Source organism: Larimichthys crocea, chromosome III (assembly GCF_000972845.2).
Source record: "Larimichthys crocea isolate SSNF chromosome III, L_crocea_2.0, whole genome shotgun sequence".
In the NCBI taxonomy this organism is placed as follows: Eukaryota; Metazoa; Chordata; class Actinopteri; family Sciaenidae; genus Larimichthys; species Larimichthys crocea.
The window spans coordinates 4,524,253-4,577,418 of NC_040013.1; the positions used below are offsets into that span (position 1 = coordinate 4,524,253).

General features: G+C 39.8%; 4 protein-coding genes across 4 annotated transcripts; 2 read left to right on the forward strand and 2 right to left on the reverse strand.

Annotated features, from left to right (window-relative positions):
• Window positions 1-9,832: 9,832 nt before the first annotated feature.
• On the forward strand, window positions 9,833-16,170 carry entpd4 (ectonucleoside triphosphate diphosphohydrolase 4). Its single transcript, XM_027278452.1, has 11 exons — window positions 9,833-9,877; window positions 10,545-10,866; window positions 10,954-11,104; window positions 11,184-11,287; window positions 11,698-11,757; window positions 11,884-12,014; window positions 12,628-12,794; window positions 12,883-13,207; window positions 14,185-14,270; window positions 14,356-14,517; window positions 14,930-16,170. Exons 1-11 carry the CDS (start codon window positions 9,833-9,835, stop codon window positions 15,162-15,164), a joined length of 1,788 nt encoding a protein of 595 aa, XP_027134253.1. The 3' UTR covers window positions 15,165-16,170.
• Window positions 16,171-20,087: 3,917 nt separating this feature from the next.
• slc25a37 (solute carrier family 25 member 37) lies at window positions 20,088-28,661 on the forward strand. The gene is made up of 4 exons (XM_010750329.3): window positions 20,088-20,418; window positions 24,741-24,969; window positions 25,258-25,314; window positions 25,765-28,661. Exons 1-4 carry the CDS (start codon window positions 20,239-20,241, stop codon window positions 26,292-26,294), a joined length of 996 nt encoding a protein of 331 aa, XP_010748631.2. The 5' UTR covers window positions 20,088-20,238; the 3' UTR covers window positions 26,295-28,661.
• Window positions 28,662-34,386: 5,725 nt separating this feature from the next.
• nkx3-1 (NK3 homeobox 1) lies at window positions 34,387-35,497 on the reverse strand. The gene is made up of 2 exons (XM_010750328.3): window positions 35,254-35,497; window positions 34,387-34,967 (listed from the first exon to the last, which is right to left on the reverse strand). Exons 1-2 carry the CDS (start codon window positions 35,444-35,446, stop codon window positions 34,567-34,569), a joined length of 594 nt encoding a protein of 197 aa, XP_010748630.2. The 5' UTR covers window positions 35,447-35,497; the 3' UTR covers window positions 34,387-34,566.
• Window positions 35,498-39,210: 3,713 nt separating this feature from the next.
• Window positions 39,211-42,457, reverse strand: nkx2.7 (NK2 transcription factor related 7). Its single transcript, XM_010746094.3, has 2 exons — window positions 42,035-42,457; window positions 39,211-41,013 (listed from the first exon to the last, which is right to left on the reverse strand). The coding sequence occupies exons 1-2, from the start codon at window positions 42,288-42,290 to the stop codon at window positions 40,472-40,474; spliced, it is 798 nt and encodes a 265-aa protein (XP_010744396.2). The 5' UTR covers window positions 42,291-42,457; the 3' UTR covers window positions 39,211-40,471.
• Between the last annotated feature and the right edge of the window lie 10,709 nt (window positions 42,458-53,166).

Sequence of the window (53,166 nt, forward strand, 5' to 3'; positions counted from 1 at the left end):
ACAAGTCTGTAATCCTGTTGGCTTCAGCTACCTTCAAACGCTTCCCCTAGCACACCACGGCAAAGAAGATAGCACTGGCCACCACCGACTGTAGATCATCCTCAGCCTCGTTCCGCAGATGTTGAAAGATCTCAGCCTCTCAGAGGAGAAGCGGCTCTCGACCCTTTCTGTAGACGCTTCAGTGTTCTTATTCCAGTCCAGTTTGTTGCCACAAGTATACTCCTCAAATCCTTTTCTTATCCAACAGACACTTGGCAAGGGTGACGGATATCGATGCGACAGATACGAGCAACCCCAACCTGAACTACGGCCTGGTGGTGGACTGTGGCAGCAGGGCTCCAGGGTGTTTGTGTACTTGGCCCCGGCCACAATGGAAATCCCCACGAACTGCTGGACATTCAGCAAATGAGAGATCAACCACCGCAAGCCGTGGTCATGAAGATCAAACCAGGTAATAAAAAATTTAGAGTTTCTTTTTAAAGAAGCAGCTTGTCTATTTACCCAGTTTAAAACAATATTCTTGCTTATTCCTTGCAGGTATCTCTGATTTGGCTAAAACACCAGAGAAAGCCAGGACATATCTATCGCTGCTGAGCTTGCAGCTCAACACATTCCAAAAACAAGCACCAAGAAAACCGTTGTACATCCTGTGCACAGCTGGAATGAGAATCCTCCTGAAAGGAAATATACATCGACACGTTCAGTGTAACTTTTTAAACATGCCGTCTATTTAAACACCATATTTTTAATTCTCAGTCAGAGAAGCACTTCTTGGGATCTGCGGACGGACATCCCCGTCCACTTCAACTTCCTCTTCTCTGATTCTCACGTGGAGTGATTTCTGGAAAACAGGAGGTAAATAACAGGAATATTAGACTAGAGGGGATGAAAATCACTCTGCTCAGCTAAAAATTCTGGATTGCAGCTTTATTCAGATTGAGGGTAGTCTTTTGAGCGCTCTAGCACTTGTACACTTCGTATCTCCTACACTGATGGCATTGGCTGCCGTGTAAGGGCCAGCTGCTTATTGACACATGACTGCACGGCCTTCAGGAGCAATTGGGGTTCACATCTTGCCTATAAACACTTAGACATGCAGACTGGAGAGCCGGAATCAGATCCAACTCACTCTACTCCTGAGCCGCAGCCGCTCCTCCATTGTTACATTAGTTTTGATGATGAAGAATGTTGTTTAAAGATTCTCCTGATGATGCTGGTAAAAGATGATGTTTATTTGTCATTGGCTTCAGGTGTCTATGCATGGATTGGAAATAAACTTTGTCCTTGGGAGGTTTAACCATGTGCACAATGGTAAGTACTTCAACAGTATGCCAAAAATAATTATGTACATGCCTCAGATGTGCATTAACGCAGTATCGATGACGTATGCTGCCCATCGCACTCCGTCACCTCTCTCCTTTCACTTATTTTAGATGGGGAAGCTGTAGTGGAGGTAAATGTCCCAGGTGGCGATCAACAGGAGGCGCTGGTGAGGAAACGGACTGCCGGTGTCCTGGACATGGGCGGCGTTTCTCACCCAGTCGCATACGAAGTGCCCAAAACTGTAAGCTTTGCTTCTCCACAGCAGGTTATTATATCCACAACCAATTCTGTTTTTGTGCTGTCTTTGTTTTTTTGTCACTCACCCTTCTGTTCTTCTCCCTCCTTTTTCAACCTCTGTCATTTCCCCCCCGGTTAAACCTGTATGCACCATTTTTGTCCCGCGGACGATCTGTCTCCATTCATCACTATTGAAGGCGCACTGTAAGCCTGCTTGCATGACTCCATAGCAGGATTATTGGACTCGAGAACATTTTAATCGTTCATGCAGGAAAACCTCCAACAGGCATGAAAACATGTTACGAAATGCAGTGATTCATGCACAGTACGGTTGCAGGCATGGCTTCTTTTTTTCCTTCACACCACATGATCTTCACTTCAGTTTTCACTGTCATCACTTTAGCTTCTGTTCTTTGATCTTGAGATAAACTAGACCTGACAATATTTAGTTTATATGGCCTCAAAACATAGGTATCCTGCTCTATATTAATCGATGTGTCACCACTGCTATCTATAAGTGTTCAAGGATATTTGTGGGTATGTCATGAGGGGTTTCTTCTTCCCAGGCTGATTTTTCTTTTTGTTTGTTCCCTAGGAGGAGTTGCCAAGAACTTACTGGCCGAGTTCAACCTTGGATGTGACGCACATCGCACAGAGCATGTTTATCGTGTTATGTGTCGACCTTCCTGGGTTTTGGAGGAAATGCAGCACGCCAAAGATATCAGGAGACCTCGTCAGAATACTGCCACTCGAATAAGTAAAGAGACCACAGCCGCATCGAATCGCTCATCGGATCCATTTATATATTTTTTTTACTCACAAGTATACTCGTTTTTCCAGGCTATTAGGTCAACATGTTGGCGAGACAGCAGAGTCCCCCCTCCTGGATCCTTGTCTGCCCACAGACCTGCAGGATGAGATTGGTACGTCCACGCAGAAGCTCCATCTGCGAGGCACGGGGGACTTCGACCAGTGTAGACAGATTCTCCAGCTTCCTCAACCGCACCAACGGACCCAAACGTCCCTCAACGGTATCTACCAGCCGCCATCGACTACAACAACAGTCAGTTCTACGGCTTCTCTGAGTTCTACTACTGCACGGAGGATGTGCTGCGCATGGGCGGGATTACAACTCCTCCAAGTATTCCCGGGCTGCCAAGGTGAATGCCACATAGAAAACACTTTTCCATATCTATTCATACAAGTTCTATAGCGAGCGGGACCGGTTCATTCAGACAGGATGAGGCGTCGGTGGAATCATCACAGGGTGGCAGTGTATGGGTAAGGAGGTCTATTTGTGCTGAATGTAACAACTTAATTTCACTAATTGACCGATCTTTACCTTTATCAAGGCCAGCGCTCTCTCAATGTCAGTTCTCAAAAGCTCTCTGTCTCAAACCATCAGACTTAAGCAAATTAAACATCTCTCAGACCTTTTTTTAGAAGCTGGTTACATGAAATGAACAAAGCCAGAACACAGCAGGTAGAGTATCAGAGTTTGTCAATGAGTCCACCGGATAGCCTCAGCTTCAGTGACATTTCAGGCTGCTGTGGAGGGTTTTGCCAGATCTGAGCGCCTGATGGCGACTGCAGCGTGACGTCGGGCTTTGTTTTTTTTTCCAAAAGTTGGATCTGGCTCAGCTTATCGCTGCATTTTTTGGCGGGCGCCCCTCTGGCCCGCACCGTCGCAGCCAAAACGGACTTCCCCTCTCAAATAACTGGAAAAATCTACGTTTTCACCACAGTTCCAGATCCTATCCGAATGTGGCCTAAAAAAATGCCTCCTCTCAGACGAGTAGAAATAAAGTTCCAAGAATACATATTTAGGTATTATTTACACACTCTTGCATCTGTAGTATTGAAGTTAGCGTTAGATAATTATTTAACTTATTTAAACATAAATGTGAGCAATCACCTGGGGAGGTTTCATGGTGATATCTGTTTGTTAAAATATGAGTTTTTTCTCATACTCTGGGCCTGAAATCTCAGACTTCAGTAGCACTTACGCTGCTTTAGTTTTTATAGTATGTGAGACCAACAGAGGTATTTGAGTGGAAACAATCCTGACGTTGCAGTTAACATTTACAGAGTTACTGTTCCACCCAGTGGAAGACGTTGAGGGAACGCTTTGACTCCGGCTTGTATGCCTCGCATGCTGATCTTCACCGGCTGAAGTAAGTCGCTCGTAAAAAACGTCATCTAAACCTCCCAGATTCACATTCATGAGAATGTTTATTAATTACTTGATTCTGTCTTCAGGTACCAGTGTTTTAAGTCAGCATGGGTGATGAAGGATTGCACTCAGGCTTCTCTTTCCCAGCCAACTATAAAAACCTGAAGACTGCCCTGTTGGTCTATGATAAGGAGGTCCAGTGGACTCTTGGAGCTATTCTTTACAGAACACGGTTTCTGCCTTTGAGGTAAGATTTTCTCTGCCGTGCCCCGTTTTTAGCCACTTTCCCACTGGACGCGTTAAGTAATGTTACCGTCTTTTATTTTTAATGTAAGCGGAGGAACGATTGGTTTAATCCTCACAGCTGTCTTTGATACCAACGCACTCTTGTTTTCATGAGTTGAAACAATGATCAGTGCTTTGGATCCCGTTGTTAATGGGCGTAGCGCTTAGGCTTACAGAGACGGTGGCTTTTTACTGCATTTAGCAGCCTGAGGGAAAAGCCGAGGAATGTCACCAGTCTCAAACCGATCCTGAAAGTGAGACAGGATTCAGTCAAAGCCTCTGATGATTGACGATTTAGATGTATGAAAAATAAGTTCACGCCAGCCTTGATCAGTGTACTTGGATGTGAAATTCTGCCTTTTCTGCCTCTACAGGGACATCCAGCAGGAAGGCCTGAAAGGAGCTCACTCTCACTGGCGGCACAGCTTCTCCTTCGTCAAACAACCACTACTTATTCCTGGCTTGTTTCTTTATCGTGTTACTGTCTATCATGCTATACTTGCTGCGACTCCGCCGCATCCATCGACGCACAGCCCAGCGCTGCAGCCCCCTCCTCCGTACCGTGGTTGGAAGAGGGCCTGGCTCACCCACAATCCCCATAACCTCTAAATTTCGTAGAGCGTAAAGTCTGGACAGCATGTGTGACTTTGGAAAGCCAATCTTCACTCCTTTTTTTTTTCCTCTCTGATGTTTGTTCAGTGAGCTTTTTGAAGGCTGCTCTCTACCATGAGTTGAGATGGTCGCAAGAATTGTATAAATGAGAACGATTATGAAGTGAGTCCTCAGGCTTACCTGAGCCCATGAAAATGTTTTATTTAATATCGAAATGAGTGCAGATTTCATGTTCTTGCCTGCCACTCCATTTTCCAAATCAAATGGCAACCGCTCCAGGTGTCTTTTTTTAATTTATCTTCTTTCAAAAAAATTAAACACAACGGACTCTGCTTGCTCGCTAATCTTCCTCACCCAAGGAAATATGTTTTCACAGGTTCTACGACAATACTGCCGTGAAAATGTATTGGGCGTCTGCCTTTCTTATGCCTTTTTCATATGCGTATCTTTTTTTGTTTTTATAGTTATGGTACAAGCACTATCCATTTCTACGGAACCTCAAATGCATACGATTTCTAATTAGTGGAAGGAGCCTTTGGAATGCATTGAAATGCTTTTCCCAGCTGGTATGTATTTTATTTTATTTTTTTGTGTGTGTGTGTGTGTGTGTCTTTCCCCAAATTGTTCTGCCTCACATGACAAGTAGCTGTTTAATGGCTATACTAGTGCAATATAGTCTTGTCACTGTTGGGTGTGGAGGAAAACACTCCACGAACATTTGCTCTTTTTCGAGGAGTATCAATCTCTCTTGAAGCCCTGCTGAAGACCTTGTGTTGGATCATCGACTTTTAACGTCGGCTACCGTTGCATATATATTTACGTTGGGCTTCATTTCAGAAGCCGTCATATCACTGCTGTGAGGGGGTTGTACATGAGAGCACTGCCCCGTTATTTATATGAAAATGGTCTAGGAAATGTTTGCACAGATTAATTCGAAAATAAATGTTGTCACATTGCATTCAGTAATAAGGTTTTATGGTATACTTGTCTGGCTGTTTATTTCTGAGGACGAATCAGGACTAAACAAACGGTGTCAGCTGAATTCTGTTTAAATAAATGTTTAATGTAAACACCGACCTCGCCGTCGCTGAAAAAGGAAAGATTTAACCCAATTGACTAAAGATTTGGGTGGATTTGAGTTTAAGCCGTAGATTTTAGTGCTGCAGCGAGGGATCACACCAGTGTACATCTGCGTGCAGCAGCTAATTATGATCATACAGCTCAGCACAGGTGCTGTTAAACAGTTTAGTGTTCGCTGGCAGAGACATCCTGAGTGAAAAACCACGGCCGTCTTTGTTTTCACTTGCAAATTTGATCCTAGGCAAGTCTGCTGGTAATGGAAATAAGACCAATGAGATGGTATTTTAAACTTCAAAACATGTGAGGGTCATGAATTAGATGAGGGGAATTTCTTCCTCAAGGCTCCTCGCACTATTCAGCTTTCCAAAACAGTGGAAACAAATTGTCTGCTTGCGTATGAAAGATGGAGAGCTATGTGAAAAATAGTGATCAAGGGGTCAATTGTCAGCTCTTGTGAGAGAACTGTTAATACTTGATGTCCTCTGCTGTGGGACTCCTCCTGTGTGGTCTGCACTAGCTACTATTATGACAACTTCCACAATAAAAGAGCTTTCTATCGATCATAATTCAGCATGTTATTGCACTTAGATATGAAGATATTTTATTGCAAACATGTTCTGCCTCTCCACCTTTAAACGCTGGAATAGTTGCAGACTTACAGCTCTGACGTGGTTTCCCTTCTGAACAAGTGAAGACCAGCTGCAACAGTTTGAACTGAAGTGGCTCATAATTGTTAGACTGCTATAACGCTGAGTCACGCATATGTTGCATTGCTTCAGTGACACTGCAGTGTTCTCTGCATGTAGAGCTTATGTTTCAGCCCACGTTGCGTGACACAGAATAGCTAATTGATCAAGTATAACTCGTTTAATACTGTTTCTCTTTCTTATACATAAGACTCAGAATTATATATTAAGCATCAGATCCATTCTCTAAACGAATGTAATATCAGTGATGACATAGAACCATTTAATCTTAAGTATCTCAGTCGACATCAGATGAGACCCGACACACAAACTGGCATCGCGTTGGTTATAAGGTGAAATTTAAACTTCAGCCTGCAACAAGAGAAGGGATGACACAGCCAAAAACAAACACAACCAAATGATTAATTATTAAGAATATGAGATGCAGTGAGAAAGGAATGTGTAGGCATCATTAGCCTCTTAAGATAATTGGTCTCTAACAAGCTCGGAACTAATTTCATTGGCATAAGTGGTTCATTGAACCTTAAGATAGCATCGTCTCATGTACATGTTCTGAGCTGTGACACAGTGCATACCTGTGTGAGTAGGTCTGTTCAAATTTAAGAGGATTCAGGTCAGAGGTGTGACGTGAGGTTTTAGCGTAAGCTCATTTTTTTTAAAAAACTTCTTTAAATCTCCTCTGATGTAATTAGTCTCTAGTCTACGTAGCAGTTTAATGTTTTTCATTGATTTTCAAACTTTAATTGGTGTTCATGCTCAAAAACTAAGATTAAAGCAAATACTATACCTGTAGAGAAACGATATAACACTATGTCTTGTGAATATGTCCAGAGTCTACACCAAGAAATAAACAACAAACAATTATTTAAAAGTATGAAATTTTGTCCTGTCTGTTTCTATGATCCCACTGGTGGAAAGCAATCATAACACTGACTAATTAACACATCTTGCTATTGCACTTCAGTATTAGCTTTTGCACACTTATATTACAGATCTTCATTTCAAGAGGGAATGTTGTCTTTGCCTTCACACATGTGTTGCACAGCTTATATTAGGTACTTACTTGAGATTTGCATATAATCAGTTAATAGAATATGATGCATTGCTCTTGACCAGCTAATCGACATATCTAAACTACCAACTGAACATTAAAGGTCAGTGTGTAACATTAACACTATTTTTCATGATTTGTATAATCCCATGAAATAATAATCTTTTTTTTTGTTACTTTAAATTGTTATATGTTAGGAGCGGCCTTCCCGGAGTCAGTGCGAGCGGGCCCTTTCCTGTCATGTCAGTACCACGACAATAAACACTACATCACATCTGGACCCTTTAATAAATGATTTTTACATTATGTATACTTGTGTACTTTAGTAACTATTTTGACATTCTTTCCTTGAGTAAACTTTCGTCGCATTGGTATATGACAACTCTAACAGACCAGATTGGACCTTTTAAATAAAATTCTCTTTTAATCATCAATATATCCGATTCTTGGGAAGCATAAAGTACTTCTAAGACACTACTTGTCACTTCTTTTTCTTTCTTTTTTTTAAAACAATATCTTTATTGAACATTTTTACTTTAACAAACAAAACAATGCTCAGACAAGACAGGTCTATCTCAGGTCAATTACACAAACTTATGTGCAGTCTGTGACATGCTACGGTAAAATGCAATACCATTAGAGGCAGCTCTACAGCCCTAATTTCTGACTAGTGCCAGCATCACTAACACTAGACAGTTACAGTCTGTATAAGCCCCGATAAGCTTATTAGTATCATACAATGTGAATGGATACCTAATCTGCATCCTAAGAACCTATAATCTATTTATAGTAGGTTAGATACTGTACCCTGAGAGAAGCACTGTCACCGCGAAGATAAAAAACACTAAGTACCTTGTTCTTAAAGTTAAAAGTTCCTCTCACTATCATGCCCTGCCAGAATAGGAGAAATAAGACATCACTGCGGACCTAAATAAATCAATAGATTTTATGACTTCTTGTACTTTAATACAATAGTTTTCACTATTTCTTATAGAAAACTTTTATATAGTATTAGTTTGTAAGCATTCATACTGTATTATTATACTGCTACCCTGCAGAAGCATGTTCACCGCGCCAAAGAAAAACACAAGTTGGGAATCTTCTTTTAAAAGTCGTCTCTACAGTATCAAGCCTCCAGATAAGGAGAAAATTAAAAACACCCACTGGACCTTTTAACTAAATCAAAAATGATTTTTGGACTTTAATACAATAGTTGGCACTGATTTATTTAGAAAAACTTTATCTAGTTATCGTTTTTCGTATAGTTTGTATTTTATACTGCACCTGACAGAGTTGGGAGATATCTCCTTGGTTAAAGGTTTCTCCCCCAGTATCAATTAACAGATGCTCCCTGATAAGTTTTGAGGCACCTAAACCTGTTCTAATCTATTGAAGCAGACTTTTTGCTTTTTTCTTGCTTCTGCGTCAGACCCACTCACAAAAAAACTTAATTCCCATCAACAGGGCTGGGTTGACCCATTGTCAGAGTTACCCAAAACACAAACTCTCATTGGTCACCTCCAAACCCTAACGGACCCGCCCACCCTATTTGTGCGTATCTTCCCTCCCCATTAAAACGATGGCCTAGAGCCGCCGACGTCCGCGTCTGTCGCGCTAACTTTCCAGTGGAAGTTGAGCGTTTGTTGGTTCGTCCACGCACTGCCGCCGAACCTCACTGAGCGGCTGGTTCCCCCTCACACAGCGCGCTGTATGACCATGCCGTCTGGAGAGCGCTGGCTGGATGGTGGCGGAGCTCCATCGCATGGAGGCTTTCGTCCTTTCCTTTAAAGTCAGTTTATTCGCATACTCAAAAAATGGTCCCCATGTTCTCCTGAAAGAAGCCGACGATCCTCTCAGTGTGCAGCAAATTTTCTCCATATTGATAAAGTAAAAAATGTCCTTCATCCACATTTGACAGGTTGGTGGAGTCGGGGATTTCCACTGTAAAGGAATGAGACGTCTAGCTAAGAGGGTCACAAAGGCCACCAAGTTTCTTCTCATAATTAGGTATAGCAGGGATGAGGGCAACTCCAGATAGGGCAGTAACCGCCGATGGTGTGAAAGAAACAGAGGTGACCTGTGAAATAGTATTAAAAATCTCCAACCAAAAGGTATTCAGGGACGGGCACGCACAAAACATATGGAAATGAGTAGCCAGGTACTGGCGGCATCTGTCACAAATGGGATCAACATCACTAAATATTTTCGACAGTCTGACCTTAGTTAAATGACAACAGTGAAGAATCTGCAGACACTCATCCCAAACATCATCTGTGAGTTCACACTGTAAATCGTTCTCCCATAGCGTCCTAATAGTACGAAGTGAGGTTTATAGAGTGAATGAGATCATATAACACAGAGATCATGCCCTTCGTAGCAGGCAGCGGGGTCAAGAATGGGTCCAGGCCAGTAGGTTCTGGTAAATTAGGAAAGCTAGGGTAAACATTCCTAACAAAGCTACGGATCTGTAAATAATACAATATCCTATTTTAACACTATATACACAGGTATAAATAACAGTAAAATAAAAACTTAGTAACTGAACTATGCAATATTTAAATCTTTATAAAGAATTTAGTCTTTGAGAGACTGTACAGAGAATACACTGATTGTTAAAGTGCAGTATGCATGTGTGGAAGATTTCACTTATTTATTGCACAAGTCAGTTCGACAGCTAGTCTGATATTTTGAGGAAGGAGTTGTACAGACTGATGCTCACAGGTAAGAAAGACTTCTTGTGTCTCTCTGTGGAGCATCTTGGTGCCAGCAGTCTCTGGCTGAAGCTCCTGAGTCTGTCCAGCACCTCATGTAGTGGGTGGGAGTCATTGTCCAAAATAGCCCGCACCTTTAGACAGCATCCTCCTTTCCTCCACCACAGTCAGCGAGTCCATCTGCACCCCCACAACATCACCGGCCTTACGAACAAGTCTGTTAATCCTGTTGGCTTCAGCTACCTTCAAACCGCTTCCCCTAGCACACCACGGCAAAGAAGATAGCACTGGCCACCACCGACTCGTAGATCATCCTCAGCATCGTCCCGCAGATGTTAAAAGATCTCAGCCTTCTCAGAGGATAGATAGCGGTTCTGACTCTTTCTGTAGACGGCTTCAGTGTTCTTATTCCAGTCCAGTTTGTTGGTCAAGTACACTCCAAAGTACTTATACTCCTCAAATTCCTTTTCTTATCCGACAGACACTTGGCAAGGGTGACGGATATCGATGCGACAGATACGAGCAACCCCAACCTGAACTACGGCCTGGTGGTGGACTGTGGCAGCAGTGGCTCCAGGGTGTTTGTGTACTGCTGGCCCCGGCACAATGGAAATCCCCACGAACTGCTGGACATTCAGCAAATGAGAGATCAACACCGCAAGCCGGTGGTCATGAAGATCAAACCAGGTAATAAAAAAATTTAGAGTTTCTTTTTAAAGAAGCCAGCTTGTTATTTACCCAGTTTAAAACAATATTCTTGCTTATTCCTTGCAGGTATCTCTGATTTGGCTAAAACACCAGAGAAAGCCAGTGACTATATCTATCCGCTGCTGAGCTTTGCAGCTCAACACATTCCCAAAAACAAGCACCAAGAAACACCGTTGTACATCCTGTGCACAGCTGGAATGAGAATCCTCCCTGAAAGGTAAATATACATCGACACGTTCAGTGTAACTTTTTAAACATGCCGTCTATATTTAAACACCATATATTTTAATTCTCAGTCAGCAAGAAGCACTTCTTGAGGATCTGCGGACGGACATCCCCGTCCACTTCAACTTCCTCTTCTCTGATTCTCACGTGGAAGTGATTTCTGGAAAACAGGAAGGTAAATAACAGGAATATTAAGACTAGACGGGGATGAAAATCACTCTGCTCAGCTAAAATATTCTGCGATTGCAGCTTTATTCAGATTGAAGGGTCGTCTTTTGAGCGCTCTAGGCACTTGTACACTTCACTGATGGCATTGGCTGCCGTGAAAGGTGCCAGCTGCTTATTGACACATAGACTGCACGGCCTTCAGGAGCAAATTGGGGTTCACTATCTTGCCTATAACACTTAAACATGCAGACTGGAGGAGCCGGGAATCAGATCATAACTCGCTCTACCTCCTGAGCCGCAGCCGCTCCTCGATTATAACACATTTGTTACATTAGTTTTGATGATGAAGAAATGTTGTTAAAGATTCTCCGTTGATGATGCTGGTAAAAGATGATGTTTATTTGTCATTGGCTTCAGGTGTCTATGCATGGATTGGAATAAACTTTGTCCTTGGGAGGTTTAACCATGTGCACAATGGTAAGTATTGCAACAGTATGCCAAAAATAATTCATGTACATGCCTCAGATGTGCATTAACGCAGTAATCTGATGACATACGCTGCCCATCCAACTCCCGTCACCTCTCTCCTTTCACTTATTTTAGATGGGGAAGCTGTAGTGGAGGTAAATGTCCCAGGTGGCGATCAACAGGAGGCGCTGGTGAGGAAACGGACTGCCGGTGTCCTGGACATGGGCGGCGTTTCCACCCAGATCGCATACGAAGTGCCCAAAACTGTAAGCTTTGCTTCTCCACAGCAGGTTATTATCCACAACCAATTCTGTTTTTGTGCTGTCTTTGTTTTTTTTGTCACTCACCCTTCTGTTCTTCTCCCTCCTTTTTCAACCTCTGTCATTTCCCCCCCGGTTAAACCTGTATGCACCATTTTTGTCCCGCGGAGACGATCTGCTCTCCATTCATCACTATTGAAGGCGCACTGTAAGCCTGCTTGCATGACTCCATAGCAGGATTATTGGACTTGAGAACATTTTAATCGTTCATGCAGGAAAACCTCCAACAGGCATGAAACATGTTACGAAATGCAGTGATTCATGCACAGTAGCCGGTTTGGCATGCGCTCCTGGTTCTTTTTGTTTGTTTTTCCTTCACACCACATGATCTTCACTTCAGTTTTCACTGTCATCACTTTAGCTTCTGTTCTTTGATATCTTGAGATAAACTAGACCTGACAATATTTAGTTTATATGGCCTCAAACATAGGTATCCTGCTCTATATTAATCGATGTGTCACCACTGCTATCTATAAGTGTTCAAGGATATTTGTGGGTATGTCATGAGGGGTTTCATCATTCCCAGGCTGATTTTTTTTTCTTTTTGTTTGTTCCCTAGGAGGAAGTTGCCAAGAACTTACTGGCCGAGTTCAACCTTGGATGTGACGCACATCGCACAGAGCATGTTTATCGTGTTTATGTGTCGACCTTCCTGGGTTTTGGAGGAAATGCAGCACGCCAAAGATATCAGGAGAACCTCGTCAGAAATACTGCCACTCGAAATAAGTAAAGAGAGCCACAGCCGCATCGAATCGCTCATCGGATCACATTCCTATTTATTTTTTTACTCACAACGTATAACTCGTTTTTCCAGGCTATTAGGTCAACATATTGGCGAGACAGCAGAGTCCCCCCTCCTGGATCCTTGTCTGCCCACAGACCTGCAGGATGAGATTGGTACGTCCACGCAGAAGCTCCATCTGCGAGGCACGGGGGACTTCGACCAGTGTAGACAGATTCTCCAGCCGTTCCTCAACCGCACCAACGAGACCCAAACGTCCCTCAACGGTATCTACCAGCCAGCCATCGACTACAACAACAGTCAGTTCTACGGCTTCTCTGAGTTCTACTACTGCACGGAGGATGTGCTGCGCATGGGCGGGGATTACAACTCCTCCAAGTATTCCCGGGCTGCCAAGGTGAATGCCACATAGAAACACTCAACATTTTATTTCCTACTTTTTTAAAGAAAGCTTTATCTTTTCCGTATTCATACAATATTCTATAAGCGAGCGAGACCGGTTGCATTCAGACAGGATCAGGCGTCGGTGAATCATCACAGGGTGGCAGTGTATGGGTTAAGGAGGTCTATTTGTGCTGAATGTAACAACTTAATTTTGCTAATTAACCGATCTTTACCTTTATCAAGGCCAGTGCTCTCTCAATGTCAGTGTCTCTCGACCAAAGCTCTCTGTCTCAAACCATCAGACATAAAGCAAATTAAACTTCTTCAGACTTTTTTTTAGAAGCTGGTTACATGAAATGAACAAAGCCAGAACACAGCAGGTAGAGTATCAGAGTTTAGTCAATGAGTCCACCTGGATAGCCTCAGCTTCAGTGACATTTCAGGCTGACTGTGGAGGGTTTTGCCAGATCTGAGCGCCTGATTGGCGACTGCAGCGTGACGTCGGGCTTTGTTTTTTTTTCCAAAAGTTGGATCTGGCTCAGCTTATCGCTGCATTTTTTGGCGGGCGCCCCTCTGGTCCGCACCGTCGCAGCCAAAACGGACTTCCCCCTCTCAAATAACTGGAAAAACCTACGTTTTCACCACAGTTCCAGATCCTATCCGAATGTGGCCTAAAAATGCCTCCTCTCAGACGAGTAGAAATAAAGTTCCAAGAATACATATTTAGGTATTTATTTAACACACTTTGCGTCTGTAGATTTGAATAGCATTAGATAATTATTTAACTTATTTAAACATAAATGTGAGCAATCACCTGGGGAGGTTTCATGGTGATATCTGTTTGTTAAAATATGAGTTTTTTTCTCATACTCTGGGCCTGAAATCTCAGACTTCAGTAGCACTTACGCTGCTTTAGTTTTTATAGTATGTGAGATCAACAGAGGTTATTTGAGTGGAAACAATCCTGACGTTGCAGTTTAACATTTACAGAGTTACTGTTCCACCCAGTGGAAGACGTTGAGGGAACGCTTTGACTCCGGCTTGTATGCCTCGCATGCTGATCTTCACCGGCTGAAGTAAGTCGCTCGTAAAAACGTCATCTACACCTCCCAGATTCACGTTCATGAGAATGTTTATTAATTACTTTGATTCTGTCTTCAGGTACCAGTGTTTTAAGTCAGCATGGATGTATGAAGTATTGCACTCAGGCTTCTCTTTCCCAGCCAACTATAAAAACCTGAAGACTGCCCTGCTGGTCTATGATAAGGAGGTCCAGTGGACTCTTGGAGCTATTCTTTACAGAACACGGTTTCTGCCTTTGAGGTAAGATTTTCTCTGCCGTGCCCCGTTTTTAGCCACTTTCCCACTGGAGCGTTAAGTAATGTTACCGTCTTTTATTTTTAATGTAAGCGGAGGAACGATTGGTTTAATCCTCACAGCTGTCTTTGATAACAACGCACTCTTGTTTTCATGAGTTGAAACAATGATCAGTGCTTTGGATCCCGTGGTAATGGGCGTAGCGCTAAGGCTTACAGAGACGGTGGCTTTTTACTGCATTTAGCAGCCTGAGGGAAAAGCCGAGGAATGTCACCAGTCTCAAACCGATCCTGAAAGTGAGACGGGATTCAGTCAAAGCCTCTGATGATTGACGAATTATAGATGTATGAAAATAAGTTCACGCCAGCCTTGATCAGTGCACTTGGATATGAAATTCTGCTTTTTCTGCCTCTTCCAGGGACATCCAGCAGGAAGGCCTGAAAGGAGCTCACTCTCACTGGCGGCACAGCTTCTCCTTCGTCAACAACCACTACTTATTCCTGGCTTGTTTCTTTATCGTGTTACTGTCTATCATGCTATACTTGCTGCGACTCCGCCGCATCCATCGACGCACAGCCCAGCGCTGCACCCCCTCCTCCGTACCGTGGTTGGAAGAGGGCCTCGGCTCACCCACAATCCCCATTAACCTCTAAATTTCGTAGAGCGTAAAGTCTGGACAGCATGTGTGACTTTGGAAAGCCAATCTTCACTCCCTTTTTTTTCCCTCTCTGATGTTTGTTCAGTGAGCTTTTTGAAGGCTGCTCTCTACCATGAGTTGAGATGGTCGCAAGAATTGTATAAATGAGAACGATTATGAAGTGAGTCCTCAGGCTTACCTGAGCCCATGAAAATGTTTTTATTTAATATCGAAATGAGTGCAGATTTCATGTTCTTGCCTGCCACTCCATTTTCCAAATCAAATGGCAACCGCCTCCAGGTGTCTTTTTTTAATTTTATTTCTTTCAAAAAATTAAAACAACGGTACTCTGCTTGCTCGCTAATCTTCCTCACCCAAGGAAATATGTTTTCACAGGTTCTACGACAATACGGCCGTGAAAACGTATTGGGCGTCTGCCTTTCTTTATGCCTTTTCATATGCGTATCTTTTTTTGTTTTTATAGTTAAATGGTACAAGCACTATCCATTTCTACAGGAACCTCAAATGCAATACGATTTATAATTAGTGGAAGGAGCACTTTGGAATGCATTTGAAATGCTTTTCCCAGCTGGATATGTATTTTATTTTATTTGTGTGTGTGTGTGCGTGTGTGTGTGTGTGTCTTTCCCAAATTGTTCTGCCTCAACATGACAAGTAGCTGTTTAATGGCTATACTAGTGCAATATATGTCTTGTCACTGTTGGGTGTGGAGGAAACACTCCAGAACACATTTGCTCTTTTGTCGAGAGTATCAATCTCTCTTGAAGCCCTGCTGAAGACCTTGTGTTGGATCATCCGACTTTAAGTCGGATACCGTTGCATATATATTTACGTTGGGCTTCATTTTCAGAAGCCGTCATATCACTGCTGTGAGGGGATTGTACATGAGAGCACATGCCCCGTTTATTTATATGAAAATGGTCTAGTGAAATGTTTGCACAGATTAATTCGAAAATAAATGTTGTCACATTGCATTTCAGTAATAAAGGTTTTATGGTATACTTGTCTGGCTGTTTATTTCCTGAGGACGAGATCAGACTAAACAAACGGTGTCAGCTGAATTTCTGTTTAAATAAATGTTTAATGTAAACACCGACCTCGCCGTCGCTAAAAAGGAAAGATTTAACCCAAGTTGACTAAAGATTTTGGTGGATTTGAGTTTAAGCCGTAGATTTTGAGTGCTGCACGAGAGGATCACACCAGTGTAATCTGCGTGCAGCAGCTAATTATGATCATACAGCTCAGCACAGGTGCTGTAAACAGTTTAGTGTTCGCTGTGCAGAGACATCCTGAGTGAAAAACCACGGCCTGTCTTTGTTTTCACTTGCAGATGTGACCCTAGGCAAGTCTGCTGGTAATGGAAATAAGACCAATGAGATGGTATTTTAAACTTCAAAACATGTGAGGGTCATGAATTTAGATGAGGGAATTTCTTCCTCAAGGCTCCTCACACTATTCAGCTTTTCCAAAACAGTGGAAAAAATTGTCTGCTTGCGTATGAAAGATGGAGAGCTATGTGAAAAATAGTGATCAAGGGGTCAATTGTCCAGCTCTATGTGAGAGAACTGTTAATACTTGATGTCCTCTGCATGTGGGACACATTAGACCCTCCTGTGTGGTCTGCACTAGCTACTATTATGACAACTTGCACAATAAAAGAGCTTTCTATCGATCATAATTCATGTTATTGCACTTAGATATGAAGATATTTTTATTGCAAACATGTTCATGCCTCTCCACCTTTAAACGCTGGGAATAGTTGCAGACTTACAGCTCTGACTGTGGTTTCCCTTCTGAACAAGTGAAGACCAGCTGCAACAGTTTGAACTGAAGTGGCTCTATAAGTTGTTAGACTGCTATAACGCTGAGTCACGCATATGTTGCATTGCTTCAGTGACACTGCAGTGTTCTCTGCATGTAGAGCTTATGTTACGGCCCATGTTGAGTGACACAGAATAGCTAATTGATCAAGTCTAAACTCGTTTAATACTGTGTTTCTTCTTAAATACAATAAGACTTAGAGATTATATATTTAAGCATCAGATCATCAGGAAACAAATGTTGGATTCAGTGGATGGACATAGAAACCATTTAATCTTAAGTATGCTCAGTCGAATCAGATGAGACCCGAAACACAAACTGGCATCGAGTTGGTTATCAAGGTGAAATTTAAACTTCAGCCTGCAACAAGAGACGGGATGACACAGCCAAAAAAACACAAACAAATGATTAATTATTGAGAATAAGAGATGCAGTGAGAAAGGAATGTGTAGGCATTCATTTAGCCTCTTAAGATAATTGGTCTCTAACAAGCTCCTGGAACTAATTTCATTGGATAAGTGGTTCATCTGAACCTGTAAGATAGCATCGTCTCATGTACATGTCTGAAGCTGTGATCACAGTGCCATACCTGATGTGAAGCAGGTATGTTCAAATTTAAGAGGGTTACAGGTCAGAGGGTGACGTGAGGTTTTAGCATAAGCTCATTTTATTTTTAAAAAACTTCTTTAAATCTACTCTGATGTAATTAGTCTCTAGTCTACAGTAGCAGTTTAATGTTTTTCCATTGATTTCAAACTTAATATGGTTGTTCATTGCTCAAAACTAAAGATTAGAAGCAAAATACTATACCTGTAGAGAACATATATAACACTATGTCTTTGAAATATGTCCAGAGTCTAGACAAAGAAATAAACAACAAAACAATTATTTAAAAGTATAAAATGTGTCCTGTCTGTTTCTATTGATCCCACCGGTGGAAAGCAACTCATAACACTGACTTAATTAACACATCTTTGCTATTGCACTTCAGTATTTAAGCTTTTGCAACTTTATATACAGATCTACATTTCAAGAGGGAATGTTGTCTTTGCTTCACACATGTGTTGCACAGCTAGTTATTAGGTACTTACTTGAGATTTGCATATAATCAGTTAATAGAATATGATGCATTGCTCTTGACCAGCTAATCAGACATTATATAAACTACCAACTGCAACATTAAAGGTCCAGTGTGTAACATGTAACAACTATGTTTTCATGATTGTATAATCACCTGAAAATAATAATCTTTTTGTTTTTGTTACTTTAAAATTGTTTTATATCCACAGAGGGAGCGGGCCCTTTTCCATGGAGTCATGGCAGTAGCCCAGAACAGACAAACTACACTCTGGACCTTTGAATAAATGATTACATATGTACTTTGTACATTTTATGTAACATTTTTGAATTCTTTCTTGAGTAAAACTTTTTATAGCATTGGTATAATGACACTATAAACAGACAGACTGGACCTTTAAATAAAATCTTACATGTTAATGCATCAATAATGATTCGTTGGAAGCATATAAGTACTTCTAATACAATACTTTTGCACTCTTTCTTTCTTTTTTTTAATAAACAATATCTTTATTGAACATTTTTTTACTTTTAACAAACAAAACAAGCTCAGGACATAGAAAGGTCTATCTCAGGTCAATTACACAAACTTACTGTGCAGTCTAGGACATTGTACGGTAAAATGCAAACCCATTAGAGACAGCATCTACAGCCCATATTTCTGAATAGTGCAGCATCACTAACACTCAGACAAGTTACAGTCCGTATAAGCCCATGAGTCAGTTATGTATTCATACAATGTGAATGTGTAATCCACCAAAATATGCACTCTTTCTTAAGTAAAACTTTTTTTTGTATAGTATTATTATGTAGTATTATACTGTACCCTGACAGAAGCATGTTCACCGGGAAGAAAAAACACAAGTTCCTTGTTCCTTGTTAAAAGCCTCTCTACACTATCAATGCCAGCCAGATAAGGAGAAATTAAAGACACACTGGACCTTTAAATAAATCAATAATGATTTTTGGTACTTTTAATACAATAGTTTGCACTATTTCTTTAGAAAAGCCTTTTATATAGTATTAGTTTGTAGCATTATACTGTATTTTTATACTGCACCCTGACAGAAGCATGTTCACCGCGAAGAACAAACACAAGTTGGAGATATCTCCTTTCTCTAGAGTATCAACGCCTGCCAGATAAGGAGAAATTAAAGACACACTGGACCTTTAAACAAATCAATAATGATTTTTGGTACTTTTAATACAATAGATTGCACTATTTCTCAAGGAAAACCTTTTATATAGTATTAGTTTGTAGCATTATACTATATTTCTTATACTGCACCCTGACAGAGGCATGTTCACCACGAAGAAAAACCACAAGTTGGAGATATCTTCTTGTTAAAAGTCTCTCTACAGTATCAACGCCTCCTGGATAAAGAGGAATTAAAGACACACTGCACCTTTAAATAAATCAATAATGATTTTTGGTACTTTTAATACAATAGTTTGCACTATTTCTTTAGGAAAACCTTTTATATAGTATTAGTTTGAAGCATTATACTGTAGTTTTATACTGTACCCTGAGAAAAGCATGTTCACCACGAAGAAAAAACACAAGTTGGAGATATCTCCTTTCTCTAGAGTATCTAGATAAAGAGGAATTAAAGACACACTGGACCTTTAAATAAATCAAAAATGATTTTTGGTACTTTTGGTATAATAGTTTGCACTATTTCTTTAGGAAAACCTTTTATATAGTATTAGTTTGTAGTATTAGTTTGTATTTTTATACTGCACCCTGACAGAGTTGGAGATATCTCCTTGTTAAAGGTTTCTCCACAGTATCAATTAACAGATGCTCCCTGATAAAGGAGACCAAACCTGTTTATCTATTGAAGCAGCACTTTTTTTTTTTTTTTTTTTTTGTTTGACCCATTCAAAAAAAAAAACAGGGCTGGGTGAAATGTCAGAGTTATCCCCAAAACACAAACTTCTCATTGGTCACCTCAAACCCTAAGGCCCGCCCCTATTTGTGCGTATCTTCAAAACGATTGGCCTAGAGCCGCCGACGTCACGCGTCTGTCGCGCTGTAACTCCAGTGGAAGTGAGCTGTTGTGGTTGTCCACGCCGCCGCCGACACCTCACTGAGCGGCTGTTGTTCCCCCTCCACAGCGCGCTGAGGACCAGGGTGGTGGAGGTGGTGGAGGTGGCGGAGCTCACCACGCATGGAGGCGGTGGCAGCAACGCGTGACATGTCGCAGACTCAAAGCAAAGACGAGGATGAAGGGTCGGACGGGGACTACGAGAGCTTGCCACCTCATGTCTCTGTGGCGACCCACATGACAGCCGGAGCCGTGGCTGGCATCCTGGAGCACACGGTGATGTACCCCGTGGACTCTGTCAAGGTAACACACACACACACACACACACGAGGCCAGGTAACACACTTTGTTCCAGCTACAAGCCGCACACACACCTGACCGTGCAGGCAGCCTGCTGCGGGAAGCTAACGGGCGTTAGCCTCGGTGTTGTAGCTCGATAAGCTGCAAAAAAACAAAAACAAACTATTAGAAAACAGGCTGAGAATAAAAACACATGAGCTGCATGTGAGATAAACCGAGCAGCACACAGTCTGACCTCCTGTTCTCCTGCTAACACAGCAGAGGTTACCGAGTCTCTAACCTTTCATTCACAAGGTTAAAGTTTTACACTCTCCTGTTAATAAGTGAAGGTTGACTGTCAAGACATGATCTGACAACTGTGTCCACTCATAGAGCCAAACACCATTCAACAAAGCTGGTCTCTGTTACTTTTAATTGATTTAATAGTTGATTTTTTAAGTAGCAGCATGCAAGAATACATTAGAATTAACCTATAACGCAGTAAACACATGTTAAAATTGACCTGAGATAGACCTAAATTTAAATATGTGCAGAGAAATTAAACATTTGCACATGATTAATTTATGTATAGTGGAAATAAACATGTAAAAAAAAAAAAGAAATGTGCAGGGGGAATTAAACATTTGCAAACATTTGCAGATGATTTAAATGTGTACAGAGGAATTAAAAATGCAAAAAAATAATAAAAAAAATGTGCAGGGGAATTAAACATTTGCATAGAAAATAAATATATAACTGTTAAGAAGTTAACCCGTGCTAAACATCTTTACAAAGACAAAAAAGTTAGAAAGTGACCGTAGAAATAACAATGTTTTATAGAAATAGAAAGGACTATTATTAATAGTTTATTATTGCATAAAAATGTCCAAGATTACAAGATTAATTCAACAATATGTCCATTCGTAATTATTCTATTTATAAGTTTTAACATCTGACTGATACAAACAGGAGCGAGCGGTCAAAATAAATATATAACTGTGTTAAGAAGTTAACCCGTGCTAAACATCTTTACAAAGACAAAAAAGTTAGAAAGTGACCGTAGAAATAACAATGTTTTATAGAAATAGAAAGGACTATTATTAATAGTTTATTATTGCATAAAAATGTCCAAGATTACAAGATTAATTCAACAATATGTCCATTTGTAATTATTCTATTTATAAGTTTTAACATCTGACTGATACAAATAGGAGCGAGCGGTCAAAATAAATATATAACTGTGTTAAGAAGTTAACCCGTGCTAAACATCTTTACAAAGACAAAAAAGTAGAAAGTGACCGTAGAAATAACAATGTTTTATATAAATATGAGAAAGAACTACATTACATACATGCATACTATTATTAATAGTTTACTATTGCATAAAAATGTCCAAGATTACAAGATTAATTCAACAATATGTCCATTCGTAATTATTCTATTCATAAGTTTTAACATCTGACTGATACAAACAGGAGCGAGCGGTCAAAATAAATGTAGTGTACGTGAACCGGAGTCAAATTCCCCGTGTGTACACACACCTCTGATATTCTGCAGGTTTATCACTTCTGTTACGTCTCTTACGGCCACAAAGCTGACATGTCCAGCAGCAAATGCAGGTCACTTCCCAAGCGTATTTCCTCCAAGCCTTTTCACTTTTTTTTTTATTTGTTTAACGTGAAAAGAAAAGGCTCAAGTTACGGAGGTGATGCTCTGGAGTCGGCACAGTGGCTGTCACTGAGGTACACAGACTGATGATTGTAGATTTGTAGGGGCCAGCTTTGGTAATACAAACCCTCAGCAGGGATCACGAGTTCATAAATAGAGAAAAAACTCAGAAAAATCAAATGAGTGCCATCTTGAAGTTAAATTCTCTGCTGAGTAATTAATGGCTATAAGTCTGTAAACTGTTTGATTGTGAACTTTGGCCCCCCGCAATCCTCGTCTTCTGCTCGCCCCATTGTTTCCTAACAATGTTGTTTTGTTCTGATAATTTGGCTCGCTGCTCTACCCTAATGATAATCTTGATGTGGTCATTAATTTCCTCTTTGCTTCAGTGTCATAGCCTTTGACGTCTTTCCAGATTTAACCTTTTTTTGAGCTTTTATTACACAAACTCCGCTGTCGCTATTTCCTCTTGGAAGTTTTCGCAAGCACCTTCCAGCTGTAGATGTGGCACTCATTCAGAGCGATCAGTGCGGTCTGGAGGTGACAAATAACCTGTTTTGAAACTTCAGTAACGTAAACTGATGAAAGAACCACTCATAGTTCATATTTTATTCTTTTTATTTGGACACACACAGTGTACAGTACAGGTAACGTCACATCTAAGAGCTTGAGTTGATTATTTTTAATATTTCAAGCCACATTTCCAGACACTCCCCATCCACTACATGACTCTGGCATCTTTCTAATGTACGGTTTATGCAGCAGCTCTAACTTCTATCTCTGTGGCAGTTAACTAATCAACGCAGCAGAAGAACAATTATTTACACACACCCTTCGCTGCTTGGGACTGATTCCAAATGTGCATGACACTGATAAGATCCCCCTCCTAGCCTTAACCGGGGCTACTCCCCGAGCTGTGTCTGTTCTTGGCAGGGATAAACATACAGTATGTTGATTAGGTTTATTAGATTGTCAATGCATGTGAAATTCAAAATAAATACACCTTAAGTCTTATTTAAATACAGCTTGTCCTTCTTTATTACCGTCATCAGACAGCCCTTTTTCACAGGGAAGTGAAGCTGTTACTATGCTCTCTTCAGAGCCGCCGAACCGGATTCCTTTGACAAAAACGATAATTAATTTTTATCAGAATATTTCCGCATCTAAATCAGTCAATTGATGATTTAAATCAACCAAACCAGACTTGGTGACTGCTGGAACAGCGGAGAGACTAACCAAGATGATTTTAATGAGTTTTATTATTTTTGTGATGAATTAACGAGGCAGTTATTAACTTGAGTTCAGAGGCTGTGCCGTTTGTATTTTTCTCTTTTAAGTAAAACCGGTGTAAGGATATTTCCTTTCTTGACCATTGAAGTGTTGTATGTATGTTGTATGTAATGTATTGCACTAAATGTAGCCGAGTCATCATGACTCAGTCTCTTTCAGCTCCGGGTGCCTTCGAGGCAGATTGATTAAATGAATGAGAGGTTTTATTTTATTTGACGACTGATGTGGACTTTTAAAAACTTTGTTCACAGAATGAATTACCTAATATTTGAACATAACAACGCCCTATTCAAACCCAAAACTTTGAATCTGGATTAAAACTAACTCCTAAAACTTTTTAGACACTCACTGTTATGTACATAAGAGCCTAAATTACAGAGTTAGAAGGACTTTGTGGATTTGGGTTTCTAGCGGCTTTAAATGGTTTTCTTATCTTTGGTTGGGCACTGATGTGTAAACCCATGATAACAGATAAATAATAGAGTATCCTTATATCCCATATGCCCTCAAAAGACTAAAAAATTAAACAACTTAAGCAGATCCTCACACCAAAGTTATGTTAAATTGAAACTTAAGTTGTATTTGGTGTGTTTAAAAGTTTGTTTGTGTGCTTAAATATAATGAAATTATACTATTGAAGTGTTTTTGGACACACCTGCCCATCAAGATTAACTCAAGTGCAACCTAAAGTTATTTAAATCTACTTAGATTACACTTACTGGAAATGTATTTTATTTTATATGGATAAATTTGGTTACCGAAGCTGCACGTATGTTAGGTCTTTTTATATCATTAGGCATTCAGACAGTTATCACTAAACAGTCCCAACATACAGTTTGAACCGTCAATATCTCCTTTGTACTCGGCGTAATTTACCCTTCAGATTATCTCTAGAGCACACTGATAAGTAGTTAACCAGGCTGAAAATACAATAATCACACCAGACGCCTGTCTTCAACAGAACAATGTGCTCCGCAGTGCATATTTTCAGTCACGCAAACATAAAACATAAACGGTGCTACCAAGTTCTGTGTGCCCCCCAAAGTTCCCAAATTTGTATCAAACGGAAACGTAATTGATATTTTATTGTTAAGCCGGAGGAAGGAAACGCGTGGGAACAAGCTGAGGAAGATAGACTCGGCCTATCTCCCGAACCAGCCCCAGATCGCTTTGCAAAATAAAAACATGCTTTGTGGGCGCCAGATAACTTGGCATGGTGGAGTTAAACAAAGCGCTGCCACAGTCTCCCACACCAGCTTTGGGAGAGACACACATCACTCAGTCAGCTGCCAAGTACACTTGCTGTCAGAACAATGTGACAGCGTTACAATGCATCATGATAACTACACCAGGTGCCCACTTCTAAATGCATGTCTTCATTTCTTCAGACACGGATGCAGAGCCTGCAGCCGGACCCGAACGCACAGTACAAGGGTGTGTATGAGGCTCTGAAAAGGATCATCCGGACAGAGGGGATCTTCAGACCACTGAGGGGCCTCAACATCACCATGCTGGGAGCGGGACCCGCTCATGCGCTCTACTTCGCCTGCTATGAGCGAGCCAAGCGCTCGCTGAGCGACGTCATTCAGAACGGAGGCAACAGCCACATCGCCAATGGTACAAGTTCCCACGTCTCGACACAAATCACTGGATTGTCACACTGGTTGCTTTCGAACAACATAGCCTGGAGGAGTGTAGCAATGGGATAAGTCATTTTAATGCCATATCCTGTTTACAATGGCACAAATAAAAGTCGTATTCCAAACATAAAAAGTCCAAACATGCTCTGTGGGACATTTAACATGAAAACAGACAGAATAAACTGACTAAAATACAGCTGTTACCAATAAAAAATGTGCAACAAATGTATTTAATGTTAAATTCTTGTTGTTTATGATTGAACAGGCATTGCAGGCAGCGTGGCCACTGTTCTCCACGATGCAGTCATGAACCCGGCTGAAGGTGAGAAATGTCTTTCTCATCTTTTAGATAACAAAAAATTCATGCTACTAACATCATTTCTAAGGTGTCCAATGCTTTTTATACTTTAGTCCTCGGTGCCATACAGTTCCATTGTTGTCATAAGTGAGCCCACATGTCCCTTTATTACAACATTCATGGGAACTGTAGTTGATATTGAGTCTATCCCACATGTGTTGTCCTGCTGCACTAGAGCACCAAATATGGTTTAACCCACAGTTGGAAATAGTCCACAGCAAACGCACTGTTTACTCCTGCTTGAATCAATAATAATATCATAATAATAACTATAACTTTATTTATATAGCACCTTTTTAAAAGAACTGAGTTTACAAAGTGCTTAAAAGAGCAGAGAAGTAAAAATGTGAAACATAAGTAGTAAGTATGATATTATATAGAACATGCTAACATTTGTCTCCTCCCGTGCCTCAGTGATAAAACAGAGGATGCAAATGTACAACTCGCCGTATCGAGGACTCTGGGACTGTGTTCAAACGGTGACCCGTACTGAGGGTATGGGCGCTTTCTACCGCAGCTACAGCACGCAGCTGACCATGAACATCCCTTTCCAGGCCGTTCACTTCATCACCTACGAGCTGATGCAGGAGCAGTTGAACCCGCACAGACATTACCACCCCGGCAGCCACATATTGTCGGGGGCGGCGGCGGGAGCCGTTTCTGCAGCAATAACCACTCCGCTCGACGTTTGCAAAACTCTGCTCAACACACAAGAGAACGTAGCACTCAGCTCCATGAACATCAGCGGCCACCTATCAGGAATGGCTAATGCCTTCAGGACGGTGTACAGGCTCGGTGGTCTGCCGGCCTTCTTCAAAGGGGTCCAAGCTCGCGTCATATACCAGATGCCCTCCACAGCCATTGCCTGGTCGGTGTACGAGTTCTTCAAATACTTCCTGACAAAGCAGCACCTGGAATCAGAGGCAGGATCTGGAGCGATGTAAAGTATGTTTAGAACGAACCACGCCTAGACTGGATCTGAGCCCATCCCGAAGGCCGATTCAGACCAAGTCAGGCGTCGCGTGAGCTCTCTGCGTGCTGTTTGAGGAAATAACAGCAGTTATTGCGTCACCGGCAAGTTATTACGGTGGAGGAGCGACCAGGAACAGCACTCCTTATTGTTCACTTACGCATAGCTGTTTGTTTTTAAGTTAAGGAAGGTGATCTTGCGCAACTAAGATATGCAACAGAGGTCACTACCCGTAAATAGACGAGAGTTTGAATGTCTTCTTCCTCCTTCTTCAGTCCGCACACACATCAACTCTCCAAACTCTCTTTTCTACATGTGGCGAACTCGTAAATAAGTTGTGTGTCTCGAATGATGTTTATAGTTCTTAATATTGGAGCTTTTTATTTATTTTGTTAGCTTTTTTTCCGAGGTTGTATTTTATAGATACGGAAGAAACACAGTGCTGTCTGTTTGTTTTATTTCATTTTGTATTTATAAAAAAGAAAAAAAAACCCAGTCAGAACACATTCCTTATTTTCACCCATGGCGAACGGAACAGTTTTCCAAGTGCCTCATGAATATCACATGCTGCTTCACGTTTAGTTTTCTCTTCGGCACTTCGTCTTTTGACAGAGAAAAACTTTTGTTCACCGTAACTAGCCACATTTGTCAAATCTAAACTTACTAAACTGAACTTTGTTTAAGCTTTCTCACATATTATTCCGCACCAAAATGCTCAATGTTTTTGCCGTAAGTGCAAAATACTACGTTTTTTTTTTTTCCTTCCTCTTGAGGGACCCTCCTTCTCTCTCAGTAGGCTCGTAATGGTCCGGTCAGTTGCCTTGTTAAAGCGCAGCACTACAAATGCTCCCGAATCACGCACAATAATAGTCTGATTTAATAATTCACGCCTGTTACAGAAAGAAGGCAGCTTGTTTGTTTTGTTTTGTTTTATATGTATTCAAAAACAATGAATATATATTTCAAGGGTGACGATTTCTGAGAAACTTTTATAACATTATGCAGGTCCAAAGATGGAGCAGATGAGGCACATCTCAACGTTCACGTGCATTTAGTTCTGGTGAGCTTGTTTTTCGAGTGGCCTGTTTTGTTAATGTGTGTCATATTGACCTGAAGGTTGTAGATACATGTTGTCATATATATATACTAAGTGTTCAGAGTTTATCTGAAACATGCAAAATGTAACATAACTTTGATTCTGTTTGCCTTGGGCACTCTTTGTTACCATGAGACCAGTAAAAGCCTGATCAAAGCTGGTAAGCAGGCAATGTTGTTTCTTTAATTTCCACTCATCCTGTTGTAGTTACACGTTTCCTGTGTGCTCGCGTCTTTCCAGCCTCTTGACTATTTTCCATTCAGTAGTCGAGACATTCCTCCCAGATATTGATGTAATCCAGCAAAGCAACCAGATTTATTTGTTTTTAATTATGGAGTTTCTTTTTTTTTTTTTTTTCTGAAAGTTCAGCGAGTTTGTCGGACTGAATCATTATGCTTGTAGTAATTGTTAATAATATACCAAAGACATTCTATGCATCTTCCTTTTTAACCTGTAGTTATATGCTGCTTCTTTTTTTGTTTTTTGTTTTGTTGCACTTGTTAAAATGCCGAATCACTTGAATTCTTTAGCGTATCTCATTTAGCTCTCGTTTCCTGTTTGTGTTTGGAGTTCGATGGTGTCAGAAAAAGTCTCAGCTCTGCCTCAGCGTTTTCATTTGCTCCTCCTAAAAGTTTCATTGACTACTAAAGCACTTGAACAAAAGAAGTTAAAAGTGGAAATTGTATGTTAATTATATATATATTTTGGAAATGCATTTCTCATGAATGGATAAGGTGTTTTGAATATATGTGTCCTAATTAGCATAGATTCATATAGCTGTGTAAATCTAATCATGGCTAGGTCAGTCGATTGCCCATGTTGCCTTTGTTACGTCATCAGTTCAGCTGATTTCAGGTTAATCAAATGATTAACAAAAGTAAAATGAATCATAGTTTTTGATGTATAGCATCACTGTCTACCCTCCGTCATTACTCCTTTTGATATATCATTCATAATTGTGAATTATAATTCCCAAATCTGGGTCCAAGTGCTTTTAACATGTCAAATTAATGTTTCTAATATAATCTTAAAGGAGATAAAAATGGGTCATATCTACGATGTGAATATTTTGATGTTATTTACGCACAAATGATTTAAAAAAGGAGTTTTTGTTTTGTTTTTTTCGCTGAGTGCCATCTCCACAACAGGAATGCTTGAAAGTTTGAACATGCAAATATGAAATGATTGTGATAATGCTGCTACAGTATGTAACACTGGAGCTGAAATAAACATGCAAGTGAGGAATGTTGTTTCTGAACTAAATCAGTTTTTATGGGAATACATTAAGACACAGCCAAGAGTTTTTACAAGTTTATGGGACGAGGTAACACTGTATATTACTGTTGTTATGATAAATCAGTTGATTACAAAGAAATGACAGTTGGCCGCCAATTTTAAAAAGGAAAATTAACGTGAATAATTTCTAATTTTACAGTAATAAATCATAAAAGATTAATTTTCCACAGAATATTCCGTTAACACTTTTCATAGGGATTATTTCTTTGGTAGAAAGTAGTTTAGATGGAAACCATTCACACCAAAATCTGGATTATCCAGAGTTACAGTACTTGTACACATACAGAAGTTAATGAATTTTCCTCAGTGCTGCCAGCACCACAGGGCAAAATAAATTCACTTCAGGTGTACTGAGGTCATGGCAGACATCACCAAACTATCTGCATAGCTAAATCAGCTGTAGTGAAAAATATGTGTATTTGAAGTTTGTGTGAATCACTCCCTTTAAGACGAGACTCTACAGGTAAAGTGTGAAGAAAATATACTTGTAGGTGTTTAATTTACTACATTTTGTCGATTTGTGTCTGTAGATTTATCCAAAAAGAAGCCGTCGTTTTCATATTTAATCATGCAAAAAATATTCTTATCATAAGTAATCAACTGGGGAGGTTTAATGAGGATATCTATTAGTTATAATGAATATCTTAAAAGGCCAACTTCTCATACTCTGGGCCAGGAATCTCCGCTTCAGGCGCACTTACACATACAGCAAGCCTCCAAGTTTTATTCATATCTATATTCTGAAGGTGTTGACAGAGGGCTGTTCATATCATTATTATTTATAGCCAGATGAAACTTTTTTTTTCAATGGCTGTTAGAATTTTGAAGCTGGCTTTATCTAATTTTCAGATTTCTGTTCTGGAAATTATACAAATTGATGCATTTTTAAGGTAGCTAAATATTTGCATATTTAAACATAACATTTCAGAAAACTGCCTGGGAAACTGGGAGGTTTGATGCTGATGTCTGTTAGTTTCACCTTTAAAATATGCATCCTGCAGCAGCTATACTTTTCCAGTAGAGGGCAGTATAGTTTAATTTACAGGCTATCGTCACAGACACACATTAATCCAGTCCTCTATGCTGACATGTTAACATGAGCTGTCACTGTGTTTAGATACAGCACCCAACCCTCAGGTACATGCTGATGCCATAATGCATCTCATGGAAAGAAGTGTTTCCAGCCTTTGTGCAGTGTTTGAAGAAGCACCTATAAGTTCATTTTCTGCAGCACTTCTTCACCTACATCTGCTGATATGAGGAAGATCTCTAAATTATTAAATTGTTGTTGGAATTACTTCGCGTTTGTAGAGAACCAGCTTACAGTGTGACACCACTGCACTTTGAAATGTTATCAAAGATCTCAGTCGGCTCCGAGTGCAAATGCCATTCTTATTACTCTGCACAAAAACGCTTTTATGTTGAAAACGTTTCAACTTCAAATGCACTTCCTCGGGTGTGAGCTTATGAGGTTATCTGCAAATTAGGTAACCGATAACATAAATGTGAGGACAAAAAGTCAAAGATGCATGCATGCCTTCATCGAGCTCATATTGTTCACAATCATCCATGTAGCAATTATAAAGTTTTGTTCCTGAGTTTTATTTATTCTACTGTTTATATAAAGATAAATACTGCCTTTCAAATGTGTGTCCTGCACACAATACAGTATGTAATGAGAGAAAACAGATTTTATTTTGAGATGCAGACAGTGCAGAGCTTTATTCCAAACCAACGTGCCTCAGGACACGTACACTTGTGCCGTAACGCCGTTGTCCCTGGTGTGTTTAGCTTTCGCCCTTGTCCATGAGCAGGTTGTTTATCTGAAGCGTACAATGAAGGCCCTCCTCAGCCCATGTCCTCTGTCCTTGTCATAATCGTTTTAATCTGCAGTAAACTGCCCCACTACTTTATATCTTTATCCCAAAGATAACAACACTGGAAAATCACTCTTCTCTCTCTGTCTGCTTGTTTCCTTCCCCTACTCTCTGTCTCTTCGCAGCCACACAATCAATGTTAACCATCAGGTAAGTTGGATGCATCAGTGTATCTGCTGATGGGAGAAGAAAGGCAGCTGCTCTACTGGTACCGACACATGAGGGATCCAGTTACACTGTCTGAGGAAGTTTATGAGTGTTCCCATGTGAAAAGAGCAGGGCTGTTTTAAACCTCCTTATCAACTCCAACAAGTTTGTCAGACAGTCACGGCATATTGGAGCACTGACAAAGGCTGTCTTTGTGGTTGGGGTTTGGTTTTCCCCTCATCTGTTATGAAGATCAGCTTGTTTTTCCAAGCATCATTGGCCACCTTGAAGAGCACGACGACGGCTCCACGACCACACTGTTCACTGCATGTCACAGATCCCAAAGACAAAGAAGATAAACTTAAACGTTTCATGGCATTTAAACCTGCGTCATTTCCATATCCCAGAAAATCTGTGATCAAAGTATATAAAGGAGGCGATAAAGTAATGTTATGAACTCTTCCTCACTGCTTTTCATCATTTGCTTGCCAAATCCAGCTAATCCAGGTGGCGCACAGACAGATTTAAAGTCACTCCCAAAGCCCGAAGAATGAAAGAAAAGGAAACAGAGACAAGAAGAGGATGTTGTTTTTAAGTCTTCTCTGTTTGTGAATCATTGTACCGTGTCTTTAGAGGCAGGTATTACAATGACAAGTGCAGAAAACAGTACTTCTTCTAACCTTCAGATTCACCCTTCAACAAGCTCCTTTATCTGATGAGCGTGTTCGCATATGGCCCGAGACTCTGAGAGACGCTGAAAGATACTGTCAGATTTTCAGTGCCGTCAAAACAGATGCTATCTGACCTCTTCATGTCTAATTACCTGTTTACTCCAAGAGCTGAGAATGAATGGTGCTGTTGATAAGAACTCACTTTAGTTTTAGGAAATCATTAAGCTTTAAGATTTGATCACATTTTTTGTAGCTTTGACATTCTCTCTCTATATATAGAGAGAGAAACTTACCACATTGTGTTTGACTTTTTACGTGTTTTATAAGTTTATATTTCAAAGAATTTGCAAAGTAAACTGATGCTTGTTTGAATAGGATGGTGTCAACCTCCAGATATGACCGCCGAGTCGATGAAAGCGCTCCATAGAAATATTTCAAAAGTCAGAAGAATGATCAGTGCTTCGAAACTGAAGACTGTGAAGTCAAACAGTGTATTTCTCTGTAAGAAATAAGAGAAGTAAGATTATGATAATCTTGTGATACCTCTTGCCAAGGTACAAGTCAAACAGGTTACTGACGTGAGAGCTCTCAAGTCTCCGTCTATCAGCTCCATCAGTTCTCTGCTCACAATCTGGTTGTTACTACAAACTTAGCCTCCTTAAATATGTGAAGCTCTAAATCCTGCATGACATCTTATCAGCACTGTTAGGCAGTGTTACTTCTTAAGCCACATTGTTGGTATTTAGCTTTTATATGAATAGGTGGAAGTGGATTCATACAATACAATACCAATGCAATGCGATACGATGCAAAAACGATACATTACGATGTGATACGTTACGATGCGATACGATACGATGTGATACGATACGATGTGATACGATACGATACGATGCGATACGATACTATGCGATACGATACGATACGGTGCGATGCGATACGAAACAATACGATACGATTCTGAATGAAATTATACAATACGATACGGTACGATACAATACGGTACGATACGATACGATACGTTACGATGCGATACTATACGGTGCAGTACGATATGATACAATACAGTACGATACGATATGATACGATATGATGTGATTCTGATTGAAATGATACGAAACAATACTGAATGAAGCGATATGAAACCACAATATGATAATATGATACAATATGATACTATTATTTAACAGGATAACTCTCATTTTTCATTTGAATAAGTGAGAACACCCGACAAGTTCTGCTCAAAGTTTCTGCCTCTTAAAAGAAATTCTTCTTTGCCACCATCGCTCAGTGCTTGCTCATTGTAGGACTTGTTGGATCTCTGTAAATAATATTAGGAAGATTTGAAACCTGTGCTATGCATCTATTTGGCAAACATCCTAAAGTTTATAAACTAACCTGTAGCAGCAGCATGCAGATGAATGTAAAGACCTTTAAATAATTCTGTTATTATTTTCAGAAAATTGGGTTTTATATGGTGAAGAATATTACTCATGTCAGCAGATACACTCAGGTTCAGCCTCGTGATGACGGAGGCAGTGACCATACCTGTGGAGGGCAACATACTTACTGTGCAGGAGGACATGTGATAACAGAAGGAGTCGACTTCTATATTCGAGGCATGGATAATATCAGTACACTCAAAGATAACAAAGTACATTCCATATGTACCTGTATGATACCCTGGACACATCCTATCTCATACGGCTACACCCCGGCAACTGGTTGATAGAAGCTAAATGTAACTGTCATGGGACCAGATTATACAGATAGCTCCATAGCTACAATGGGTGCAGTAAAACCCAGTGATACTTTAAGATGTTGTAGTTTAACAAGTATAAAGCTTGCATTAGAAATCCCCTCATGAGTTTTACATTAGAAAGCTGCAAGTTGCAGAGCATTCAAAACTATGTGCCACAAAATGATTTATTGCATGGTATTATATATGGTAATATATTTTTAATATCCAAAGACACTTTCTCACATCTTATATACAAAGTTTTCTATTTAATAAAGTGTAAATCTGTAAATATAAATCTTTGTTTTGAGTATACAGCCATAATATTTAAGATTATATGTAAAAAAAAAAAATCAACAAAATGTAGTTCTACGTGGGATTTTCTTAGTTTGACAATAATTCATAAAAGTTGACTAATTTTGATGAATAAGCTACACTGAGCTTTGTATTATAATGTTATATCTATTACCTTAACTCGCCTCCTGCATGTCCCATAGTGGTAATTATGTCAACAAACAGGTTCTGTTCTTCTGTAGTAATAATCACGTACAGGAGCCACATGACGGCTTCATGACTGTAAAACCGACATCTCATGATTGAACTTATTTATTTTATATGATTGTATCCATTGTGTCAGTCATCCAGTTTTCCCATTTATCTTTATGAACTCCCCTGTTTGTATTTCTTTTGTCACACTGAGTCATTTTATACCGAATTCCCAACCAAAATGTCTCAGATAAGAAATTACAGTCTTCATAGTTTCATAGCTTTTCACATGATGTCACTTCAAGGCTTAAGAGCAGTTTATCTCCATGTTTTCATCAGGTCAGGGGCTCTTTAAAGTAATCAGATCTCATTCTTTGGCCCTCATTTACAATATCATCTTCATCTCTGTCTGACTTTGTTGTTTTACTGTATTATCAGAGTTTAACTCCGCAGAGAGAACAGAGATCTGCACTGTAATCTGCACACTTTCAGTAATAGAGTAGTATAAAGTAGTTTATAGCCAACCACCCACTTCACAGTTACCTAGTAGTATTATTCCCACTGTTTTTATATATTAAGGTTTGCTGAATATTTGCCTAAAGTATGAGTTGATATGTGACAAATGGGTTAATTACTAATGTACTGTAGGCCCCAAAACTTCATCTTATACTTTAAAGAAAAGCAGATTATTAATATGAATTAAATAATGAATCAATTAATGATGCTACAACTGGCTTCAGTGTTAAAATGTTTCATTGTGCATCTTTTAAAGCATGAAAAATGACAGTATGTGTTTAAGAACAAAATCATTTTAGATGACACGCGGTTAAAAGTACACACTGGTTCAAAATCAAATAACAAAGAATCAGTTTTGACAGTGAACTTAGAGCCTAAATATCAGGAATACTAAACATGTTTATGCTTCACACATCATTTCACCATAACGTCGTCCCCCAGGGGCCACTGTAGTCCCATAGGTAGGGTCTGTACTGGTAAGCTTTGTAGAAAGAGGTGATTAGTGACGATCGGACCAAATCGTCTCTCAGACCCAGTCCCTCTGCTTTGTACACGTCCTTACAGAACTCTGACGTCTGCTGTTTTCGTTTCGTCTTGTACCTCCGGTTCTGAAACCAGATTTTCACTTGAGTCTCTGTGAGTCTTAAGGTGCTGGCCAGGTGAGCCCTCTCTGGGGCGGACAGATATTTCTGGTGGTTAAACTTCTTCTCCAGTTCGAGCACTTGTAGGTGTGTGAATGCAGCTCTGGAGCGCTTCTGTTTCCCCATGGAGGAATAACTGCTGGACTCTGAGGTGCTGGGACAGGATGTGTCCAGAGACTCTGTAAAATACAATATGATTAAGAGGGCAAGATACTTTTTAACAGTTAGTTTGGTGTAATCTGCATATCAAGCTGTGAAATAATGGTTCAAAAAGAGGTTCATAAACATTATAAAGCGACTAAACACCACTATACTCTCAGGAAAACTCTTAAAACTACATTTTAAGATCAATAATTTATCTCACAACATTTACTCCATCTCCTAAAAGGTTATTCTGAATACAAAACTCTTATCAAAGTTATATATCCATCACATTCCTGCTATTGACAGCCTGGAGGAGCTCACCTGTCTGCACTCCAAACACCGTCTCCTGAGGGCAAAGTTGCTCCGTCCACATTTCAGATTCTTCTTCCCACTGTGAACATCTCTCCACCTTCTGTGAACGGCATTTGCCATTAAATCCTGTGCTGTCCTTAATGGAGAGGATGTCCTCTATGAGGAAGGAGGTCAGAGGTTTGACCGCGTCAGACATTTCCATCCAGTAATCCACAAATCAGGATACCTCTCAGCGCCAGAGGGTGTTTGAAGCGGTGTGTCTCCTCACACACTTGCACGGTGTGAATTTATACAAGAGCAGGGGTGGGTTTACTCCGACTGCACCCACGAGTGGAGGAGGAGCCAACTCTGCTTCTACCTTCAGGAACTTTCATTTGTTTGTCTCTTCAGATCAACTTACTGGGAGTTTATGAGACATTAATACTTCCTTTTAAAATGTGTTATACATATGACATGGCCTACATTTGTTGTAAAAAAGAACAATTTATATACTTTAAACTGCACGTGCCTAGAGAATATATCAAATCAAATCAAATTTTATTTGTGTAACCCAAACAAACTGTACATTTTAAATACTTTTAGTCACTTTTCATACAGATTTTATAGACCAATACAATAAATCCTCCCTTTACGAAGGTTATAATATTGTGTTTTTTGTTAAAACTGTTTTATAGAGGTGTCAAATTTAGGGTCATATTGGAGGCTATAGATGAATTATAGAAAATATTAATATTCTCATTACTATATGAGTGGTGTTATATGTGATATTTAGTCTGTCCTTTCTATACAGCAAATAAGATGGACAAAAATAAAAGCTCCTCTCTGTACAATGAAATATGATGAGTGTATTTATACTATATGTTTTGTATAGTGTAGTTGTAGCTCATATGCTGTACACTGTATGATTTACTCGTGCAATATTTAGGCTGAATTAACTTTAAACATACAAAAGACAATCACAAATCCTGAGTTTTTCTTTTCATATGTGGTCAAACAAAAGACAGACAATACGAGTCCAGACAGAAATATTACTGCAGTATATGATGGATAATCTCTCTCAAACTGTATGTTTTTCAGTTAAATAGATAGATATCTTAAGTTTCATGCCCACATCAGCTCAGCATATTAACCCGGTTGTCTGCGGCTGCAGGGCGACAGCAGTAGGAGGGGAGGAGATGGGGGGAGGGTCAGAGTGGGTGGTCGGGCCCTACAGGAGCACTAATGACTTCGACACATTTGAGGCCGGCTCCTGGACGGACACAGTCATTGCTCGGTGGCTGTTTATTTGTTGTTCTCCGTGGTTCAGCCTGACTTTCTCCAGCGGATGAGACGTTTACTAGCAGCGTCTGCGCCCCCTCTGGGATTTCATGCTTCATTTGTAAATGCATAAACGCAGGTATGATAAACATGATCCTCCCCGTGGCCCCTTGGCCCTGCTGACTCCTCCAGCATCCCTGGCACCAACCACACACTGAGAAGTCACCAACACCACAATGTCACGTTGATGGGTGCTTTAATTGGAGGAAAGTGCAACAATTCAACTTTTCTGTTATCACAGAGTTCATCCTGTTCTGTCCTGTGTTGTGATCATTTATGAAAAGCATCTGTTTTAAACCTGCAGAGGTTCCTCTTAAGCATTAGCTGCTGTCTTGTCAACACAGTATTAAGATCAACAGTAAGATATGTCTCACCTTGAATTCTTCGTCTGCGACCATCTGTGAACTGTAAGCACAAAAGCTTTTATCCCTCTGTCTAGACATGGTTCTTCTTTCTGTTTTTAGAGCCCTCATGTGAGTATTTCTGGATCATACAGCACCGATTGTGGAATAAAACGTAGAAAGGGAGCTTTGAGCTGGAAGGAAAATGAAATGTCATCAACTTTCTGGTTTATTTTAAGCCTTGATCACCACATAAATACATCGAACACACGTTTGCTTGTCGTCTAAAGAGTCTGTGCCATGCTGTCATCCTCTGCCCTTGTTCTCAGACAATCTACATGATTACCAGTTGAAAACAATGACATTTCTTCTCCTTCTATCTATTGTGTCCTAAGCGTTCAATGCACAGATACTGGGCTGCATAGTTCTGCATCAGATGTGACACAGCAGAGCCTCTGACCTTTTAGCCCAGGAAGGCATTTGTCTTCCACAGTACATGCCATGCGGTAACGATGTTTTCTTTGAGCCGCCGAAAGTTGTTGTGTCATCAATCTTCTGTTGTTTTCCTGCTATTTCTTTGTCTGACATGACGAGACGTTGTTGTAACTGTAGATTCGTATCATCGGCTGTATTGTATTATACTGCGAGCTACACCTGTGTTATTGCACAAGTTCTTGACTTTATGACAAAAGAAATATGTCACTGGATTGTACAGGTCAATTTGAGGTTTACAGACTTCTGTCATCATCGTTTTCTAAATCTTTTTATGACATCATGAAAACAGGAGTAAACAAATCTGACTCTACCTTTCTTAGCCACATTTTAATCTCTGATATAGAAGATTTGACCGAATTCGTCACTAAAACTTCAATTTGTTTTGAAAATCAAACGGTTCTTCTCGAACGTTTTACCTCTCCAAGTACCACAATTATAACCAATGTTAAAATCCAGCAGTGTGGGCCACAACCCTGTTCAACTATGGACGGTTTTAAGCAGGTTTATTCAAGTTTATTGCAGTGTTAGATTATTTATTGATGACTCCTAAACAGAACCGGTTCAAGAACCAGAGCCAACTTAGTGGAAAAACGGTTGCACTGATCCACACTTCTCTTCTTAATGTTTCAGATTTGGTGCGACGACAGCAGTGTTTGTGAACCATTCACCTCCTCTTACTAAACTGCCATTGCATCACAGATGTATGCATGTGCTAAGTGCATGAGCATGACTCATATTTAAAAAATAAACAAAAAAACTTGTTTTAAATGACATTCCAGCAATTTTGTTGTATTTCATAGTTTAATATGGTTTTTAATTAAGTATTTCATTAAGTATTTCAGAAGTTTCTCCAAGTACCCCTACACGGAGGTCATGTACTATCAGTGGTACCACAGTTTGAGAACCAGAGCTTTAGAGCAGTGATGGTGTCGAAGTGTGGTCTGTGGCACTCTGATTTCAGATTCATTAATATTATAATGATATATATTAAAAAGTTATTCATACTTTATTATTTAATTTTATTTCTTATATTTTTAGTTCAACAACTGTGTTATATTTTAACTTTTTAATCTAAAATAGTTCATAGATTACATTCTAATCAAATCTATAACTCTTATAATCAGTGCACTGGTTTAATTTCTTTGCTTGTGTTGGTATTTAACGTAACTAAGACTAGAAATGTGTAAAAATAATAATAATGATGATAACAGAAAGGCTAAACTAACCTTTGCTTTAGAGCTGATTCACATATTAAAGGTCCAGTGTGTGCAATGTAGTAACTCTCCTCTCCTTTCCAGCATGAGAGAGAAACTACAGCCTCAGCTTTAGTTTGTCTGTTCTGAAAGTGATGTGTGAGTTTTCCACTAGAGGGAGCTTTAAAGCCACACATCAGGTCCTCACAGGGTAACAAAGCCAGCAGCCTCTTCAAACTACAGGAACAACAAAAGAGCTATGTACCAAAGGATTAGTCTGAAGATGCACCATCAATAGATATCTCATAACTACGTGCTTTAGTTGTTACAAGGTGGATCCTGTGTTTGTGAATTATCTCAGCACTGATCATAAACACCAGATTACACACCGGGCTTTTGGAGGTTTTCACATGTCTGTCCTTTCTGAAGCTGATGCACGAGCTGAAAACATGTTTGAATAAACCATAATGTCTCTTTCACTGATGGCCAGACTCACGTCATCCTCTGTTTAAACTGACCCTCATCACACCGGTGTAATCAAGCATCTTTATTTTGGGATACTGCTGCATTCATACACACAGTATCTCTGCAACATCACACACACACGCACACACACACACACACACACACACACACACTCTCTTTTTAAATCTCCACTTTTTACCCCATTTGCACCTCAATTGTCTCTGTTTGTCATCAACCCTCTGCACATGACACTATCTGACCAAATCCTCAATTTGTATTTTAAAAAAATCACAAATAAAACAAAACTTTTCCACATTTCCCTCACTAAAATGAAATTCTGTGATGTTTTAGTGAAGGTAATATTTTTATTTAGCATTAAAGGCATGCACACACCCACCATTAACATAACTCCTCTCTTTCTCTGACACACACGCACACGCAGAGGCCTTATCTGATCTCTTGAAGTGTCTCGGGTCTCCTCTCTGTCTGCAGCTTCATCCTTATCTGTGCAGAGACGCTCCTCCAGCACATCTCAGAGGTGTTTCTCCTCCTAGGGCCTTTTTTTTTTTTGGCCTCAGTGTCCATTAAAGGTAACACTCAGTCTGATTTTTTAAAATTTTAATCAAGTCGTTAATTATTTGAATGTTTGATGAATGAATCACGCTTGTTTTGGGGCGTTTAATTGTCTTAATATTTGCTTTGTGAGTGAATGTGGCTCCTGACAGGTCAGACTGGAACTGTCCCCCCCCCAACACACACACACACACACACTTTGATTGAAAGTTTGAAAAAGTTAAAGAGCCACTCTGTCTGCGGGTTTGTTTACCAAGCAAAGCTGCGGGACAAGGACAAGGCTCTCCAGCCTTATCAGCGGATTTGTGAATGGGACAATAATGAGCTCAGTTTGATAGAGCAGACCTGTCAGGTCAGATGTCACTCCATCCATTAGCTTTCTGATGGCTCTCTTTGATAAAGTGCAAACAGAGAGGACAGCTTCGTGTAACCACAGGGTTTCTAATCAGGTATGCTGGTTTTAATTGGACACTAAGAGCAACATTAGGCATCTGAAGTGGGAGTAATGGAAATGTGGTATTATCTTTTGTAAGATTTTACACATGAATTACAGTTTAAAACACATAAATAAGAATTTCATTAGAAAGAACATTTATTCTAAGCAAATTGGTAGCAAATTAACGTATTTTGTGGATTGCTAAACATGTAAAATAACTCGATTTTAGGCTATTTAATTCAGAAATATAAAAAGATAATCCCTAATAAAGGATATTCTTCAGTCTAATCATCTTATTTTTATGTTTTTCTGACTTTTTCAACTCACCAGATACAAATCCGTACAAAATATACAATAAAACGTTGAAGTATTTGATTATTTCTTCCATACAGGTGATTTTTGTTGCATCACCAGCCTCTCACGCCCTGTAATGAAGCCTGGAAGTGTCCATGGCTGAAGGGCCCCTCGCTGTTACCTGTTAGATCATTAGACACGCTGGCTGCTGAAGGAGACACACTGTGATACCCGCAGCCGTACACGCTGCTGTTTCCGTATCCAAACACGGGGTTGTAATGTCCAAGAGTCACGTTATAAGGTGCTGACTGCGCTGACCCTGCGCCACACAGCTTCCCGTCCCGCACCAGAACTGGCACCGCCACCCTCCTCGGTGCAGGTGGATACCCGGCCAGCTCCAGAGACTTGTCCTGCCTTTGGCGTTTGCATTTGTACCTCCTGTTCTGAAACCAGATTTTCACCTGCGTGGAGGTGAGTTTGAGGATGTGGGCCAGGTGCTCTCTCTCCGGGGCGGACAGGTAGCGCTGCTGCCTGAAGCGTCTCTCCAGCTCGGACACTTGGGACTGGGAGAAGAGGACCCGGGGCTTCCTGCGCTGTCTGGGTCCGCTTTTTAAGTTTTTGTCACAGTCAGGTGAACTGTCCAGACCGCTTATGTCTGCACAAGAGAGAAGAAAACAGTTCAAGCAATTCAAATATTGGAAAAGTATAAAACTTTTCACATGATGTGGGTTGCAGAAATTACATTTTATACATTTAAACATGAAATAACTCAAAATATCCCCATAAACACTCTATTTTTCTATAATAAAAATAATAATAATAATTTAAAAAACATATTGTCTTTCTGAACCAACATTAAAATCCGATAAATCGGATAAATTGTCCTTCCTTTTTCTTTTTTAACTTTATACATCGCATTATTCATCTGTATATTTTATATATAGGTGTATATACAGGTGTAGTTTTACTGAGTATTACTGACTTTGTCTTAAAGGCTTTAATGTTTATAACATTGTATGAAATTTGGAGCCAAGGAAATTGGATGATGCATTACGTTGTTCCTTATACTGTTCCTATGTGTTTTTCCATTTAACCTTAAAAATAAATAAAACTTTGTAATTCTGCCACTAGTTTGAAACAATAAAATAAAGTAAAAATGACAACAAAATAAAATGAATAAAAAGTATGAGTGGAAAGCTAAATCTGATTATTTGACATTTAAATCGAGATTAAAAATAATATTTGCCACTATTTTCCTGAGGATCTGTAAAAACAAAAAAAAAAAAGTGTAGATAAATAAGTATTTCTTTATTTCTCATTTTTCTGTTTTTGCCTGATTACTTATGTAAAGTGAAATACTCGACCAGTGACCAATAATAATGAAAAACTGCTTCTTCTTCTTCTCATCATAGTTGATCCATTTTGTGGCTGTTTGGTGGCAAAGTATCGGCTACCTCGTGTTTGTGTTCGTTGAATATAATATTATTAATATTTTTTGTTTTGTTTTAAAAAAGATATTTTAAGAAAAGGTCAAATGTAACAGGTGCTGCTGCTGGACCAGGTTTTATCCGCGCTATGACGCGCAAAAGGCCCCATTCAGTCTGAAAGGGCCTGAACCTACAAGCAACAACAACCAGCCGGGTGCATAAATGATTATCGTGTTTGTATCATCTCACCCTGTTCATTCATCTCCTCTTCTGCTGCTGAGTTTAGAGTCCCGAGCTTCTCCTGCATCCCGGGGACGCATGGCTCAGGCTGGCACTCGTAAATGTCCCCGCTCCTGGACGCACCGTGCGCGTGTTGAAAATGCATCGGAACAACTTGATCGGTCATCAAGAACTCATTTTCAAAGTCATGGTGGTGATCCGGCTTCAAAATATCCTTCACTGAAAAAGGCGTCGTGGTGGTTGAGCTGGGATGCATCCCCAACATTTCGTCTCTGAGTGATCTGGATGCTTTTTTACGCGCTCAGCTCGAGCTGCTGGTGATGCTGCTTGCCGGACGTTTCTCTTAACTGACTGATGAGTGAAGGCCTGGGAAGATTTAAATCATTCAATGGTGCAGCTAAAGAGCAAGATATATCTGTCACCCCTCTCCAAAAACACTGGCCAACACCCAGCCTGCGCGCACAACTCCTTTTTCTTCTCACCTTACACAGGAACACCTCACACACCCACTCTGCTCCGTGTCTGCAATTAACAAGGTTCATTAAAAACTGTAGATGACGACGTGAGGTTTTAACTGTAGTTTGTACAAAACTACTGGAAAAAATGTCATTTTATTTTGAAGTAACTGTCTGAAAAAAAGGTTTATTTTGTACTTTTTAAAAAACACATTTTCTCGTGGATTTCCAGACATGCCAGGGTAGGAAAAAAATATAATTTCTACATTTTATTTGACACATTTACAATATTTGAAACAAGTGAAACTCCCAGATGAATTAACCTGTTTAAGAAGGGGGTTGTAATTTATTCAGTGTCTTCCCAAAACCAGCTTCTGGTCAGCCAAGTAAAGCTCTCCTAATCAGCCTGCAGGTCCTCGGGGGGTTGAGTGATCTTAGGTGATGTTGAACAGCTTTACCATCAACATTGTTTTCCTGCCGCGTTATTAGTGTTCTCAGGCCACAACAAACAGTAACATTATACCTGATGTTGTGGAAGTGGAGAGGCGGCGGCGCCAGCCCGCGATGCTTGACTGAGGCCGAGACGCGCGTCCACACAGACAGGAACAAGGACAGACGCGGCCTGTCCCCACTGCAGGACGCAGGGAGATGTATGGAGGAGGCCACTTAGAGCTGTGAGCAGCGATTAGGATCGTTGATAGATGCTTAATTTAGGACAACTGGAGTCACAACAGATGACATGGATCACACTTTAAGGTTACAATACAGGTTAGTTAATACCAAACTGTTGCAGAATTCACGATGATTTAATGCATTCGTTTAGAAATCTATATACTTTCAATTTATTTAGTAAACTCCTTTTTTAAAACAAAATGTTTATTGATAAAGAAAAGGCAAACAGACTAAAAATAATCAACAAATGAGTCTCCAAAAATAAAAAGAATATAGCACCTTATCACCTTGGTAGTCCAAAGTAATCAGTTGGATTTAAAATGTATCTGTCTTTATATAAAGTTATATAAAGTTATACTGTATCTTGTTCCATCAAGTATAAATTCATTAACCTACAGTATTTTGCCATTGATGTAGAATGGATTGACACCAATGTGAGGATTTCCATGGCTCCTTCGGTGACTGCCACTATAATGTAATACAGTGGTATTACATATTAAATGGTAAGTCAATATTCAAAGTTTTCAAATATTGCTGAATGAATCCCTCCTTCAATTCTGGACAATCCTGAAAAGTGTGTGTGTGTGTGTGTGTGTGTGTGTGTGTGTGTGTGTGATCTCCAAACTGTTGACAAACTCTGTCATATTTTAAAATAATAACACTCTTAATTATCTAATTTTTACTTTACTTTATATCCCACTTTCACACACTTCATCTTTAATAATCTCCAGCTTCCACTTTTCTTTTGTATCCAAAGTACTTCCTGACATGTGTAATTATAAAGCTTCATGTATTTATGACACAAATTTTGTACCACCGCTTTCTTCTGTGATCTTAGACAGGAGAAAATCTAGAGATGTTTCATTCCCTGTGTGACATGAAATGATTTCTCAGTTGTAAATATCTATAAAAGTCTTTGGAACATAAACTAAACTGCTCCGGAGACCCTGCTCCAAAGATGGCACTAAAGGACACACATTTCTTTGTAATCCAATTTCAGCTCAGTCCCAGGTTTCCTCTTCTGTCATATAAACAGCATTTTAAAGACAGTTACTGGTATCAACATGTGTAATGACTGAAAGAGACATACTGTAGGGAGAATAAAACACTGCATCTAATCTACCAGGCAGTAAGTCTACGTTCTAGTTAATGTTTAATGGGAAATCAATTAATTAATATAAACTCACAGTGGTTTAAATTTTAAGTTTAATTTGTATTTAAGAACAAGTTGGAAAAAAGTTTGGCCAGGATCATCTGACAAAATGCCTCCTCACTAATGTTTAAAACTATAAACCCAGCACAAAAATGACCAACATGAATCAGTTTGCTTAGGTCAGAAACAAAACAGAAAATAATGGCCTCACTCTAAAAGAATGAACAAAACAGAAAACTCAGTCCAGAGAAAAAGAAAAACAGTTTCTGAGTCCTGTGAAACTTAAACACCACTAGAGGTCCCTGTTTCTGAGGTCTGACATAAACCAGCTGCAGACGTCTAACAGAGGTTTGCTGTATGTTCTTGAGTTCAGTGTTTGGTGACTTTTATACAGCTCTAATATCTGTATTAACCTCTAAAAGCTCAAATATTTATTCATTTCAGACCATTTAGAGCTTTTGCTGCAATTTTGTTGCCGTCTTTATCATTTCTGTAGTTTGTTTCTTCTTTTCTTTTGCTTGGGGGAGCTCATCAGCAGAACTAGATTTTCCTCAACAGGATGGGTCATCGGGAGTAGATAACAATGCTGGTGTCCTACGAGGACTTTAAGGCCACAGACTAATTGCCACACAGTGAACCTGAAGTCGCGAGTCTCCCTGAAGGGTCTGGGACTTTGCCTTTACTTACTAAGTATATAAAGATATAACAAAATCACATTCACATCTGCAGGCCAGATTGGACACCAAAGACCTTCTTACTGTGTACTGTACTGTGTCTATTATAAGCCCTGATGCAGGGCGTTATATAAAAGGCATAACATTCTTGGATATCCATCCAGGCCTTTATTTATGTTCATGTTTGCTGCAAGTTTTTAAGGCAAAAAGTAAATTATGCACTGTTTCAGATCTGCTCCCTAATCAACATGTGAACACATATTTTCATTGAGAGAATATGAAGATTTATTCTCTGAATAACAACAAGAAAGAGACAATGACAGCCGTCAGAAGACAGAGCCAACCAGGGGAAGTTGACACTGGCTGCTTTTTTAGTGAGTAACTAAAAGAATATGGCAACGAGAGCAGAAGTAACTGGCACAGCGAGTTAAAGACTAAACAGCTGGTCAGTCTGACCACAGCTGGTATGTAGCTTGATACGATGGCTGCTGCTGCTGCTGCTGCTCAAAAACAATGGCAAAAACACACAAGGATACTACTGCTTGTCCTAGACGTCAAAGACAGTGAGAACTCCTGCTCTGGCCAAGGCATAAACAAAATTTCTGCTTGGGCGATGGTGGAAAAAGTCCTGCCTGCCTGTGTGTTGTTAGAAACAAGAAAAACACCTGCTGCTGCAAACAGTTCCTAAAAACAGTTCATCACAGCAACTGCACAAGTTACTGCCCCAAAAAGAGTCAGAGCTGAAGCAGCAGCCTTAACTGGTGAGTAACTCATGGCACCTCCTACAATCATCACAGAAACAACAGCTTTAATCATATAGTAAGTCTGCTGGTTACACACACCTGTACATGTCCTGCTGGTCACCTGGTGAAATGAGTGACTGGTTAACTGCGAGTGTAGCTTCTAGTTGTGGCGTAAAGATGCATTTAATATCAATGAGAATTTGTTATTGTTTGAGAGAGAGCTAACAAAATAATAAGTAGTAACAAAAAGTATCAAAATAATGCCAAATATATGGGTGGTGTATAATTTATAACAATGATTTCATAATCGTTAATCAGCCATGTAAATATTTGTGATACACCCTGCATTCAATTCATAAAATCACGAGTCATTCAGTAGTTATGCATGACTTAAATCTGAGGTTTCCTTTACCCTGTGTGCAGAACAGATTAATATATGTTGTTCAGATTAACATATAGAATATACAGCCATCATAAATATAATAGTTTAAACCATCTCCAGGAAACGAAGTCTGGGCATTAATGGACACAATTCAAATTGTTTTAATTAAGTTAAACAATAAGCACTATTTCAAGTTGAAATGGCTACTGTGAAGAGGGTCTATTAATTGATTTTTGACTCATTAATATTAAAGGTATTATAGTCTAGTGTTGGGAGACAAAAATTGAAATGTAAACATGAATATTGGGTTGTTTTTCCATGTGTCAAGGAGTATGGTTGGTGTATTATGGACCCAGCACCTCTTATCTGTTCAAATATAAATAAAAATGTTAACAAGTCATACTCTTTGAATGTGTTTGGTGGATTGCTGTGTGTTTCCGTCAACATCTGCATCTACTCCAGCTGCTTCCTGGATCTGCTCCCTCAAAACTTGACGCAATGTTTAGCTTCTCGACAGGTGCTTGAAACAAGCACGCCTTATACCGACAAACCGAGAAACCTGAACTTCAAAAGCAGAGGGGGAAAATGTGATTTTTTTTTTTTTGACAGGCGTGTTTTTTTTCCAAGGTGTCTAGTTTGATGGGTAAATTACTTAATCACTACAGCAGTGTTCTCTGAAGGCTCCAAGCAATGCTCTCTCTTTGAGTTTCTGTGACTCCCGTGCCTTAAAATCAAAGCCTTTCCAACCTATTCCACCGTTTGTCCCCTCACTGTAACATAAGAAGATAGCTAAGTACAGTTTACCACAAAATACCCCTAATTCATCATACGGAAAAATAGGAGGCTGATAGCAGCTGAAAGGGGAGATAGGGTTGTCTTGCACTCAGTGAAACTGAACCCAGCCCTCCGATGGTTAATATGCAACTAAAGATACTCATCAAAATGTTACGTGACATTGACATTTCCATTCAGTAGAGAGGGACACTTTTCACTTAAAGTGAAGACTCATGATATATGGTATGTGTATGTGGTTTAAAGGCTCTATATCCAACATACGGACTCTGTGTTTTAGTGTATGCCGGCCGTTTGTGGATGTTTAGCAGGCTCCATGTCTAAGCTAAGGGAAGTGGACAGAGAGAGCACTGCTCTTATTTTAAGTTACATCACATCCAGTTCAAAAATTTACAATAAAAGTGATTAATAGATCAAATTTATGTGTAAAACGCTTCAAAAAATGCATATGCAGCAGGTTAGAGAGGTTGAGGCATTGCTGACCTTTGATCTCCTGGAAAATCTATAAATTGCTGTAATTAAGTTGATTTTTATGTGCTTTTATGTGCAGAACAGAGTACAGTATCGTGCTATTCGCTTTGAGCAAGGAGGCAGCTTAGAAAGATCGAAGACTGAGAGTGAAAATATTACTTACATCATTACTTTGGAAAGAATAGATACACTTGGGTAGGATGGCCTGATTTAGCAACTCCCAGGCGCATAAAGTTGTAAAGTAAAGTTGTTTACTTTATGTTGATGTAACTGAGTGATTTTTATGTTTCATTGTGTGATTTGAGGACATGCAGTCTTACTTCTACTTAAGGAGGATTTTATTAGAGCAAAGAAACCCCATACTGTGCCCGCACAGTGTGACGAAATCCAAGGACTCCCATGAATCAAAATGCTTTATTTTATTTATATAACCAGGAGAGATTCCCCTTGAGATCAAAAATCTCTTTTTCAAGGGAGTCCCAGTCAAGACAGACAGCAGCACAAACTAAGAACGAGACAATTAAAGCACAGTACAGTACTACAACACATAACACCACAAAAAAATAAAAGAATATCAACAGCAACAACGTCGTGTATATAAAAACACACCAGCGTGTGCGCCTGGGAGTTACTAAATCAGGCCATCCTACCCAAGTGTAAAGCATGTTTGCATTTTAATAATAATGTTATCACCTGCATCAGCTGTACAAACGTCAAATGAAGCATCAGCCTGTTTGTGTATCATCTCTAATTTAACTTACTGCTGACAAACCATTGTGTGGGTATCTGAACACATTATACATATACACATCTTAATTCATAAACCCAGAGAGGCGGTATCATTTAGTTGACTCTGAGGCATGTACACCTGTGGTAACACATCCTTTGTTGTCGTCATGTTTCAGTCAAATTGCACCAGTGTTTCAAATTACAGTGACATCTTACCTAAACCATTATTGTGTAACTTATTCAGGACTACCCTGGGCTTCCGGGTAATGATACTGCCAGAGGAGTAATGGAAATATTAAGATGACTTCAACATTGTGTTTCAGCATGTTGAACATATGAGCCATCTATTATTAATGTTCCAGGTATCTTTGTGTTTTCTGTATGTGCACTACACTGCAAGTGTAGACTTACTGTAAACTCACGGACCACAAACACTTGATTCAGTACAGTGAGATGACTGGGAGGACTACATTACATTTTAATGGTCTTTAATGCTTTTAGGTTGCAGAATGCAAGAGAACTAAATGCTGGACAATCGACTGATAGGAATGAAAGAGTCAAAGATACCTTTGAGCAACATTAAAACAAGAATATAAGACATCAACAGACATTGGTAGAAGCTCAAGTTTCAGTGCACAGTAATGCCTCCAACAAGCTGGAATTAACAGGTATGCAGCTTTAGTAATGCTGATCTTAAAGCTTCAAAATAGAAAAAAATATATTTATTATTATTATTATTATTATTATTATAGAGTGACAAATTGGTATAAACCTGTTCAATCTGCAGAGGGCCCAAAGACAAACTTATTCCCATTATGATTCATCAATGATCTCAGGTCGTTTATGCTTTTCTGGACTGGAAAACAAGGTTTGTTAAAACAGTATTCTCGCCTGCCATGCAACACTGTGTGGACATGGACAAAATGGATGTTTTTAATCATTTAATTATTAGTCTTTTAAGGGACAAACTACTTTAAATACATCTGATTATTATAATATAAGAGATTATTTTGAACTTTTGAATGGTTGTGTATACCAAACTCGTGTATATAACAGCAGATGTTGGGTAGCTGTTGAAATAAACATTCAACATTAGTCAAGTGGTATCTAAAGTGTGAAGTGCTCGTAGATGCATCCTCTCATATTTAGTTAAATACAGCTGAAGCTGTACTTCCTGTGTGAAGGAAGAAGTTGGTGTAACCGGTTTCAGCCACTAGATGTCTCTGCCACACTGTGTTAATTCAAAGGGTTTCAATAAAAGGTTGAATTTATCCACTCCTGATTTTCAGTAAGTGAGATGCACAATGTTCAGTGCATCAGTTCTGCAACGATGAAGCATGCACAGTGTTGCTCAGTGTACAAACTGATCATTGTCTCTTTGACCCTGCAGTCTTCCTTTAACCACCAACACCAAAGCAAAGTAAACACACTTTATATGTATCTTAATCTCATCTTGTCAGTTGTATATTTTCTTGAAGCTTGAGCTACACTCGATATCTCCTTTCTAGAATATCGTACATGTGAGTTTCTCATCTGTGGCCCGGTCTTATTCCTTTAAGTCTTAACATTTCCTTCATGTCCTGCAGAAAGGCTAAGTCACAGTCTAAGACAAGTACAACTGGCATTAAGGAATGCCATAAATCATCTCTGCTCAGCGTTGTGTGCAACATGACTTCATCCACGTTGGTGAAACCGGCCTGAAACTTTTTCACATGTTCACTGTTCAGCTGGAGAGCTGTTAAAATAGTCAGGTGCTGCAGGAGAAAGCAACATCTGAGAGCGTTCAAGAGCGTTTCAATTGCGCTAGTGAAGTGGCTGAACATGATGCTAAATTGGCTGCATCAATTTGATTGGCTAAGGCAGATGGTAGGTGCACAAATGTTGTACAAATTAGAGGGGGAAAAAAGGATGGCAATAAAATACAGTAAACCTATTACTTACTATTAATCTACCTATATTTTCCAGGCAACTGCGCAGCCAGAGTAAATGTTTAGTTTAATGAATTCAGCATATCCAGAACAAAAGCTGCATTGCATTTGATTCCAAGACAAATCTAGAGATGCTCTGGCAGAAATGGAAAATGCTCTGTTTCATCTCTTCCCCCTGCCACTCCAGCGCTTTCTTCAGTAAAATTTGATCTAATTTTCTTTCCTGTCCTTGGGTATTTCCCCACAGAAATGAAGGGATAGTGATTGCTGGGTAAGATTGGAGTGGATCTAATCTTCCACTGCTCTCAGTCATACTCCATTTCACTGCACATCTAATTTGTCACACTGCTAAAGAATATGCCACAAGTTTCATGGGAAAGAGAAGGACATAATGAATATAAAACACACTGGGAGAGGGGAGAGGCAATTGCCGTACCACACTAACCACAGTGCATTGTTCATTTGTCCCATCAAATTGCTGACACTATGCATGCACTATGGATAAATTGCTCTCCCTCCTCAGAATTGATCAAGAGGTTAAAACAATGACAAACAATAGTAGGTTTGCTGCTTGTAGGCAGAAGCAGCTTGTAGGCAGAAGCCATATATGACCACTGAGGGTCACTCTGGTGTGCTGGCATCACCCTTAAATGCTGTGCACCCCACATGCATACATTTGTGTACCATTGTGTGCATTGCATACAGACGTGCACTTGCAGGACGGCATTGTTTCAAAGCATAAGGTAGCATAACGTTGTATCTGATGACTCAAATGGAGAACTGTTTTATTACCAGCTTTAAAAAGCATTAACATCGAATTAAAAAAAAAAAAACACAAGCAGATGGTATGAATTGCATCTGCATAATTATATTCTAATTTCGTCATTATTCATTATTACTCTTGTGATTGTCAGGGTGGTGATACACTCGGCAGCAGTCCAAGCAACAGGCAACAAAGTGAATAGACAGGGTCAAAAATCTGTTCAAATGTTTCCTGGCAACAAGATGTTTCTCTGTGTTGAAAGCAGTAATTCCATCCCAATTGCTTTTAAAAGTTGCCCACTACATAACTGCTGATGTAACTGGGCATGAAGCCTGAGTGAAAGACAGATCTTCAGAAATGACCATATGGAAAAAAGAAAAATGTTTAAAAAACGTTTTGTTCTCTTCGTCCACGCTTGTGTTAAACTCATTGATGAGTTCAGAGTGAATGTCTCTTTAAAGAAGGAGATGATAGAATCAGTGTGCAGAGCTGCTGCATCACCTATCCATGAGACTGGAGAGCGGCTGATGAGAAAGCCCTTCAGGACTCTTCTCTAAATAGGCATGAAATTATATCTCCCTCTGACTGAGATTAGCGTCCATGGAGCCTTTTTGCGTCCGGCCCCCTCTTTTCCTCAGGCTCTCCAACCAAACAGGCACTTTGCAGTTTCAGCTCGTTTGTGCTCAAGTTTAAGAAAGTTCATTTTCATCAGGAGGTGCTCTCTCCATCCTTCATCTTTCCTTGATGGGTCCTGCAGGATTTGTCACATATACTGAAGGGATGTGGTAAACCATAGAAATGTTATGTGCTGCTGATGATGATGTGTTTAGTAGAGCAACTACTTTATCATTCACTGGAAGGAATTTGATTTACTGTTAGTTTCAGGGTACACGATGCATTGTACAGAACTTTCTTTTACCAAAGGAAGTTTAAAGAAACTGAAACTTCTTTAGGGGAAATTATATATTTGAATTCACATGTGGCTCACAGGCTCAGTCACACTTAAGTACGGTCTAAGAAGGGAAACAAAGAAACTACTTTAATGTCACCAAAGTGGAAAATCGTAAACCTTCAGGAGAAATGAAGTGCCTGCACTATACAGCATATAACTCTAGGATATAGAGACCACATAGGAGCAAGAGTTATGTGCAATATGAAAAGGGTCACACAGTGATGAACCCACAGAGAATCACCACCAGCTCCGCAGGTCCCTTCAGCTCTATGGAGCATTATAGCTTCTTTCAACTCATTGTTTTGGTTTTATGCAGGTCAGCTTCACTGTTTCAGTTCATCCTCAATCTCCAGTTTACGTAGGATCACACCGAACAGCAGGCGGGCAAAGTTAGCAACTAGCTGGTGAACATAGTGGAGCCAGATATGTTTCTTGTGAGTTGGTGGAGATCAAAAACAGAGCTAAAAGGAGATTGAATACACTTAAACTGGTAACAAATGATGCTATTGTTGCTCTGTATTGCTCGAACATGTATGTTAACCAGTGTGCCGTATCAAGTTGTTGCAGTTAAGTATCCGTAGCTTGTTTCTGCTGCCCCCAGGTGGCCAGAAAATCAGTAACTGCAGCTTTAATATGTCGATGCTCTGCTTACTTCTTGCTGCCAGGTCTACAGGCTGCTAGGGGGCATGTTAGTGTCACTACCCAGTCCTGTACTAAGCCTTATGTCTAGACACCAAATATCATCGCTGTAATATTTTACATTATAATACATTTTACATAATTCAGGCTTAGTTTATTGGATGCCATAGGTGTTTAATATAGTCATACTTTCAAACATTTTGGTGACATCTTGGCTTGCTAAAAAAATACACTGTGCTCGACTTCACTACCACAGACTGCATGTACTTCCTAGTTCTGCAGCTGCAGTAGTGGGTATTAAAACTGAAGAATGCTTGCAATAATTGGCTGCAAACAAAACCATACAAATAGTAATTTATTTCTAGATTTGGGTATAAAAACGATGGAATACAGATATCACTTGTAGTGGGTTATTTCAGATGATACTTTACTGATACCCAGCCCTAAAATAGCATATGCCTGGGTTACACGTTTGATTACTTTGTTTAGAACTATTTCAACTTTCTTCTCAGCTTCCTCATAAGTTTCGTAATAAGTTTGAGACTTGAAGTTAAAACGGACACTGATGCAGAGATACCAGCATCTTTAAGATGCTGGATCTAGCTGTGCCAGCGATGGAGAAAGAATGATGGTCTGAGTTTCCACTTTGCATGTGAGGAAATTTAAAAAATATGCTAATAGCCCTGGATATTATCGTGGTGTCATGGGTGACACATTTTTCGTAGATTTTGTGGTCGGGTAGATGGGGCGGGGATAAAGGGAGCAATCCAGCTATCCAGGAAACAAAC

Coding starts and splice junctions, on each gene's coding strand:
- entpd4 (XM_027278452.1), top strand. CDS start 9,833: ATGCCCTTCGTAGCAGGCAGCGGGGTCAAGAATGGGTCCAGGCCA. Junction 9,878..10,544: donor TCAAGAATGGGTCCAGGCCA/GTAGGTTCTGGT, acceptor CTCAGAGGATAG/ATAGCGGTTCTGACTCTTTC. Junction 14,518..14,929: donor ACACGGTTTCTGCCTTTGAG/GTAAGATTTTCT, acceptor TGCCTCTTCCAG/GGACATCCAGCAGGAAGGCC.
- slc25a37 (XM_010750329.3), top strand. CDS start 20,239: ATGGAGGCGGTGGCAGCAACGCGTGACATGTCGCAGACTCAAAGCAAA. Junction 24,970..25,257: donor CAACAGCCACATCGCCAATG/GTACAAGTTCCC, acceptor ATGATTGAACAG/GCATTGCAGGCAGCGTGGCC. Junction 25,315..25,764: donor AGTCATGAACCCGGCTGAAG/GTGAGAAATGTC, acceptor CCCGTGCCTCAG/TGATAAAACAGAGGATGCAA.
- nkx3-1 (XM_010750328.3), bottom strand. CDS start 35,446: ATGGAAATGTCTGACGCGGTCAAACCTCTGACCTCCTTCCTCATAGAG. Junction 34,968..35,253: donor GGTGTTTGGAGTGCAGACAG/GTGAGCTCCTCC, acceptor TGTATTTTACAG/AGTCTCTGGACACATCCTGT.
- nkx2.7 (XM_010746094.3), bottom strand. CDS start 42,290: ATGTTGGGGATGCATCCCAGCTCAACCACCACGACGCCTTTTTCAGTG. Junction 41,014..42,034: donor AGAGGAGATGAATGAACAGG/GTGAGATGATAC, acceptor TCTCTTGTGCAG/ACATAAGCGGTCTGGACAGT.